The sequence below is a fragment of the Panicum virgatum genome, chromosome 7N, assembly GCF_016808335.1.
Source record: "Panicum virgatum strain AP13 chromosome 7N, P.virgatum_v5, whole genome shotgun sequence".
NCBI classification, from domain to species: Eukaryota; Viridiplantae; Streptophyta; class Magnoliopsida; order Poales; family Poaceae; genus Panicum; species Panicum virgatum.
Window position 1 is genome coordinate 37,094,007 of NC_053151.1, and position 70,953 is coordinate 37,164,959.

The window sequence follows — 70,953 nt, forward strand, 5'->3', positions numbered from 1 at the left end:
GTAGTGTCTCCGGTCTCGACTAGTAGCAGTCTAGCAGATGGAAGCTTGTACGGTACTTCACCTTGTGCAGTCGTCGCACGATGACCAGGAACCGAGCATAGCCGCAGGACGACAGATCTCTCAACTTGCCATTCAATTCACACCTCTTCCAGGGATATGCCACGCATATCACAAATTCACAAGTAGAGATGTCAACCTAACTCTCGCAGTGTGGCAAATTATCAAAGGCTAGTGAATTTAGTGGTAAAGGAAGAAAATTCGCCAGGCAGACAGACAATGGACGCCAAATACCCCCTTGATTTCCTAGTCACGCCACAAGCAAAATCCAGCCTTCAAACAATCAGAAGATTGTGGCAAAAAAAATCCATTCATCTCAATGATCCCCAACTACACTCATCAACATATATGGCATGAAGAGCCAACGGACAGAAAATGATGTTCTGAGAACTATCTAAACTGTGTGTGAAGCTTGCCCAGTTCATCTCCATAACTCTGAAGAGTTAGACTGCAGTGCCCTCCATGAGTTCATGGTTTGGCACCTTCCTCCGAAAACATCAACTCTGACGACTACTGAAACTTTGCAAAAGCAATTCGACTACCATTACCATCCAAAAACTGGTCAGTGTACCATCCTCTACTCCTAACTTCTGATACAAAAGTGGGGAAAACCCTATCCATCTTTTCATAGGCTTCGTTCAGTGCTGCGTCACGCGAACCCATGCCTGACCTCTCCATCTCCGAAGCAAATGCGGCAACCAGCCACCCCCTCAACGCATCCTCCCCGCTTGCACTTTGCTCAAGAACCATGTATGTCTTATTGCTTTTTTGGTTGAGTAAAAGCTTCTCATTTGGGAAAGTTGCTCTCAACTGTTCGACAAGCCCTGGACTCAAGACTCTGCGAAGTGGTTGTCCTATTTTCACACTTCCAGCTTCTTCTATTAGTCGGTTAGGAAATAGCAGATCTTCTCTGTATCTCAGCTCAGCTGGACTAGAAACCTTGCCACTCTGAAGTTCAGACAAGTATGTACTGTAATTGGGTTGAATAGAGGGTGGTGAGTTTACGAATTACTAACCTTGACAAAATCGGCCACAATCATTGCTGTTCTTTGTGGGTTGAGTGTGTTCACAGGAGTTGCTCTCATCTCCTGTACAACTCCGTATATATGTACGGCAGAAAGCAACGGGCCTGCAATTAACTGAAGACAATGAAAAGGCGATTAAAATCTTGAAGGAAGTTCTTAGATATAATAGAAGATTCAGATCAATATAAGGTTCTTAAACATAATAGCAGGTCCAGATGATATGCAAGAACTGAATGCAAAGTGTGAACAAGAAAATGAACATAATCTTAAAGAAATACATTCAATGTAATTCCCTCCAGCAACTTCCCAAAAAGTAAATTAGTCCACTTTAAGATTAGAAAGGAATGCATAGTCCAGTGTCGTATCTAGTCTGGCAGGGCAGGGTATTTACACTGAGTAGCACAAAAACTGTAACAAAAATATGTTCTGTAGAGTGGATGGCATATTTACAATATGCACAGGAACTAGGAGTCACTAAATGTATGTTTTCCTTGGCTGCAGAAAATCCAGCTTAAACTATATTACTGAGATCTCCATCATGACAGCTTGCATCATGCTAACAGCATGTACCTGGCCTCTATCCAACAGGACATGTTTATTGAACAAACAAATTTTTTTATATGCTTTGGGATAGTAGCAGAGCATGTAATAACATAAATGATGCACTGAAGCTATTTTTGAGGACCTAATAACTTGTTTTGGGACAGTAGAAGTGATGTAGGAAATCCCACAAGATTCAACCAGGTTACATAACTAAAGGATCGGATCTAACTCTAAGATTGCCATGCTTTGCTCATATGATTGAAATGCACAAGTCCAGGTGCACATTTTCACTTCGTATATTTGCCTGATAATAGTGTAATGGAACAGGCATAGTGATGGGATAGCGGATGAGATGTGGTAAATACATACCTTTCCTTGAGTTGTGGAACATACAGTAGATGCCAATCCAATTCCAGCTCCTATCCCCATAACATTGAAAAGTGTTGAGATGGCTTCCCCTTTAGCAAATAGATCACTAAGGTTACCTTCTTTGGCAAAAGAAGAATAAATTGGAAGCCTTGTCGCTCTTGCTGCAACAACAGCCATTCCCTGCAAGAGCAAGCAATGACTTGATTAAAATAGGAGCTCAGTTTTCAGGCAGAAAAAACTGGAACAAATACATTGCCATTTTGATTTTATTGTTCTGTATGATTATTTGAGACACTGCTAAGTTAAGCAAAACATTCCTTTTACTAGTTCACGCATCTTAAACTAAACTGTGTACCTCAAAAAATAAACTAAACTGTGCATGCAAATATCAAGTAGAAGACCATATATCAATATTCTGCTATCTACAGTGTGCAAAGCAAGTGAGAATGGGCACCTTTGCAAAATTTCCCAAGCCTGCTACTTCAAGGAAAAGTTGTGGGCACAATGGTGAAACAAATTCCAAGGCAGTACCAAGATCATAGAGAACATCAGCTGTCAAAACATAGAAATAAGCATGAATAACATAACTAGGAAAAATAGCAACAGAAAAAAAAAGAGAGTTGTGGCTACAATGGTAAAATGACTACAGCCAAGAGAGAGAAAGGGGAGAGCAATATGGCGACTGGCAATGCAAGAAATCTCAGAGAAGGGGGTCATATGATTTATATATCTGGTGCTGACCAAGTATCCTCCAACTCTTTGGTTCGGAATCCATTCTTGCCCCCATGCTACTACAAATGAGTTTCCCTGCGTGCTGCATTCCATCTTTCAGAATCTGAAATAGGCAGAGAAAATCAGCCAACATGTTCGACAGCAATACCTGCTTTTTAGCATCTCTGTCATTGTATGCTTACCCAACTTACAGCAGTTGCTTGTGCAGGGGTAGGTCGCAAACCTGCAGCAAATAACAAAGACTGAGCCACAGCCCACTTGGGCAGTCAGTTGAAGGGCACTAATTTTGTCTATGAACGAAGTGGTAGAAGTAAAAGAGTTCAAGAAGTTTAAAATTCTGTGTAAAAGACCAATTGCAACTCATTGGATTCAACAAGCACAAAATATCAACTAATGCTTATGTTGCTTGAGTTACTGACCTGTGTTGACAGCACATGCAGCATAGCACTAGAAAAATGCTGAAGTGCTCGGAATTTGGTATAAGTTAAGTAACCCTCATTCACACTGTGCGAGATTAATAGCAGAAATTTAGCATAATAGGTAGAATGTTACCCAGCAAAATTACCAAGACTAGCAACAATCCTAGGAACTTCATACCTGTATGGATAACCTGATGGAAAAAATTTGTTCAAGAAAGAATCAACAACTTTGTCATGTATAGGTCTAGAATCCTGTATAACTTTTACCTACAGGAAAATAAGGGTTATAGACAAAGGAAATTAAACTGAACTCTTCAGATAATATAAAGTATATATGGTTTTACTAATTTCGCCAGGGATTCATACTTGCACACTTAGGTTATATAACTTTCATTCATGCACGAACATTTTGATGTTGTTTTGCAGGTAATAGCTACTACTTTTATGTGGTACAGAAAGAAAAAAAACAAGGCAACGTATCTGGTGGAAACCATAACCTTCGTGAAAACCTGTGCAAACTTCGGTAAAAAAATCGTCTAAATTCACCAAACAAATCACACATGTAGATGAAATGATGATACACAACCTTGTAAAATATCTTTGTCCAAACTCGACTTCGTTTGTGAGATATAAAAATAATAAATTTCTAACAAATCATCTTGACAGCTTTTTGGTTTGAAAATTGTTATTTTTATATCTCACAAACAAAGTCGAGTTTGGACAAGATATTTTACAAGGTTGTGTATCATCATATCATCTACATGTGTGATTTTTTTGGTGAATTTAGACGATTTTTTTGCCGTGATTTGCACGGGTTTTCACGAAGATTGTGGTTTCCACCAGATACGTGCCTAAAAAACAAGGCCTGTAATATGCGTACCATCAAAATAAACAGCCTAGCAGCTCAGACGCTGAGAGTAGTATTTAGCTACCTCCATAATGTATATTGCAACTGGCACTGTTCAGATTGCAGCTGGTACTGACCATTTAGAAGTTATAGCTCTTAGAGCATCTACAACAATCTCTCATTCCCCAATAATCTTCTACTATTGAGAAAAGAATGTGCTCCAGCAGTTCCCCAATACAGCTCCCTTTCCCCAATAACTATTGGGATGTCCCAATATTTCAACCCATCTCCCAAATAAAGGGAGGAATCCTCCCGGAGGATTCATGCTCTCCCAATATATTGTTGTATTGGGATAGGAGTATTGGGAGACTGCAAAAGCAGCTCCCCCAATAATCCTAAAGTTGCTATTGGGACATCTCCCAATACCAGTTATTGGGAAATGATTATTGGGGAACTGGAGATTCTCTAAGTAAGGGGCCTATGTGTGAGGAACAGAGGATATGGGTTTACCAACAACTTAAGCCCCAGAAACATGTGCTCTGGTGCCATTTCCCCCTAATTCCATTTTTGTGGCGTGCTAATGGGGAACATCTAATCCAATGCTAACGCCTTCTGAACTACTAGTACAGTTTCAGTTACGCCATGGGCAAATTTCTGCGACCAGGATACAAGTCTGCGATACTAGACTAGAGCAATATGGGGGTTTCGTTAAATTAAGAGCTTCAAGGAAAGGAGGAGGTTTACAGAGATTCTGCCGCCGCCACTGCCGGCGGCGTCGACGCTGCAGAGCCGCGAGACGGACTCCGAAATCTCCACCCAGAACTCCGGCTGCGGCGGGGGCCGCTCCGTGGCAGCCGCCCTGTCGCCACCTCCACGTATCCTCGCCTGCCAAATATTTCGCGCGGAGAAGGGAAGAAAAAAGGCGGCATCAGCACCAGGAAAGCACCACGGCGAGCAGGGCGTTGGGGGCAATTGCTAGGGTTGAGGAGGCGCTACTGCTTACGAGTATGTTCATCTGGGAGCGGAGCGCGGCACGGGAGGCTCGGAGTCACCGCCGCTTTGAGCGTTTCCTCGATGCCTCCACTCTACGGGTGATGCCTGCTTGCTCTTCTACCTCGCCCCGGCCGGCCGGCGGCGAGGCGGTGAGACCCAGACGCCTCCGAGAGCTCGGCGGATGGGATGAGGTTGAAGAATCAGGAAGACGGCGGGGTTTCCCTTCCCCGGCAAAATTGGGCCAGAGCAGGATAGGAGAGGAGACGGTTACACAGCCCATCAGCCCAACAATAGCTCCGGTATTTTTATTTGGGTCAGTTGGATCCATGCCACTCCAACTTCTTGAAATTGGATTTCATGTTGAAATCCATGCCATTGAGTGGCATGATTTTGAACATGAAACCCAATTTCACGGAATTGTGGTGGCATGAATCGAATTTTCCCTTTTTATTTTGGAAAAAGTTTTTTTTCCCTCAATTTTGGTCCGAATCTGCTTTTCTTTCATGAACCACAAAACCGTCCGTTCAATCTCCTCAAACTCACAAAACCGTCCACACAACCTCCCTGAACGGTTTGAGGGTGAGGTGGCAGCGGTTTTTTTTTTCTTTTATTTTATTTTTGACAAAATCTTTGAAAATTTACAGTAAATCACAAAAAATCATAAAAGGGAAGATTCGATTTTGTTGAACTCCATATAAGCATATCTACGCATTTAACATATTATATGGTATAATTTAGTATAAATGTTTTGCTGTAGATTTAGATATAGATTTTTCTGTAATTAATTTATAGTTATAGTCTCCATCGTCCAATTACAGTGAATTTTTATGGTGGTCTAATCATTATATGATTAAGATGTAGTAAAAATTTTATGATTATCGGATCATGTATGACTGAGTTATGTATTTATCTAGGTTTATATATAGATTAGTATAGATTTATCTAGGTTTATATAGATACACCTATAGCTCAGTCAAACATAATTTAATAATTATAAAATTTGTACTATAGCTCAATTATATAATGATTAGCCCACCATAAAAATTTCACCATAATTCGAAAATAGAAACTGTATATATAAATTAATTACAGAAAAGCTATATATAAATTAATTACAGAAAAGCATATATCTTAAACTACAGAAAAAAAATTATACTAAAGTATATCATATAATATGTTCAATGCGTATATCTACTCACGAAGAGTTTAATAAAATTGGATTTTTTTTCTTTTATGATTTTTTTTGTGATTTACTATAATTTTTAAAGATTTAGTCAAAATAAAAAAATAAAAAAAATGAGAAAAAACCACTGTCACCTCACCCTCAAACCGCTCAAGGAGGTTATGTGAACGATTTTGTGAGTCTGAGGAGACTAGACGGATGATTTTGTTGTCCAAAGAGGAAAAACAAATTCGGCCCAAAGTTGAGGGAGATAAAATGACTTTTTCCTTTTATTTTTCTCCACGAGTTCCGCTCGCTCTTCTGTTTTTTTTCTTCTCATTTTCACGATTAGCAGCGAGTGGGCCGCGCTAATCTTGATAAAAGAAAGCTTAGGAGTCAGCTGCTCCGGCCCGGCCCATCAGAAACTCAGCACACGCTCCGCGCAGGCACTTTCCTCGTGTCTGCTCCGAAAACACGCTCGCTTTGGTGAGTTTCGTCGAGAATCCAGCCGTCCCCGCGGCCGCCCTCCTCCTCCCGTGATCCCCCCATCCCTGTCGTCTAGACGAGCGAGCCGCCCTGAGAGCTCCAAGTTGGACGAGAACCCTTTGACCGACTACTAATCTCCGCGGCGAAACGAATTCCTTCCCATTCCAATTTCCACCGCTGGAAGACCACCACCTGCGGGCGCCCCAACTCCCCACGTTCCCGAGAGGCTCCGATCCGATTCGCAGCGCCCGCCCGCCAGCCTTCTGCCGCCGCGTCCCACGTGCGCCCCACCCCGCCGCCAGCGCAGCGCTTCGCCCTCCGCCCTGTCGAGCCGCGATCCCGTCCGGTCCGGGGCGTCGGATCCGGCGGCGCCCTCGATGCGGTCGCCGGGGCTCCTGGCCGCCGCCCTCGTCGCGGCGGCGCTGCTGCTCGCGGCCGGCGCCGGGGCGGCCACGGAGGAGGCCTACGTCACGCTGCTGTACGGCGACGAGTTCGTGCTCGGCGTGCGCGTCCTGGGCAAGTCCCTCCGCGACACCGGCACGCGGCGCGACATGGTCGTGCTCGTCTCCGACGGCGTCTCCGAGTACTCGCGGAAGCTCCTCCAGGTCTGCCGATGCGCCAGCTCACTATAATTCAGGCCGGATGTTGGGACGCTTTGGTTGCTCTTTGCGGAGTGTCCGCGGTAGTGCGCGTGCGTAGTTGTGCGGGTTTGGAATTGAGGCTGTTGTTGCTCATTTTAGGGTCGTTAGCTGCAAGCTCAGCTGCCAAATTGGTTACACGATTTTAGGTAGGCTCGTACCGAATTTTGTGTTGCTGAGTGGCGTGGAGCTGGATGGGTAACCACTCTTTTCATCGTTATATGATTTCATGATTCAACCCCCGAATGTGGATGCATATTCAAAATAGTTTCAGGCTATTAGCATTCATGCTGTGGTCTGACATTTCGAGTCTTGTAGATCTTGTGTCAGTGCGATCTCATTACCGAAAGTCCGAAACTGACCTTGCATGCATTACAGGCAGATGGTTGGATTGTGAATCGAATAACATTACTGGCAAATCCTAATCAAGTGAGGCCAAAGAGGTTTTGGGGTGTCTACACCAAGCTAAAGATATTTAACATGACAAGCTACAAAAAAGGTACGTTTCAGACTTGCAATGATGTTTCTATTTCATCGGGCTATCTTCTGTATCACGGCTTTCATTTCGTTTCTATTTCTTGTTCTAATACAGTTCTGTTTCCCCAGTTGTTTACCTTGATGCAGATACTATCGTTGTGAAAAGTATCGAGGATCTTTTCAAGTGTGGGAAGTTCTGTGGAAACTTGAAGCATTCTGAAAGAATGAATTCTGGAGTAATGGTTGTTGAGCCCTCTGAAACTCTATTCAATGATATGATCGACAAAGTGGGTCGTTTGCCTTCTTACACTGGAGGTCAATGCACTTTCCCTTTTCTTTTTGTTCCTTTTTTACATAGTTCCTTTTTGAAAAGGCCATAGAATTACTTTAATCTAGCAACTGTCCTGAGAATGCAAATTGATTGGCGACAAGCAGCTTTTTAGAAGTATCCAAATATAATGCATGTGGAGAAGAGTTTTGTGTCTAATAGAGTAACATATAATCTGATATTTAGTGTCATAAGGCAAATATTTTATTTGTGCATAAAAATTCATGTGTAGCTACATGTGCTGTTTGTATGTTGCAACCTAAAGCCATGTGTTGTTTGTATGTTGCTACATATAGCCACCTCCTATCTTGATTTGTTCTCTAGCCAAATGGTGCTCTGGACCTGCTGATACCAAGTTATTCCTCTGTTCTGTTCTTCCCAATGATACCCAAATCGTAATTTCTGGGAGCCTGGAATTTCATATTTGTCAGTATCTACATGACTATGTCTTTCCTGGTATCTTGAGGAGAGAGGGTATTGGAAAACAATAGTTCACATATTCATTAGACATTTGCTTAGACAGTCATGTATTGTCTTGAGAACACTTTTATATGGTGCTTGGCTCAATAGATGGTAGACTGGCTGCATGTAGCCAGGTACCTACCGCTTATGTATGATATGATAGAGATGTAATTAATCTGTCTTCTTTTAATGTCTTTAGCATGTTGGTGATTCAATATTTTCAATCTAATAATTCTAATTTGGGATGCTGAATTAATTCTTGCAGGGGACCAAGGTTTTCTAAATTCATATTATCCTGACTTTCCCAACTCCCGTGTCTATGAGCCAGACTCACCTTTAACTCCTGAACCGGAAACACAGCGCCTTTCTACCTTGTATAATGCTGATGTGGGTCTTTATATGCTAGCCAACAAGGTAATACTCCTTATGTGTATTGATCAGGCCCAGTATCTTTAAATGCACTGAGAAAATTGCATAATTGCCACTACTTTGATCTCTGAATTGGAATTCTCCCTTACAAAAACATGAGCTGCAAAAATGCCACTGAAAGTCAACATATTCAATTCTGCTTGGTACTGGAATCAGCTGTGGTCATCTTTTGTGGTTGAAAAAAGAATAAAATAAAGTTGTAAAAAATATGAGGCACTGTAAATGAACCAATTGGTAGACGGCAAAACATATCTACATTTTATCTACAATGTCTCCAGAAAATACTACCCAATGTATGGTTACAAATGTTTCAATTGGTTTTCTTGGACGGTACTGGCTGGATTATTTTAGTATTTTGAAATTATTAAGGTCTTTAATATCAAAACCAAGCACCTGCACTTAGTTGTGTTTTCTTCATTTTACACTAGTTCATTGTTTGTCTGATTAGTGTACAAACTTCAACCTTCCGAGTACCCTTTGATTGTTTATTTAGCTAGCTTGGTGCTTGAGCTTGGTTATGCATCTGACTTTCTATTTTTTTGCCATAGTGGATGGTTGATGAAAAAGAATTAAGAGTCATTCATTACACGCTGGGTCCCCTTAAACCCTGGGACTGGTTCACAGCTTGGCTTGTAAAACCTGTTGAAACATGGCAGGTAATATTCCATTTTGGCAATCGTTTTCATCATTTTCATATGCATTTTTCCAAGTAAAAATAACGACAAGCATGTTAACAATAAAGTTATGCTCTCCATCGTTGCAGGACATTAGGCAAAAACTTGAAGAATCTCTCCCTGGAACTGGTGGGGGGAGGAACCCACATGACCAGCTGGTTGTCAAAATATTGTTCATTCTCCCATTTTGCCTGCTATTATTTGGTTATTACCAATCGTGTTTTCAGGTTATACTCTGTTCCTGATAGCTATTTTTTAATTAAACATTAATCTAGGCACATGATTTTGAAGAGTTCTTGTCTTTACATTTCATCACATCATGTTCTTGACAGACAAACAAGGAGTTGATAAGTATAAGATCTCTATGTGCATTTGCTAGAAGAGCCCGCCACAAATACAAGTCTGAGGAGCCATTACCATCTTATTCAGTGGTTGGTTCATCAGCTGCATTTGGTATTTCAAACCAAAGGGTTAGTCCTCTACTCCAGTTGCAAATCAGCATTTCAACTTGAAATTTGGATGCTGCTGGATGTTGCTTATTATATCATTATGTCACCTTTAGTAACAATTATGAAATCCAAAGACACTTTGTTTCATTATTCGAAATGCCTGCTTCAGACCTTGATCTGATATGTTGACTGTTGATTGTCCATCCTGCATATATCTTACTCTATTTGAATTTTAAAACTGGTTCTTTCACATCTTTGTATGATCTTATTACTGAAACATATTGATTACATGATGTCGGCCTGATGGTTGCTTGACACTGCTGCAGTTATCAAATGGGACACATTCGAAGCTCCCTCCTTATTTTGGGCCGATCGCAGTGCTAGTTTGCTTTATATCTGCTGGCGTCTCTTTTGCCTTTGCTTTTGCTATCATTCCACGGCAGGTTATGCCATGGACAGGTTTGCTGCTGATGTTTGAGTTGACCTTTGTGGCATTCTTCTTATTATTTGGGAGTTATCTTCACTTTGTCTATCAATGGGGAAGTATGAGTGCAAATCATGTGGGATTTAACAATTCTGATTCATCAGAGAATCATATTGGATCAGGTATGTTGAGCTGAGCAACCTCTTGCAGAGTTCCTCATCCTTTTTTGTAAACAGTTTGGTCTTTTTGCAGGCCATCAGCGCAATATGTCCGACTGTGATATGGATGCAACATTTTACTGGATAGGAATGGCGGTCATTGCTACTGTTGCTGTATTGTTACCAACTATCTTGGGTATAACTGCATTATTCACAAAGTAAGACACCTGATTGGCTTATTTCTATAGCACTATTTAATATAAAAAAAGTTGTGCGGAAATTTAGCTGTACTAATTGTCCTGAGCATATAGAGATTTATCCCATGTTCCAGTGTTATCCTGGGCTATAAGAAAATAAGGGTTTCAGAAATTGAGATTGGGGGTGCTGCATTGAGAGTGATGTGAGGGTGCTGGCATCGGGGCTGTGGTCTAGGGCTTTACCTGGAAACATAATTGATCATTTGTTCAAAAAAAAAAAGAAACATAATTGATCGTATAGTTAGTTAAGTGGGAACCTGGCAAATTGACTCGTTGATTATTAGGTCACTGTGGCTCTCCATCTGTAAAGGATGGCTTTGTTTGGTGGTGTCATTCTGTAGCTTATGATGATCATATAACTTAAGTACAATATACCATGCACGCAAATCTTTTAATTCATGTCAAAAGCGTTCCGGGTTAAATCTCGCATGGGCATCTTTGGTCTAGCCTGCAAATATGTAATGAGTTCATGAATGTTCTTTCCTTTGGCAGGCTTGGATTAATGGTTGCTGGCGGTGTTGTGCTGGCATCTTTTATGACATACGCCGCAGAGCATCTTGCTATCTCAGCCTTCAACAAGGGTCAGAAAGACAGAAATGCGAGAACTAGAAGCTTTTGTTTTTAACGACAAGTAAATTCTGTACCTACACCATTGATCCATGTTGTATTGTAGTAGGTTTGTACACACAGAAAGAATGATGGTTCCTTTTTTTTTTTTTGACACATGGCTTCCTGCCCAGACCCCCTTTTTGTAGCACGTCACGCTGTCAACTAGTGGTAAATAGGTTCCCAGATGTTGTTTATTTATGCGGCACGGTTGGCTCGCACAGTAAATCTTGTCAATAGAGCAGTCACTGCCATTTGCTTGTTAAATGTTGCTGGTTAATCCGGAGTGTCACTGTGATGGCAGTTTTCTGCTGGAACATAAATAGATGGAATCCTTAATGAATCGTTGGTTAGGATTAGGATTGTGGAACCACGGCTTGGTCATCAGGAGCCAAGTTGGACCGAGCGTGCATCCCATCGTAGATCAAAGTTCACTGAACGTTTTATACTTTTTTCAATACAAGTAGCTTTCCCATAACCCAGTGAGCCAGTAAAAAAAAAGTAGTTTTTCCCATAACGGCCTATCACCACATGACTGCAGTGATAAGATCCTTAGCAGTGACAACTGACAGCAGTGTTCACAAAATCCATGTGTATTTTAGTTTACATGCAGATAACGCGATATCATCTCGATGTCTATTTAATTTGCCAGATAAGCGACAGCACCACGTTAAATCCACTTGGGAAAATGAAAAGACAAAAGAGCCTGTTAAAAAAAAGCCCAGATTCTCTCTCTTTTTTTAAGAGATAAAAGCCCAGATTCTTGGCTGGTGCTGGATTACCAGTTGCAGTCTTGCAGAGGAGCCCTCCCCGGAGGCGGCAACGGATCCCATCCCGTGAGGCCGTGACAGGTGCGTCTGAGGCGGGGGAGCAAGACGGCTTATATAACCGGAATTCCTTATCGTGACGGACCGCGGGGCTCCCCTTATCCACCTCCGTTACGGTCACGTACGGCTGGCTGGTCGCGGCCGGGGGAGTGGGCCAGAACAGGCCCGCCGTCTGGGACGTGGTCCCGCGACTGGCCGGAGGACGCTGTAGACGTGGACGCGCCCGTACCCTTGTCCGTCCTGTGGGGGGCCCGGTGGGCCCCACTGGCGGAACGAAACGGCCTCCCAGAGGCCGTCCCGTCGCCGTGCGAGGCCGTGAGCCGTCACAGTTAGGAATCAGGAGACGCCGAGACGGACACGCATCAGCGTCACACTCGCCTTATCTACGGTCCTCGAATGCAGGAGGGCCCTCCACTGGTGCGGGACCCGCTAGGTGTCCTTCGTTTTGGCTGGGTATGTAGTGGATTGTCCCTAACGATGGATTCAGATCGGATACTCAGATCGAATACGGATGAAATCGGATTCGAATGTCACATTTTACCACATTTTAATTCGGATACGAATGCGAATGCAGATCTCATCGGATACGAATGCGAATGCGGATCTCATCGGATACGAATACAAAATGGATAGTTCGAATCCGGATACCTTCTCGATTTGAAATATAGAGCTATCACGAGTGTCAGTTTGTTGTGTCAACAATTTTTATAGTAGATCAAAATCATTATACAAGTAGGAAGTAAATGATTAGAAGATAGCTAATAAAAAAATATAATTATCTATGTATAGCTTTTATATTAAATATATAATACTAATTTTGAAGATAAAATAAATAAATATTTAGATACTTAATAATTAAGATATATAAAAAAGATTTTATCATTAAATAAATAATTAATTTGACTCTATAAAATAATTTTAATCATGAAATAAATATATTAAATAGTTAAAGTCAATTTTTATATCACTACTAATTTTAATAAATATATTATTAGTTATCTAGTTTTCTAAATAATTTAAATAGTGTACATCATTAAGTAATTATGTATAAAGATAAGTTTAAGATTGTCTCACTAGTCACTTTTTCTTTGCGGATACGGATAGATACGGATGTGATCGGATATTCCTTGAATACGGATACGGAATCGGATAGAGAAAAGTTCTCAAATTCGGATTCGGATGCATCCATATGACATCTATATTAAAATCGAATACGAATACGAATATCCATATTTACATTTTAAGCGAATATGAATACGGATGATTCGGATGTTCAGCCATCCGGATCATCTTAATTGTCCCTTGCGTTTGCCCGACTGCCGGGAATGGTCGGATGCGTCGACCGTCGAGTGCCTCGTGGTTCGGCTTCGGCTGCTCCCAAGTGCTCACGGGTCACATACCGCCGGAGACTGTCAGGTGTCAGCTTGGGTTGCGCGTTCCTAAAATTCCATACTAGCAAATCCTATAGTATCGTTTTTAATAGGGTACAGTACTAGTATACATGTAACGTGACACATGTATATTGTTGGAAAAATAGACAATTGTAAGTTTAAATTTCGAACTAAATTTATCATGACAAGAATTAAACCTAGCATGCATGGCTCTAACATACTAGACAATACGTATATCATAAACATGATCTCAGAAAATATGATTATGAAACAGATCTGATCACAAAATACGTACTGTGCGGGAGCCGCCGAGAAGATGAAAGACGCAGACGAGACGAAGACGGTCCTTCGAACGGAGCGCAGTAACCGGCGTTGCAGACGACGGTACGCCACAGCTCCTGACTTGGACGGAGGACGAGCCGTGGCGAAGAAGATGAGCAATCGCGCTTAGCGCTTCTCAAAAACCTTATTCGCCCTCTCCCGGTGTAGGATCACAAGAGCGAGCGGTTCCGGAGACCTTCTCTCCCGTTCGCCGATGCACGTCGTCGTTCGGGATGGATTAGACTATGATGGCGGCGCTGCTGCGAGAAAGAGGCAAAACTCTAGGTTTGTAACCCTAGCTCAGTTTTGTAGCTTTAGCTTGAGTTGATGTGTACTCTGATGGTAGTCTATGGGTTAGATATATAGAAGATCCATAGGACCTCCTCGACTTCCCCTAGGGATTAAAGGTTTGCACCCTAGCTCACTTCCTTCATGCACCATGGGCCTTTGAGATTTATTTGGAATTTCTGAAATTGTTCATGGGCCTAGCCCAAATTCCATCAATCCCCCACCAGATCTCAAATACCCATCAGAGATTTTGCCTGTCTCTCACTACTGTTTATATACCAGTCTTTCAGCAAGGACTGTTAAGTTGAACTCTCGCTTAGAGCTTCAAGCTACACTCATTCACAACTTGAACAATGGACTAAGCCTTGAATTGCAAGTTTTGTACGAACAAGATTCACTCAAAGCCCGAACCAGTACACGGCAGCCAGTAGCCTGCTCCGCGATTGGAGCATATACGTCGTACTTCCTGGTCTCTTCATGAGTTTACTAGAGATCACCCAAATCTCACAGACTGCGATGTTAGACAGTCAGACTCATATAGGTGTGTTCTTTCAAGAATGCTATGTAGGACAGCACCTTTGCTCATTAGAGCCAACAAAAATACATTAAGGCAAATAACCAACCTGCCTTACAGCAACTGAGAGTATTGCATCTTTTCTTAGAGAGGGTTTAACCATTACTCTCCTCAGTTCACCATAAGCTTGTTCTCCCCAAGTCCTAATTCACGGGATCTCCGATCACATAGGTTGGGTTACCACTATCTATCACATTCCGTGATAATCCTTTTGTAAAGGGACTTGTCAGGTTTTTGTCTTTTGAATATAAGCCACACTTATCACTCCGGAGTTTCTCAACTTCCTAACAGACTTCAGTCGTCTTTTAACATGTCTTGATGACTTTGCATTATCCTTAGCACTGTTCACTTTGACTATCACCGTTTGATTGTCACAGTTCATAAGGATGGCCGGCACTGGTTTCTCAACCATAGACAAGTCCATCAAGAGCTCACGCAGCCACTCTGCCTCAACAGTGGCTGTGTCCAAAGCAATAAATTCTGCTTCCATGGTTGACCGCGTCAAAATGGTCTGTTTGCAAGACCTCCATGATATCGCACCACCTCCAAAGGTAAACATATACCCACTCGTGGCATATAACTCATCAACGTCAGATATCCAGTTCGAATCACTATATTCCTCAAGCACAGCAAGGTGCCCAGAATAGTGAATCCCATAACTCATAGTACCTGCAAGATAGCGCATAACCCTTTCAAGTGCATGCCAATGATCAGTACCCGGGTTTGACATGAACCTGCTCAATTTGCTCATAGCAAAAGATATGTTGGGTCTCGTTGCGCTAGCTAAGTACATGAGTGAACCAATAATCTGCGAATATCTCAGTTGATCTTTGGCAATTTTTCTGTTCTTTCTCAACATCACACTGGGGCCATAAGGTGTTGGAGAAGGCTTGCTGTCGATATAGTCAAAACGGCTCAAAAACTTTTCCACATAATGGGATTGTGAAAGAGTAATCTAATTCTCAACCTTAATAAGCTTGGTATTAAGAATAACATCAGTTTCTTCCAGATCCTTCATATCAAAGCTCTTTGATAGAAAGGACTTGACCTCATTGATCACATCAATGTTTGTGCCAAAGATCTGTATGTCGTTCACATACAAGCATAATATTACTCCTCCACCCCCACCATAGCAATAGTACATACATCTATCAGCCTCATTAATGACAAAGCCCGCAGAAATTAAAGTTCTGTCGAACTTCTCATGCAATTGCTTAGGTGCTTGTTTCAACCCATACAAAGACTTCAAGAGCTTACACACCTTGTTTTCTTTACCTTTCACTACAAATTCATCAGACTGATCCATGTAGATCTCCTCATCTAACTCTCCATTTAGAAAAGCTATCTTAACATCCATCTGATGAATGATAAGATCATATGAGGCAGCCAAGAAAATTAATGCTCGAATAGTGGTCAATCTAGCGATAGGTGAATAAGTATCAAAGAAGTCTTTGCCTTCCTTTTGTGTGTACCCTTTTGCAACAAACCGAGTCTTGTACTTGTCAATAGTACCGTCAGGCTTAAATTTCTTCTTGAATATTCACTTACATTCTACTGGCTTGCAACCAGAGGGTCGTTCAGTGAGCTCCCATGTCCCATTAGAAAGAATTGAGTCCATCTCACTTTGGACTATTTCTTTCCAATTATCTGCATCTGAAGATGCATATGCCTCTGCAATGGACGTGGGAGTATTGTCCACAAGGTACACAGTGAAATCGTCACCACAATCCTTTGTCTCTTACTCCTTCTAGGAGTTTCACTGTCATCCTTCTCTAGGACATGCTCATGTTCATCGGATAGTTCAGAAGACTCGATAGGTGCTGCAGGTTGAGGAGTTATCTCTGTCGAAAATCTAGAATTGCTATGCATATCTTTTATAGGAAAAATATTCTCAAAAAATATTGCATCACGAGATTCCATAATAGTATCAACATGCACATCTGGTATCTCAGATTTAACCACTAAGAATCTATAAGCAATGCTCCTCTGAGCATATCCTAGAAAGACACAATCCACTGTCTTAGGTCCCAACTTGCGTTTCTTTAGAATAGGCACATTAACTTTCGCTAAGCACCCCCACGTGCACAGATAAGAAAGTGATGGTTTTCTCCCATTCTACATCTCATATAGAGTTTGATCTTGATTCTTGTTTGGAACTTTATTCAAGACATGACACGAAGTCAATATAGCCTCCCCCACCATGCCTTAGAAACACCAGCTGTGTCTAACATGGAGTTAACCAAGTCAGTCACCGTGCGGTTTTTCCTCTCGGCAATCCCGTTTGATTCGGGAGAATAGGGAGGCGTCCTCTCATGAATAATTCCATGCTCCTCACAGAATTCATCAAATATTTTGGAAAAATACTCGCCACCACGATCTGACCTTAGACGCTTGATCTCTCTCTAGTTGATTCTCAACTTCAGCTTTATAGATTTTAAAGTAGTCTAACGCTTGTCCTTAGTTCGCAACAAATAAACATAGCAAAATCTAGTCGCATCGTCAATTAACGTCATGAAATATCTTTTCCCACCTTTTGTCAACACACCATTCATCTCACATAGATCAGAATGTATGAGTTCTAGAGGTGCCAAGTGTCTCTCCTCAGCAGCCTTGTGAGGCTTCCGAGATTGCTTTGATTGCACACAACTATGGCACTTAGAACCTTTGGCAATGGAGAATTTCGGAATTAGACACATGCTGGAAAGCCGAGACATCAAACCAAAATTAATATGACACAAACGTGAATGCCAAACACTCGCATCAGCGCTAACGTTGCCACAAATATGGTTCACCGACTTATTACAAAAATCAGTAAGAGAAAAGCAAAACAAGCCTCCGCAATCATAGCCTTTACCAACGAATTGTCCATGTTTCGACACGACAAACTTATTGGATTCTAACACTACCTTAAATTCGTCCTTGCATAGGACTGACCCACTGACTAGATTCTTGTTGATAGTGGGCACATGCTGCACGTTCCTCAGCTGCACGATCTTCCCCGAAGTAAACTTTAGATCTACCGTGCCAACACCATGAACAGAAGCATGTGAGCCGTTCCCCATCAGCACAGAGAAGTCCCGGATGGTCTGTAAGAATAAAACATAGAGATGTCAGCACACACATGAACATTAGCACCCGTATCAAGCCACCAACTCGTGGATTGAAAAACTGAAAGAACTGTAGGTAAAGTACCGTACCCATCTCCAGTGTTGCTCATGGTCACCATGTTGACATTCTTGGACTCATTTGCTTTCTTGGCCCTGCGGTCTGCCCGATCTGGGCACTGCTTGGAGAAGTGTCCAAGCTTACCACATGTATAGCACTTTTCTAAAGCCTTGTTCTTCTTCTTCTTGAAGGTAGTGGTCTTGTTAGGCTTGTTGTTCCCTTTGTTCCTGCCACGTGAGAACTTCTGGACCAGGTTGGCGCTGGACTGACCTTGATCTTCTTTCTCAGGCACGTCCTTCTTCCGAGGCTTCTCCTCAACATCAAGAGTCGCTATCAGATTTTCAACTAATATCTCCTGTCTCTTGTGTTTCAGAGTTGTGGCGAAGTTCCTCCAATGGGAAGGCAACTTTGTAATAATGCATCCAGCCACAAAATTGTCGGGAATAGGACACTTTAGGAGATCAAGATCCTTGATAATGCACTGCACCTCATTCGCCTGTTCCACCACAGAATGGTTATTCACCATCCTGTAGTCATGGAAACTCTCCATGAGGTACAGTTTATTGCCCGCGTCTGTTACATCATACTTTGCAACCAGAGCATCCCACAACGTCTTCGCCTCTGTCTCATCAATGTACACACGGACTAATCCGTCTGACAGATTGCTAATGATACATCCGACAAAGAGATTATTGGCCTCATCGTACTTCTTCTGCTCTTCAGCAGTAAGTACGCCCTCAGACTTGCCAAGTCTCATGTCCTAGATGTGCATAGCAGTAAATCAGAGGCGAACCTTGGACTTCCAGATCTTAAAGTTCACGCCAGTAAAATTTTCTGGCCTCTGTGACTCAGCGAAACCAGCCATTATTAAATCAACATATTGCCTATAATAAAGTTTTTGGATTGTTGAAAAAATAGACAACTGTAAGTTTAAATTCCGAACTAGATTTATGATGACAAGAATTAAACCTAGCATGCATGACTCTAACATACTAGACAATACGTATATCATAAACATGATCTTAGAAAACATGATTATGAAACAGATTTTGTCACAAAATACGTACTGTGCGGGAGCCGCTGGGAAGATGAAAGGCGCAGACGAGACGAAGACGGTCCTTCGAACGGAGCGCAGCAACCGGCGTTGCAGACGACGGTACGCCGCAGCTCCTGACTTGGACGGAGGACGAGCCGTGGCGAAGAAGATGAGCAGTCGCGCTTAGCGCTTCTCAAAAACCTTATTCGCCCTCTCTCGGTGCAGGATCACAAGAGCGAGCGGTTCCAGAGATCTGCTCTCCTGTTCGCCGGTGCACACCGTCATTCGTGATGGATTAGATTATGATGGCAGCGCAACAGCGAGAAAGAGGCAAAACTCTAGATTTGTAACCCTAGCTCAGTTTTGTAATTTTAGCTTGAGTTGATGTGTACTCTGATGTAGCCTATGTGTTAGATATATAGGAGATCCATAGGACCTCCTCAATTTCCCCTAGCAATGTGGGATTAAAGGTTTGCACCCTAACTCACTTTCTTCATGCACCATGGGCCTTTGAGATTTATTTGGAATTTCTAAAATTGTTCATGGGACTAGCCCAAATTCCATTAGATATAATCTACACATACGGTACACGTACTTCATTCGTTCCAACAGATGGATCACTTTAGTATTTATATATTTATATTCATATTCATATTATTTACTATTTATGTAGATATAATTTATATCCAAGTGCATACTAAAATTATGATCTAAAAAATCAAAAGGATCTAAATTTTAGAACAGAGGGAGTGTATTGGCATGTTATGAATGTGCCCCTTTTCAATTGTGAATGTGTATAGAAGAAGTTTCTATTCGGTTGCTCCTAGTTTCGATGAACCGATTTTGAAGGAAACGGCTAGTGATGCTTATTGCCCGTGCATCATACTCTTTTTCGTCCTGAAATGTAAGACATTATTGAGTTCAAATTTTGTACTAAAATGTAAGGCATTTTAGGTTGAGAGTGAATGAACCATTTTAATTGTACATCGTTTTCGGGTTTTTTTTTGAAATACTGTTTTTGGGTCTTTTCCAATAGAAAAACGTGCATGTAGCCATGTATGGGGAGGTGCATATGGAGAAAGTACATAGGAAAGAGCATGGTACTTTAATAAGCATATATTTAATTACTCAAATAAAATTCTAATGCTTAATAATTAGGGGTATTAGAGTCTTTTTTCTATCTTCATAATCTGTTGGGAAAATCCTAAAATGACCTATATTTCAGGACGGAGGGAGTAAGCGTAAAAGTTTAACAGAATTTCCATCTTTGCCAAACATGTACTATTGGGAGTATTTTAATGTGCACATAAAAAACATGGTTGGACTAGTTGTAGTGCCCAAGTGGCATCCGATCCGTTTTGCACGTAGGAGTACTCTTTTTTTTTTTGAATAAACACGTACTAGTAGGAGTACTCAACTAAACACAAGCCCAGCACAGCAGAGTGGCCCGGCCCCGGACGGACAGGAGGAGCGCTGGAGCCCACGCAGTCCCCGCGAGATCCGAATATTCTGCGGCGCGCGGCGCCGTTAAATAGGCGCCTCCCCGGGCTGCCGGGATGGAACTATCCCGAAACCAACGGACCGCGACGACGAGGAAACGGATCTATGAGTGAGCAGCTGAGGCGCGAGTACGAGATCGGCGAGGAGATCGGCCGCGGCCGCTTCGGCTTGGTCCGCCGCTGCGCCTCCCGCGCCACGGGCGAGCCCTTCGCCGTCAAGTCCGTGGACCGCTCCGCGCTCGCCGACGACCTCGACCGCGCGCTGGCGGGGCTGGAGCCCAAGCTGGCGCGTCTGGCGGGCGCCGGGGGCGCCAACCCGGGCGTCGTGCAGGTGCGCGCCGTGTTCGAGGACGAGGCCTGGACGCACACCGTCATGGACCTCTGCACGGGGCCGGACCTGCTGGACTGGGTCCGCCTCCGCCGCGGCGCGCCCGTGCCGGAGCCCGCCGCGGCCCGCGTCGTGGCGCAGCTCGCCGAGGCGCTCGCGGGATGCCACCGTGCCGGGGTGGTCCACCGCGACGTCAAGCCCGACAACGTCCTCCTCGACCTGGACGATGACGACCCCGCCGGCGAGGAGGACGCGGCGCCGCGGGTGCGGCTCGCGGACTTCGGCTCCGCCTCGTGGCTCGGCGCCGGCGCCGGCGGGCGGGGCGCCGCCGAGGGGCTCGTGGGCACCCCGCACTACGTGGCGCCCGAGGTGGTGGCGGGCGGCGAATACGGCGAGAAGGTGGACGTGTGGAGCGCCGGGGTGGTGGCGTACGCGCTGCTGTCCGGCGGCGCGCTGCCGTTCGGCGGCGAGACCCCCGCGGAGGTGTTCGCGGCCGTGCTGAGGGGCGGCCTCAGGTTCCCGCCCGCGCTGTTCGCCGGGGTGTCGCCGGCGGCCAAGGACCTGATGCGGCGCATGATGTGCCGCGACGTCTCCAGAAGGCTCTCCGCCGAGCAGGTCCTCCGTAAGTCGTTCGGACGATCGCTCTCCCCCCTTCCTTATCTCGACTCTGCCCTGCATTTGGAATGCTTAGAATTGCTATTACCCATTATTAAATCGTAATCCAATCGGACACCAGCAGATCATGCGCCGCCGTATCTTATCTGCCTCCAACAACCTATCTAATCCTGGATTTTCTTTATAAAAAAACGAATATGCAGGGCACCCGTGGATCCAGAGCGGAGGGGGCGCCCAGGAGGCGGTGCAGCCGACCTGAATCCAGGCAGAAGCCGAGACCAATCGGCGAGTGTTCTCCGGAGCCCGACGAGTTTTTGTCCATATCGATCGACGTCTCTGTATATCCAGGTACGCGACCGCGGCGAGGAGCGGTGCGGAGGAGAGCGTCGCTTCGCTGCGCGCCTGCGCCTGCGCCTGCGATCCCCGCAGGGGAGGGGAGTGACAGTGGTGGCTTTCGCCTGGGCCGTGTTTTTCTCTTTTGCTTTTGGGTCTTTTTTTTCGGCCGCCCTCTTTGCTCGGCAGAGAGAGGGCACAAGCTGTTGTACTCCCTCCGTTCTAGAATATAAATATTTATTGATTTTTACTGATCACATCTGATCATTTATCTTATTTAAAAAATTTATAAAAATATAAAAATAATTATAATATACTTAAAATATATATGATGATAAAATATATCATAACAAAATAAATAATATTTTTATAAATTTTTTGAGTAAGATGAATGGTCAAATGTGAATCGCGAAAGTCGATAAATACTTATATTTTGGGACGGATGGAGTAATAATGTGTTGTGATCTGATGCGAAGATGTATGTAGTACGGATGCCTAACCGCGCATGTACAAATGAATAAAAGTGCTGTTGCTAATAGATTTGTCTATAACTTTGTCCGTTCCGGCTTTGAAATGAAAATTTTGAGGGGGGTTCGGATGATGCATCCCGTGGATATGTGTAGCCCGCCTTATTTGTAATAATTGTGGACTGATACATTTCTTTGGAGCGGTTTGAAATTGGAGGTTTTTTCATTATCTAAAAAAATAAAAAAATATGTTTTTGGTAATGACAGGTACTCCAGTAGACTACTAATTCTATTAACAATAAATTTTTTTTGGCAATCGTCAAAACACACTTCTCTTTTCTCGAATGGAGAGGGTTACTCCCTAAACCACCGTATCGTCTAAATAATCTGCTATAGCACTTACTATTAAAAATGTAAAAATTAATTGATGATGGAGAGAGAAAATATATAAGATATGAAAGATAAGCAATTTACTGGAGATGCTTTTATATCCTTTGGCAACGCTTCAGGCATCTTTTTTTTTCTCCTTCCGGTTCGTTTTCGATTGGTGATCGCATATGCATCTACCTATACGGGGAAAGAAGCATTAACCCTAGTTAATTAGGCTTGGTGCAAACCCCTCTACCGCGCACACGGGGCACATCCTGGGTTTATCCTCCCCCGCCGGACGAGCCGTACCAGCTCGTATGCCTTGCTTTGTCCTGGCCTTTCTGTGCTTGCTTGGCTTGCAAGCGATCCCAAGCGGGGAAATGGGGAATCCGCATCGCTCCTTGCAAGACCGACCCAGGCAGCTGGGGTCGTTGTGGCACACCACACCTCGGGTGTGCCGAGTGCCGACTGCGTGGTGAGCTTAGTAGTTGGGCGGACAAGCGGAGTAGATACGATACGTACCTGCCCCTTATTGCTTGCCCTCTCCTTTTCACTTTTCAGCCCAGCATCGTGCACGCCCGGAATATGAGCAGCTACGGCTCCGATCGATCCGATTTAGGGTGTTTGGCCGGGCTTCGCCGGCTCCGGCTTCACTGGCTCCTCCACTTCTGCAGTTGACTGTAGTATGAAGCAGATTATTTCAACTCCGCGCTACAGTGCAGTACAGTGCCGGTTACTGCAGTGCGGAGTCGGAGCAGCGACGGACAGAGCCGTCCCAAACAGGCCTTACACTACTTAACTGCCCCGACCATGCACACTATGTACGTGCTCGCAGAGTATGTAATAAGCGCCTTGATGAAGATCTTGACGACGTTCACTGCACAGCGTCTTCTTTTGATTCCGATATGACGCAACGCAACGCGTGGGGAAGCAAGAAAGTGGTTATGCCCTTATCACCTTGCTTCGCGTGATTATTCGTTCCTCTCGTCCCGCTACTTCTTCCTAATTTACTACTAGTAGCTAGACGATATGATATGCTTAGACGAATAATCCTATCCTTTGGCGCGCACGGCATATGCTGGGTTTATCCTCTCCTCTCCTCTCCTCAGCGGTGCTGCTTCTTTTCTCAAAGACTGATACGTTCCTGCTCGTATTGGTTGGCCTCCCTCTGCTTTTCATCCCGCCAATACGATGCTGCCGTAAGATGCAGGCCGTGGACATGGACATCCGGCACGCTTCCCTGTCCCTGCTAATGCTGCTGCTGCTTTGTTTCCCCGTTCTGAACGAGAAGATGACCCATTGTTGCTCTGCCAACAGAGTTTCAGGCCCCCCTGTAACGCTAGCGATCGATGATTCACCGAGAATCTGACCGATCACAGTCCCGCAGGTGTAAGCAATACGGCCTCATTAGACAATTATTTATAATTTTGATGATTGAGTGACAGCATAATTAATGCGACTAATAAAATTTGTGAGATCATATTTATAAGATTTTTAAGTTCTATGAATATATTACAACATATCAAATTCACTGTCGAAACGCCATGTCCAATCTATCGTCGAGACGCAAAGACCAATCTACCGTCAAGATGTCAAGTCCAATCCGGCGTAGAAGTGCTAAAGCACAGTAAAAATCCAATCCGCCACGATGAATTGGACAAAAAAATGCAGAGTCAGCTGCACCGGTTAAACCGATGTTGTACACATAGTCACAAAGTTCCTGGGTCGACCGGGTCAAGGAACGGGGTCGAGGGTCGAGGGTCGTCACTTTATAAAATTGTGGTACGAAGGGGGTATACCTCTATGGAACGATAAATTATTATGTGGAACGCGACCCTGATTCATCCGGGTCGATATCTTCGGGTTGATGCGTCTTTAAAAGGACAAAAAGTCAAAAACTATATATATGTGCGCTAATGAAGAAACTAATCTGCACAAGCATATAAGAAATGTATAAAAATAGTACATTTAGACCATAGTACACGTACTCGGCTCATTATCTAACAAAAACCACACCAATCCACTGTTCTTAACCTTCTTATCCCAATTAAATCTGCTAAATGGGGTTGTGACCCCTCTCAAACCGGAACGCGATCCAACCTTGAATGGGACACTGACCCTCTTCGACCTCGACCCTCGAATCGGAACGGCGTTCCCGGGTTGTGGGACGAGGCATCCACCCCGAATCCTGTGACTATGGTTGTACCATCGGTTTATGCCGGATACAACGACGCCTCCGCATCGGTGTAAGTTTTGGTGCCTGATGGGATCAAGTCAGAAATGTTCTGAGGCACCGGTTTAACCGACGGATCACTTGAAAGTATCGGTGCATTCAGTGTACGATTACTCAGAGACGATGTCAAGCCCACCGGAGCAAGTATCGGTGCAATAACGTCAGCAGAAAGGAATCAAGAGCAACGGATATGTAAAGATCAAGTATCACCGGTTTAACCGACGCCCAAATATCGGTTTAACCGATGATCACAAGTGGTGTTGCAGCTGTGTCAGAGAAACTAACGGCTACTAGTCGGTCCAGAGTGATCGGTTTAACCGATGCCATACCATCGGTTCAACCGATGCCTTCGCAGAAAAAGGCCAACGGCTACTCTGAGTTAGAGGGCTATATATATGGGCACCTCCGGCCATTTTAAGCTTGCTGGAATTCCTAGAAGCCTTATACACATCCAAGAACACCTCCAAGCCATCCAAGTGCAAATAGATCAAATGCTTAGTCATAGCACAAGCTTTGTGACTGTTAGTGCTAGGATTAGCTCCTAAAAGAGTGTGAGAGCAAAGTGTTGCACCTTGTGGCTGGTTCTAGAGTGAACCAAAGCTTGTATCCTGGTGCGCCGGCCATTCTTGGAGTCTTGGTGGCTCGCCGGCATGTCTTCAACCCTCCGGCTTGGTGTGGAGTGGCGTCGACGATCTTGTGCGGTGGACGTGGAGACCCCACCCTTTGTGAAGAATCTCCTTAATGAAAAGCGGGATCAAGGTGACCGTGATTGTGTTCACGGAAGAGACTTGATTACCGAGAAGCAATACTCTTCGTGAGTACTTCAACAATATGGATGTAGGGGCGTCTTTGTGGCAATCCGAACTACGGGATAAATCCTCGTGTCGAGAGTTTGCTTCCTCTCATCCCTCTTATTTAAGCTTTCATATTTCTTTATTGCAACTTGTGTGACTTTACTTTCTTAGTGTAGTATCTTGTCAAAATTGGACGGTAACTTCCTTCATGGACGGCCTGTTGCTGCCACACATGTCCAGGCATTGTTTTGCTAGTTCTGCAAGCCCTCTGACCAATTCAGCGCTCTCCTGCCCCTTTATGTGGTTCGGCAACACCGCGCCAAGATTGTTCTCCTTCATGGAGAACAAGAAATTTGATGCTAGGCTTCTTTGCGTCTCAGGTCCATCCAACTTCAGAGGTTCCTGACCGGTGAGGACCTCCAGAAGGACAACGCCGAAGCTGTACACATCGCTTTTCTCTGTCAGTTGGCATGTCTGCATGTATTCGGGGTCAAGGTAGCCACAAGTGCCTTGAACCATAGTAACATACTGCTCTTTGTCGGAAGGAGCTAGTATGGAGGCTCCAAAATCTGACACTTTTGCCATGTAATTACCGTCAAGAAGGATGTTGGCGCTCTTCACGTCGCCATGAATGATTGGAGGAGATGCGTATGAATGTAGGAAATTGAGTCCCTCGGCTGCTTCATGAGCAATCCTCAAAAGGGGGCTGAAAGAAATTTGTAATGCTTGGTTCTTGCCATGGATAAGTTCAAACAGTGTGCCATTTGGGATGAACTCGTAGACCAAAATTGGAACCTCCAGCTCAAGGCAACAGCCCACGAGTTTGACAATGTTCTTGTGATTGATCTGAGATAGTCTAAGTAGTTCTTGACCAAACTCATTCTTTTGCCTTTCGTCGATAAGTGCACACCTCTTAATTGCAATAGGCATGTTGTCTTTAACTATCCCTTTGTAGACCATCCCGTGCCCCCCTTTTCCAATGACTCTGCTCTTATCGTAGTTGTTTGTGGCATGTATAAGTTCACCTTCTGTAAATACCGTGAAAGCAAGACCCTTTTCTAACTTCATCCTCTCGAATAAAAGCATGCCGCCATGCTGCCGAAAATGTTCTTGCTTAACTTTTTTCAGTTTTCTTCTTTGGAGGATCATGTGGCCAGAGAAGGAGGAAATCATGAGAACGAGAAAGCCAACTGTAACTCCTGCATGACAACATCAAATGAGAGCGTTATTGTTTGAACACTTCCATTTGATCTTATTTGTTTGTTGAGGTTATAAACCATTTATCTATGATTCTCCACACATTGTAAGAAATTAGAAACCATGTTAATTAGAGCATTGTTGGCAGCTGATATTTCATATATGAGATGAGAAATTAGCTGTATAGCTAACGGATGGTCTTACCTATTATTAGGCCCGTATCAGGGTCACATGTTCTGTTTCTACCAGAAAACTTCCTTCCTGCTCGACATGAACACCGGTATCCTCCTTCCGTGTTATGGCAGATGCCACCCGAAGGGCATGATGAGCTGTCTTTACATTCATCGTAATCTGCAGTAAGGTGAGAAGAACTAAGTTCAGTAAATGGACAGTTTAAACCACTGGAGGAGAGACGGAAGACATTGTAATTTGAACATGTATGCATAAACAATATGTGATGAGAACAAAGTCGAATCGGTACCTTGGCATCCACCTGGAAGATAAGGGTTGCCTGAGTACCCTTTGGAGCAGCTGCACACGTACCCTGGCCCGTTGGATGAATCTGCACACTCGCTGTTAGTGCTGAGGCATGCGTAAGTGCCTGTCTTGTTCCGCCTGGCCACCTCACACGAACTCTCATTTCTTATCGCCCAGTCCAGAACCATGGGTACCTGCCCAGCATTCGTGTCGTTGAACGTGTTGATGTGAGTGGTGCTGAAGTTGAACGCGGCAGCCTCCATCAGCACAGCGTAGTTGCACTTCCACATCCGGCTTGTGTTGGCACCGATCTGGAAACCGACCCGGTAGGTGCTCATCCCCCTTGGTATCGCTGTTTGGCAGCAGCCTGCGCCTGAGCAGGAGCCGTTCGTCAGCTCAGACACCTTGCTGCACGTCGACATGCAGTCGCTCAGGTAGCTCCGGTTCCTGCTGTCGTCGCTGTCAGAGATGAACCCAATTGTGTTGCACCCGATGACGATGAACTTGTTAAGGGTGTCGGAGAAGCGGTAGGGCGTAGGGCCTGCGTTGAACCCCCAGAAACGGCCCTCCATGAGCCCGGAGGCATTGTAGCAGTATGTCGCGATGTTGTTGAGTACTTGAGCACCCGGATCGTGCTTCGGGTCAGTGAAGTATCGAGCAGCTCCAGATGATCACGGATGAACGGCTTGGAGATGCCGTCTTCTTGTACCTCGCAGCTGACGTTGAAGTATGGTGCCAGCGAGCACTCCAAGCCGATGCCGAACGGGTACTGTACCTCAACGTTGCTACACTTCTTTTGGCATTGAGGACTAGGAAGCGCAGTGGTAGGGGCAGGCTGTGCCGCTGGCAGAAGTAGAAGACCAGCACCAAGCTGCAGAAAGCGCACTTCCATCCTCCTCTGTATATTCTCACACTTGAGTTGAGCTTTGCGGAGTTCTACCCTTCAGAAACTCTGAATAAATTCAGATACATGTGGATTATATTAAGATATGAGTTCCTCCTTGTTGACACCCAAAATTGGCACGACTAAGGTTTTCTGGGCAATCTGGACAGACCGGTCAGACCTCTCATATGAACCAGTCAGACCAGTCTAGGCAAGTTTGTCAAATTGCAAATTGAACTGCACCATTGTGTAGATCTCCTCGATACGATCGAAATGCATATATAGAACGTCCAATTCAGAGTCCGGATGAGGGAGTTATGTCTCCCGGAAAACCTGCACCCCGGTCTGACCGCTCAGACCGGTCCAGGGCGGTCAGACCGGTCCAGAGACCGGTCAGACCAGTCCGAAACGCCCAGTCCGAGTTAGGAGTTGTATTTTGACACGGGATTTGATAGGGTTCCGACTCCTAACGGGTACAGACCTCCCCACCCTATATATATGAAGGGTCACTGCCGATTGAGGGTAATCCCAATCGATTCACACATTTATCCTTTATTTTTTACCTACAAACCCTAACTTTTCCAACCCCATTTGCTGTTCTTCGCTCGTCCCTATGGCGTTCGAGGATGTTCTGAGTAGCCTGCTGATCTCAGAGCAACCCTAGATCCACGAGCTCCGACGGGGTCCCTCCCGACCTCGAGGTTTTAGGTCTTCGCGGCGTTCTCTGTAGAACCGGTCTGACCGGTCGCCATAACCGGTCTGACTGGTCTGTGAGCAGGGAGCACGTTGGTGAAGATCGTGTCGACGATCAATGCGCGTTCTAGCGCATTCGAGTGTGTTGGCGCAAATTAGTGTCAACACACTTTTTGGCGACTCCGCTGGGGACAGATTAATCTGGTTTTTAAACCGATCTAATCTAGTTCTCAAAGAAGATGGGCGTCATCACCGACCTCGACGAAGGCAACATCTCCACATCTATCGAGGAACTCAGCGAGGAGGAGCACCAAGAGTACTTGGTGGTCAGGGAGCACTTCAAAGCACAATTCTTGAAGGGATTCAAGAAAAATCAGCAAGGCCAGGTCACAAGGGTTCAAGACTTCGTGATGCCCTCCTTCACTCTCAAGAATAAGCAAGTCGAGGTAACAAGCAATGTAAACACTTCATATTCCGACTTGTTTAGCCAATTATCATCTATTATGGATAAGAAAACTGCTGATATATATAAGCCCATGAATGATTTAAAAGATCAAATAGATATCATGAAAAAAGGCAAATTCGTAGATGATAATTGTGCTTTCCAAACTGCTAATTCATCGGCTACGCCAGCATCTGTTCAAGAACCACTATATGGCATGCCGACGAACTATTTTGCAGGGCAAACATCACCATTGCAGCTGGTACAGCCGAATGCGGCTGGACCGGTCAGACCGGTCCAACAGACCGGTCAAACCGGTGCGATGGTGGTCAGCCCAGTAACATCTACACCGAACATGTCTACTCTTTGCTCGGCAATCCTTAGCCTAACCAATGAGATGACAAATTATGAGCAGCCTTCTCCTTCACAAGAATCTGGTTCTCCACAAGAACCAATTTTTGTTAATGTACATGAAAATTCTGTGGGGCATGCACCGATAAGTTCGGTTCAGACGATGGTATAGGATAATCTTATAGAACATCGTCTTACTTCAGTAGCACAAGCATCCACGAGTGGTAGATGCAAAGCCGATCCCACTAGGTTAAAAGAGGATCCGGCTAGTGCGATAAAAACTAAATTTGGTGTGGATATAGGTAATTCTATATTATACCAAAAGCCATATCCTACTGAATTTGATTTAGTTTTTTTCCTGCTGGTTGGTGTGTTCTTGATTTTGTAAAATTTAGTGGTGATGATAATAAAGCACCTTGGGAGCACATTGACCAATATATCTTACAACTGGGAAAAGCTGGTTTTCATGAGGCTTTGCGCATTGACTTATTTTCATTATCTTTGACTGGAACCACTTTTTCTTGGTTTTCTTCATTGGCCCCGAATTCTATTCAATCTTGGAATCAGTTGGAACGTATGTTTCATGATCATTTTTATAATGGGCACAATGAAGCTAAACTGTCGGATTTGTCATCAGTTAGGCAAGGCCAAGATGAGCCTGCTTCGGATTACTTCCGAAGGTTTAAAGATATCAAAAACCGATGTTTAAATTTAACAGTTTCTGAAAAGGAATTGGCTGATTTGACTTTTGATGGTTTGCGTTCTTATTTGAAAAAAAAACTCGAAGGCTTTGAGTACTACACTATTAATTATTTGCACATGAAAGTCTTGGGTTTAGAATTTAGACTCCAGAACGCAAAAGATGCCCATAATACTCATCGGTCCATACATGTTGATTGTAAATCTAATTCGGATGATGAGAAAAAGGAATTTGCTAAATTCATATGGCCATCAGAAGCTAAGCCATGTTCTTGTTCATCGCTTAAACCGATTCCGAAGAATCGGCAAGAACAAGTTCATTTCACATTTGATGTTTCTAAGTGTGATCGCATATTTGATGAATTGCTTAGAAGAGGAAACATCAAGTTGTCACATGTCATACCGCCACTTGAGGAGCTAAAGCAGCATGCATATTGCAAGTGGCATAATACTTTTTCTCATGCAACTAATGATTGCAATATCTTTCGTCGAAAAATCCAATCGGCCATTAATGAAGGACGATTGGCAATGCATGAGGTAAAAGATGACAAGGCGTCATTCCATGTCCATACGATTGATTTGGATAAAGCCAAGGTACTCATTTGGCCGGAACAAGCCGAAGGAGCAAAAGGAAAAAATGTTATCATTGGTGAGCCAAGGTCGATAAATGTCAATGACAAGGTTCGGGTTAGGGAAGTAACGATGGAGAAGACTCCTGATGGAGAGGAGTCACTAAAGATCATTGTCAAAGCTTTAAGGCCCGGAGGGCAAGAGAGTTCCTCACAAGACACGAATCGGCCTGCTGCCCAGGCACGACCGGTCAGACCGGTCGCCTCGACCGGTTAGACTGGTCAGGCAAAAAGCCGACCCAGAACTTTCAAGTCTAAGCACCCGGAAGAAGGTACTAGAAAGGTTAATGAGTCAAAGGTGCATGAGAGTTTTACAAAGCAGAAGCTCACCTTTGCTCAGCTACTGAACAAGTACACAAAGACCGTTCCAAAAGATCGGCCACTAGAAAAACAACCAAGTTCACCTCCGCGTCAAGGCAAGCATTCTTCTCCTAGGGGAGAATCCAGCAAGCGTAGGGGTGATAGCACTACAGTGTTGCCTCCTCAGAAAGTGTATGCTGCTACGTCATGGGCGTCACCGGCATCGAGTTTTTCTTGTCCTACATGGGGGCATGAAGGAATTTGGATGTATTGCTATCCGATGCTATACCCACCATCTCACCACAGGGAGGAGGATCATAGAAGGCTTGTGTTTAGCAAGGTTTCATGACCAGTGCACGACTGATTGGGACCCCACCAATCAGGTCAGAGGCGGCAGCCTGCACCGGTCAGACCGGTCGCCACTGACCGGTCAGACCGGTCGCCACTGACCGGTCAGACCGGTCTCATCAGAGACCGAACAAAACACATTCTCCAAGACAGGTTTACCGTGTCAAGGAGAAGAAAGAAGAGGTACAACCCACTATTGATCCAGAGAAAGCTAAAACCGATGATGTTGTGCAAATCGGCAATATCAAAGTGGTTGTCAATGATGCGGGTACAAGATCGATGGTTTTTGGTAATCGGTCAATCCTTCTATCCAAAGGCCGATCATGGCTAATGATCATGAGGCTTGCAGCAGTAACTCGACATCAAAGTACTTTCAACCAAGATGGTGTCCTTCAGGGTTGACTCGTACTCAAAGAAGGAAGCTGCAGCGTATACGTGCTCAAGAGAAGAAGAAAAAAGAGTTCAAGAGGCTAAGAGACAAACAATCCAACCACTACAGACCAATGGTCCCTCAAGGCAAGATATGGAGGGTCAAAGCAGTTGACCAGCCAGTGCGACCGGTCGAACCGCCTCAGGAGACCGGTCTGGCCGGTACAAGCAACCGGTCTGACCGGTACAAGCAACCGGTCTGACCGCCCAGAGCAACCGGTCAGACCGGTTGTGGTTGCAGCAGAACAGAAAGCCGAATCGGCAATGCCTATTTCGGTTCCTTGCGATGGAGAAACACCGCTAATATTCTCGGTACAAGGCAATGAGGAGCTAGTGGATCATGAGGCTACACCAAAAGAGCAGCAATATGGAGCTCGACGACATTTAAGTGCTTGGGGGGCAAAATATTAGCAAATGATAATTTACCTCATGAAGTTTCTATACAACAGATCAGTTTGCAAGGGGCTCTCAAGACTTTGATCATGTATTTGAGGTCTTGAGCTGGTTGAAAATTGCAACATCAGCGGATAAAAGCCGAATTAGAAGTTTTTCAATTCGAGCTAGAAAATTGGCAAACTATTTGTAATAAGGCATATTGATGCTCTTACTTCTATTCTTCGGTTAGAGAATGAAACCGAATTTACTTGGGGGGCAGAATAGCAAGAAGTCTTTGAAAAGATCAAGGTTTATTTGTCTTCACCACCTGTGCTCAAGGCGCCTAGGAGAGGAGTTCCTTTCAGGCTTTATGTGGCTGCTGAAGACAAGATCATTGTGGCTGTTTTGACTCAAGAAACCGAAGACAAGGAGTATGTCATCGCTTATATAAGCCGACGACTTATTGATGCGGAGACAAGGTATACTCTTACTAAGAAGTTATGTTTGTCTCTCTATTATGCTTGTACCAAATTGAAGCATTATCTACTATCTAGTACTTGCATAGTAGTATGTCAAACCGATGTGCTCAAGCGCATGTTACAAAAGCCGATTTTAAATGATAGAATCGGTGAGTGGGCTTATGCTTTAGTTGAATATGATTTGGCTTGTGAATCCTTGGAATCTATGAGAGGCCAAATCATAGCGGATTTCATTGTTGAGCATCGGATTAATGATAAGCATGCTTTGAGAATCAGCTATGTTACTTGCACACCACGGAATTATATTTCGATAGATCGGTTTGTGATGATGGTAAAAGAATTGGTGCTGTCTTGATTTCTCCAAGTGGTGGTATTCTGAGTTCTCAAACCGATCAAAGGAGGATTGCATAAATAATCAAGTTGAGTATGAAGCCCTCTTATTTGGCTTAGAATTTTTGCAATCTACGGGCGTGAAACGTGTTGAAGCCTTTGGTGATTCACTTCTGATGGTGCAGCAAGTATTCGAGGTATGCTAATGATAGAATGAATATTTAAATGCATATCTTGACAAGTGTCTCAATGTTATTTCTTCCTTTGATGAATTTGTTATAAGATATATACCAAGGGAAGATAATGGACAGGCCATTGCTCTGGCTAAGCAAGCATCTAGCTAATCAATTATGAAGAAATATTTTCATATTTGAAAGCCGATGCAAGCAAAGGCCAAGTTGCAGGTTCTGGACGAACCGGTCCAACAGGTCGATGCAACCGGTCTGACCGGTCATGAGACCGGTCTGACCGCCCAGATTACTGGAAATACCAATTCGGCTATGAAAGGTGATTCATCACTAAAGCCGAAGATCAGGACTAGAGGGTTCATATGATCTCCTATCTAAAGATCCTGGTCGTGATGCAAAAAGGGATATTCGGCGGATGACACTAAAAAACATTTTAGTCAATGATAAGCTCTATCGTTGAATAGTCAAAGATTTATTTCTTAAATGTTTGAGCTCGGATCAGGTCAGAGTTGCCATGAAGAAAGTTCATGAAGACGTTTGTGGTACACATCAATCGGCTCCCGGAATGAAGTGGTTGTTTGATAGAGCCGGTTTGTATTAGTATACCATGAACTTTGATTGTTTCAAGAAGTATAAAAGAGTGCGAAGAGTATCAGCGGTTTGGTGATTTATTATTAGTGCCCGCTGTGATGATACATCGTATTATCAAATCATGGTCATTCCGAGGTTGAGGATTGGATTTCATTGTTCAAATTAATCCTCCATCTTCGAAGAGGCATTGCTTCGTGTTAATTGCTACAAATTATTTTACTAAATGGACCGAAGCAGTTCCTTTGAAGGACATAATTCACAGCCAAGGTTGTATATATTCAGGCTTGTCTCACTTATACAAGATGACATGGCCGATATATGATATCGTCCTTCAAAGCACGACATGATTGGTGCGTAGGTGCTTCTCGTTGTTCAAGTGCATTTTTGGGCTTGGAGATATATTTCTTAGTACGCAAGCTTTAATAAGAAACAGGGGGGCATATGTTGACACCCAAAATTGGCACAACTAAGGTTTTCTGTGCAATCTGGACAGACCGGTCAGACCTCTCATATGAACCGGTCAGACCGGTCTAGACAAGTTTGTCAAATTGCAAATTGTACTATACCATTGCGTAGATCTCGTCGAGATGATCGAAATGCATATATATAACATCCAATTCGGAGTCCGGATGAGGGAGTTATGCCTCCCGGAAGACCTACACCCTGGTCTGACCGGTCAGACCGGTCCAGGGCAGTCAGACCGGTCCGAAACGCCCAGTCCGAGTTAGGAGTTGTATTTTGACCCAGGATTTGATAGGGTTCCGACTCCTAACAGGTACAAACCTCCCCACCCTATATATATATGAAGGGCCACGGCCGATTGAGGGTAATCTCAATCGATTCACACATTTATTCTTTACTTTTTTCCTCCAAACCCTAACTTTTCCAACCCCATCTGCTGTTCTTCGCTCGTCTCTACGGCGTTCGAGGATGTTCTGAGTAGCCTGCTGGTCTCGGAGCAACCCTAGATCTACGAGCTCTGACGGGGTCCCTCCCGAGCTCGAGGTTTTAGGTCTTCGCGGCGTTCTCTGTAGAACCAGTCTGACCGATCGCCATAACCGGTCTGACCGGTCTGTGCGCAGGGAGCCCGTTGGTGAAGATCGTGTCGACAATCAACGCGCGTTCTAGCGCAGTGTGTTGGCGCAAATTAGTGTCAACACTCCTGATCCAAGGAAAAGGTTAAGTAAGCAAAAGACAGTTATATCAAAGCCATTACTGGTATACTTTGATTCTTCCCTTGAAAGTCATAAAATATTCAGTGCATATGCTAGCCGGCAACATTTACTCATGGTGCATTAGGGGCTTGATCAAACGAATGCCCAGAAAAGCCTGTTTTTGTAAGACGACCCTGATTTAAAGCTGGGTTGGCACACAATGGCTATCACAAAGGTAGGCAAATGGTCCTAGATGATTGAGTTAAAATGGAAAAGGGAATTCAGTTCTCTTCTAATAGAATATATTTGCACCTTAGGAGGACTTAAGGAAACAGACGATAAACTAAACTGTATGGAGGATAAATTCAGTAAATTGGCCTGAAGTAGCAAGGGAATTCAGTTTTCGTTGAATAGAGTATGTACCTTATGAGGATTTAGTTCTGCCGAGAGGGGGTTTATCCTCCCCAAGACGCCGAGAGCTGAACCTTTATTTGTTTGGAGTAGCTCAAGCAACTCATTCTAACAAAAGCAAAGCACCGCGTCATATGTTTGTTGGGAGATATAACATCACAGCACAGAGACTGAGTCTTGCCGCCAGAAAGTCAATAGAAACTTCGTTGTCTGCGAAACAGTGTAAGGCCTGCTATTGAATATTCCCACAAGTACTTATTAGCAGAAACTAATCAAGGGATAACAACATGCTGGCTTTGGAATTAATCTTCTGGGACTAAAAAAGATTGGCCTGGATAGCGTCCCTTTTGTGACCAGCTCAACACAGTTTTCCTTTAAAAAAAATCAGGTATTGGAGAACAACTCAACGCATGTATTCTTTCAAACTGCCTTTCAGATGTACCGCCTGTAGTGTTTTTTTTTAAAAAAAAAATCAAAACCACCTGCAGGTATTGACGAACAAGTTTCTCGTCGCCTTAAAAGTTAAAATTACCACCTAATTAACTACTTGAGTAATCCACTTTGCTGTGGAAAATTATGAGAATTGGTGTTTTAACAAGTCACCTGAAAGCTGCGAGTTTGAATGCTCTACCTCTTTTTGCCTATAAGCTGGAAAGCGGAAGCACCGAAGCAGTCGCCACTAATCAAATGCATGCGATTGTGTTCTGATGCTGTTCGCCTTCGTGGGAGATCAACGAAACTTCGCTAGCTTCCACGTGGAAGAAACTCCCATGAGGCCACGATCTGAAATCCGGCTGCGAAACACTAACTGCTTTACATGAGCAAACAAAACACCTGAGTTGGCGCATTTTTCACACTGTCGCATTGCAGGCGAGGCGATTCTCTGTAGCATGGCCGTAGCCGGCAGCCAAACAGCAGCGAGGTCATGCCTTGCGTGCGCCTGCGCCGCGCGCTGCAGTGATCTTTCGGCATACTCTAATGGAGAGGAAGGTTTGGGAGCGCTCGGTGTGTCTCCACGCAACACGTGTCCCCACAGAAAAGGGTAGCTTCCAATCAGCCCCACGCGAGCTGCGCGCGTCGCCACACCGTCTCGCTGGGCACCGCCTCCCACCCCAGCCCTTCTTCGGATAGGGTCGGTCTCCTTCTCCTTTCCCTTTCTCTCCGTGGAGGCGGCAGAGGGGGAAAGTGGGCTTCGGTGCTTAGCTGCGGCCTGCAGAGTCCGGACTCCATGCAGCAGGGATCGGTGGTCTATTTTTTGTTTAGCCCTGCTAATGGGTTGAAACCCGCACTGTATCCAATTCCATCCAAAAGTAATATATTGATGTACCCAATCCAACCCAACCAAATATATTAATTTTTCAACTCTAACCAACCCGCCCCATTATAAGCGGGTAACCTATAAAAACCCATAGGTTCTACTATATATAGAAATTTAATGGCTCTGCTCTTGATGTGGGACCCACATATATGTCTAGCCACACTGCTTTGCATAGAGCAGGTGTCACTCATGCTGAGTCATTTCCAACAAATTTCAGTCAATTTGGATAAAAATTTATAATGTGAACACGAGATTTTATTTTCAGGGTCTGGCTCTTTATGTGGGGCCCACATGTAGTTCTAGTCACCCAGCTTTGCACAGAGTAGTCGTTAGTTATACTGACTCATCTCCAACAAATTTCAATCACTTACGATAAAATTTTATAGTGTGACCACGAGATTTTATTTCCAGGATCCGACTCTTGACATAGGGCTCACATGTAGTTCTAGCCACCCAGCTTTGCACAGAGTAGCTGCTAGTCATACTAAGTCATTTCCAACAAATTTTAGTCAATTTGGATAAAATTTTATAGTGTGAACGCGAGATTTTATTTCCAGAGTTCGGCTCTTGACGTGGGGCCCACATGTAGTTATAGCCACCTAGTTTTGCACAGAGTAGCTGCAAGTCATACTGAGTTATTTCCAACAAATTTTAATTAATTTTGATAAAATTTTACAATATGAACGCGAGGTTTTAATTTTGGGTCCGACTCTTGACATGAGCTGTAGTTCTAACCACACTGCTTTACACAGAGTAACTGCCAGTCATACTAAGTCATCTCCAATAAATTTCAGTCAATTTCGATAAAATTTTATGGCGTAAATGTGTTGTTTTTAATTTCAGTGTCCAACTCTCATTGTGGGACTCACATTTATGTACAATTATACTGCTTTGCATAGAGTATTCGTTTCAACCCACCCCAACCCTCACCAATCTGCATTTATATAGAACCCACCCCACCCCGCCCCGCCCCGCCCCATTAACTAATATAACCCATCTTAACTCATCCAAACACACCCCACATCAAAATCCACCCCATAAAATCTATTTCAACTTAACCCGTTAGCAGGGCTATTTTTGGTGGAATCGGTGGACTGAGCATAATCGAAGAACTTTTCTACGCGTGGCCAAACATCAATCTCGTAGCCACCACGATGATGTAGTTCTGCAAACAACGTCTGGCGACATGGACACAGGAGTCCGAATCAGCATCAGTGCCTACTATTCTTTGTAATTTTTTTCTGTGGATGATTCAGTTCAGTAACGTTTAATCAGTTTGATCAGTAATTTAAGTGCAGGGTATAGAATAACCACTATGCCTAGGGTGTAAAATAACATTATCACAATTACTCCCCTGTTCCAAATTATAGGTTGTTTGACTTTTTTTATTCCAAATTTGATAACTCGTCTTATTTAAAATTTGTGCTTTTATTGTAGTTTGCTTTATGAATACAAGTTTTTCAAAAATAACTTAGATATTAAAAAAGTCAATGACTTATAATTTGGAACGGAGGAAGTATATTATAACAATTCCTTTTAGTCAACTACGGTAATATTATTTTGCATTGTCAATTTACACCCTTCTTTTTGCTACTAAGACAAACTAAAAGATATTTATATCTGTGAATGGAGAGAGGAGGCAGCTGTGCCGAGCGCACTCGTGAAACATCTGTAACGAATGGCCGTGTCACCTTGTCCTGATCCCGCCACACGAGCAAGAACATGCTAAGCGTCTCCCCGGTATGTACATATACAACAGAGTATATATACCGTGTGCATTAGTACTGTTTTATAATAGAATTTCCGAGTCTACAGTTTAGCGTACACAGCATTCAATTGTTACATTTTCAACTTCAATCGCTAGAATCAAAAAGTAAAATTAAGCATGACAAAATCTATTATTATGCTTTCATTCATGGCTCCTAACTAATTCTAAGGCTACCATCTTCAAAGAAGTACCGGCCTTCACTAACAGATCTTTTGTCCTCTCCTCATACTGCAATATTGATTAAAATCGAAGCCAGTATATCCCAAAAAAATAGCCTGCATAAAAAATAAATATTTAATATTAGCAAGATAATATTATTTCGACAATTTTATATTACCCAATACAGAGCCGCTGAAACAGACATTGTCATTCTCACTACGTACCGCGTGTGGCATCACGACGTGCACACCCACAGCCCACCCATCAAACTGGGGAACTAGCTAGCTATTTTGCGGTGCGGTGCCTACCTGAAGCGGCCTGGGCTTGCATTGGATGCAACGCAAATGTACGGCGGGTCCGAATCGCTAGCTTAACTGGGCCTACATGCATCGAGCTAGCCCGCCTAACGAAGAGCCATGAGGCCCGTGACCGAAGGGATCCCGAAATTTCGAAGAAAGAATTGCAGGCGGCCGGAGAGCTTTTGCTTGGCGCATGTGCTGCCAGTCTAAATGGTTGTAGCAAAGGACGTAGTAGACAACGTATTATGTGCAAATCAATATTTTCGTGTAACCATACAAACTTCTAATTTGAGCTACAGAATCAACATCCAAGAGTCATGGGACCAGAGAATTGGGAATAGAGGTGACATCATCTCACGTCCCTAGAGATAACATCAATCGTCATTGGTGAGTACGGCATATGCTCCTCTTTATTATTTATTTTTGAATATTTCGCAGGACCACTGCACTGTCATTTATAGATTAGGAGATAAGAAGTTCAACAGCTCCCTCCATTGTCTTTTGATTTTCCAAAACTATTTTTTTCTTTTTTATAATCCTATTTGAGTTGCCGTTTCGAAAATAACCTAGGCGACGATTTTAGTTCTCTCGAGCAGAGTAACTCCTCTAGGAAATATATCTGTCCATGTTATAATGGCGTCGATACTGAGGAATCCTCGTGGAAAATCATTTCTACTAAAGAGAAATAAAATTAATGGATGATAAGAAGGGTCCTCTTTTGGTCATTGTACCAAGATGAAATAAATCTATTAAAAAGAATGGAGGGAGAATGACATAAAAGATTAGGAACGCTGGATTCAATCACTCAAATAAGATTAAGTTCCTCCTTATTATATTTGCAGTATACAAAAGAATAAGAAATCAGAATACATAAAACATCCATTTGTAATGCCGGCACAATCTACCGCGGCACGCGCGAGGACAGCACAAACTCCTGCTCTAGGCTGTACTGGCGCGAGCCGTGAAGACTAGCAGTAGCAGCAGCAGCCACCGAAATGGCACCATTGATCATTTTGGCTCTCACTGCTTCACAACGACGGGTCGCTTCGTTGTCCCTCTTCTTCCTCGGAGCAACGCCTTGACGGGCCCTTAGCATCTGCAGCCTCATCTCCACGTCCTTCATGGTAGGCCTCTCTTCTCGTGTCAGGCTGAGGCACTCCTCAGCCAGCCGAGCCATACTCATAATCGCTTCCTCGCTTGTTTCCTCCAAAATCTCCCTGTCAACTACCTCATCGAGTGGCCTCTTCCCCATCTCCTCGAAGGAAAAACTCGACAAGTTTTGCCTCTCACAGCTCCCATTCTCAACTATTGCTTTCTTCCTTGTCAATAGCTCGAGAAGTATGACACCAAAACTGTAAACATCGCTCTTCTCGTTGAGCTGGCCGGTGTGGTAGTATTCTGGGTCCAAGTATCCAAACGTGCCCTGCACGGCGGTGACCAAATGTGTCTGATCAATTGGGATTGACTTTGACGCACCAAAGTCTGAAACCTTTGCTGTGTAGCTGTCGTTCAGAAGTATGTTCATGCACTTGATATCTCTATGCAGAATGGCCATCGAAGCCGCTGAATGTAGGTACGCCAGCGCGCCGGCGACCTCGACGGCAATCCTTAGGCGCTCCTCCCAAGATAACTGCAGCAAGATGTCATTTTGCTCACGGTGCAGGAGGTCATACAAGGTGCCGTTGGAGATGAACTCGTAGACCAGTAGAGGCACCTCAGTCTCGAGGCAGCATCCATGGAGCTTCACCACGTTCCGGTGGTTGATCTGGGAGAGTATAGCCACCTCGTTGATGAACTGCTCGATCTCGACGCTTTCCTTAACTTTTGATCTCTTGATAGCCACCACGCGCTGGTCACTCAGGATGCCCTTGTAGACCGTGCCGTGGCCGCCGCGGCCGACTACACGTGTGTGATCAAAGTTGTTGGTTGCCTTCTCTAGCTCGTTAAGAGAGAATATCTTGGTGCCATCACTGGCAGTATTGTCCGAAGATATTAGCTGTTCTAGGAGAATTCCTTTGTTCTTCCGGAAATATACCTTTCTAAGCCGTTTCTGAACAATTCTCTGCCACCTCCGAGTAAGAACAGCAACAAGTGCAGCGAGAAACAGAATGCCACCAGCACTGCCTAGTGTAACACCTGCATTAGGTAAACAACTCATTTAATTCCTGAGTCACGGATGCAATAACCACCTGTCTAGCTTGGTGAGGATGTTACCAATTATTAGGCTGGTATCAAGGTCACAACTATTGTTTTGCGCCGAAAACTTAAGTCCTACTCGGCACGAACATCGGTATCCTCCTATTGTGTTGTGGCAAGCACCTCCTGAAGGGCATGGGCTGTTCTTGCACTCGTCAACATCTGCAGAAAGATGAGGAAAACAAATAACGATAAATACAATGCTGAGATATTGAAATTTTACAAAAAATATTGAATCTTTAGCACATTTGTTATTCGTTACCATGACATCCGTCTGGAAGATACGGGTTGCCTTTGTAACCTTCCACGCAATTGCACAGGTACCCTGGTCCATTTCTGGAGTCCACACACATGCTGTTGCTGCTGAGGCATGCGTAGGTGCCCGTCTTGTTCAGCTTGGCTTCTTCACACGCCAACGACATCGTCCCATTTCTTATCGCCCAGTCCATCACCAGGGGTACTCGCCCGGTGTTTGTGTCGTTAAACCTTGTCGTGCTGATGTACGTGCTGCTGAAATTGAACGACTCCGCCTCCATCAGCACGGCGTAGCTGCAATGGCTGAAACCCCAAATTTGGCTTGTGTTGAAACCACTGCTGAAGGCGACTTCGTAGTAGTCCATCCCCTTGGGTATCGCTGTCTGGCAGCAGCCCATGCCAGAGCAGGACCCGTTTGTTACGTCTGTCAGATTCTGGCACGTTGAGACGCACCCACTCTGGTAGGCCGTATCGTTCCTGTCTTCGATGTAAGTGAGGGTGTTGCACCCTATGACCGTGAACTTGTTGTGTGGACATCTGAGAACCGATACGGGGAAAGGCTTGCATCGTGCGGCCAAATTTCGGGCTTCATGAGACGCGAGGACGGGTTGTAGCAGTACGTAGAGATGTTGTTCAGCTCCCGGATCGTGCCATTAACCAAGGAAATGTTGAGTAGCTCATATTTACCAAGGAATGGCTTGTAGACACCATGTTGGACCTCCTTGCAGCTGGTGTTAAAGCCTGCCGACAGCGAGCAGTTGTCGCCGATGCCGAACGGGTACGGGATGTCAACCTCGCCACACTTCGTTTGGCATTCAGGGCCAGGAATGGCAACAACGGGGGCGTGCTGTGCCACCAAAAGAAGCAGAAGTCCCGCACCAATATGTAGAAAGCACGCTAATTCCATACTCGCGGATTGGATAACTAGAAGTAGAAACCATGATACTGCAGTGGTCATCTAAATTAGTGAACTCCATATAATACACCTAAGTTCTTCTTTGCGTACATCTACACTAAATTAAAGTCCCAACATGAATGCTTAAAAAAATTATGCAGAAAAATGTTCACTCATGCTCGAACAAACGGAGGATGGCCTAATTTTTCTAATTTAAAATGAATTAGTTTTGATTTTCTAGATCTAATTAGATTTTTTTTGAATTTTTAAAAAATACAAAACCATCTTGAAAACCACTCTAAGGGCCAAATTTGTCTAGTTTCGGCAGTTGGATAACCTATGTTATCTGGTTTTGTAGTTGAATGTTGAAAATCGGACTTGTGCGATAGTATGAGTGTGTAATTCAGACTTTTTCCTTGAAAAAAAGGTATGCCTCAGTTATGGATGTCCCTTAATAGTATCTTCAAGCCCGACACTAGGAATGTTAGGTAAGTACATGACAATTCCGTCAAATTGGTGGTATAGTTTGATTTCTCCGTAAATATTTCGTGCACAGAGTATATTAGCATATATAACGAATTCCTTGTTGAATTTTATTAGTTACTTGCTCAAGGAAATGCCTACAGAAAGCTTGGTTTTGCAAAACAATCATAATCCTGCTTTAAAACCGGGTTGTGACTTGGGAAATAAGGGTAGTGTTCATCTAATTTGTTTGGCATCTGAAAAATCTAACATCAACCTTCACGTGCACATAAACGAAGTAATGAACTAAAGGGGCTGATAAACTAAACTAAACAAACCTAGTAGAAGCGGTATGCACTAGCAAGGGAGATCAGCTTTCATGGAAAAGTATATTATGTACCTTAGCTTTGCGGAGAGGTTACGGGTCTTATCTTCCTCAGAACGCCGATGTGTGTTGTTTAGTTCCCACCCCATAAACCCCGTAAATGTAAAAAAATCGTCACATCGAATGTTTCGACACATGCATGAAGTACTAAATGAAATTTATTTATAAAACTTTTTGCATAGATGGGTTGTAAATCACGAGACGAATCTAATGAGCCTACTTAATCTATGTTTTGCAACAGTGGTGCTCCAGTAACCATCTGCTAATTATTAATTAATCATGGATTAGTTAGCATCATTAGATTCGTCTCGCGATTTACAACTCATCTGTGCAAAAAGTTTTGTAAATAGATTTCATTTAGTACTTTAAATTAGCAAGATTCCAACACAATTTTTTTTTGCGTTTCATCTAAACAGACCCTTATTAGAAATGTTCAAAAGATAACATGTGTATCCCGTCCCCACGGTAAGCGCCGGTGACAGGTGACTAGACTTGCAACCCCTCACTAGATTGCCAGTCGACGACGGAGTTTCCAACTAGTCTGGCAGGACGGATTCACATTGGCCGGGCTGCAACTACTCCCTCTCTGTTACTCGCTTCAACGTAGAAAGAAACAATTATAGTTTTCTACCAAGTGAATCCATCTCAACTTTGATCAAATATATATATGAAATAAATTAAAGTTAATGTGATGCCAAATAATTATAGTTGTTAGACTCACCATGAAATATATTTTCATAGTACACATGTTTGAAATCATAAACGTTAATAATAATTTATATAAACTGAGTCAAACCAATCCAAATTTAGAATTATATTTATTTTTACAGAGTTATAATATCAAGTCCGACGGGCCAAACTGGGGGCCCATTGGCCATGAATGCCCATGGTGCACTGTGAAAAACTTGGGCAGGCAACCACGCCGCAGCTGTAGCTATATTCTCAAACAGTACAAGGCCTGCTATTAAATATTTCCTACAGTGTGAGTGAATTTTTTAGGATTCAACAGCCTATAGTCTAGTGGTTACAAAAGACTCGGTAGCACGTCAAGTTTTGGGTTCAACTCTCCATAGAAACAAATTTTCTATGATTTAACGCATTTAACGGCGTTATCTTTTTAGTGATAGGCGATGTTCCCATCAACAAGCGAGGCGTCCGGCGTGGTGACTTTGTCAATTTCAAGAATTTGCCGGCTCAGTCTTTGTAAATGCTCGTAGAGATAGAGTTAGCGTACGTACTAAAAAAATATGCTTGCTTTGAAATTAATCTTATGGGATTAGAGAAGATTGTCCTGGATAGCCTCCTTTTGTGACTTCAACCCAATAAATTACCCTTTCGCGACCTGGATATTCCACTAGAAACAGGCTTTTCAGATGTACCACCCACAGTTTTTTTTAAGAAAAATAGAAAAACACATGCAGTTATTGACGAACAAGTCAAGGCATGTATTCTTTCAAGGGTTAGTTGGATCCATGCCACTACAATTTCTTGAAATTGGATTTCATGTTGAAATCCATGCCATTGAGTGGCATGATTTTGAACATGAAACCCAATTTCACGGAGTTGTGGTGGCATGAATCGAATTTTCCCTTCTTTTCAAACTCAGAATTCCACGGAATATTTCTTCTCGAGCTTGAATCCTTTTTATGACTTCCGCTGGATTTTTGGTACATCCTCTTTCATGTCTTATTTGGTTTGAGAAACTACATACTCTAAAATAGAACGGTCAGTTGTGGGGTTAGAAATTCTAGTGGAATTAAGTGATCTCTGTTATTAAGGTTTCTTTTTTGAGATTACATAGTACAACTCTGACACTTATAGCACACGCACACTCACACCTATAAATGCACGCATACAAACTCTATCTCTATGAGTATTTTTGAAGACTAAGCCACCAAATCCTCGAGATTCACGAAGTCACTACATCCGCCTCGTTAATGATGGGAACGTCGCCTATCACTGAAAGCATACCACCGCTTAATCCTAAAATATTCGCTTCTACGGGGAGTACTCGAACCCTGAGGACCTAACGTGCTACCGAGGCTCTTGTAATCACTAGGCTACAACCCTTTCGCGATCCCTATTATTAAGTTAACCATGTGTTTAGAGGGGAAAGGTAGTAACTGATGATAAACCTATTTCATTCCCCGAAAAATCAAACAAAAATACGAGTGAGTACATGTGTTTAGAGGCTGGAGCTGGAGCTAATGGCTGGAGTGGTGTGAGAGAAAAATACTATTGGCTGGCTGGTGGCTGAAAGCTGGTGCTGGAGCGATGTGAGAGAAAAACAATGTTGGGCTAGAGGCTGCTGGAGGCTGCCGAACAGAGTGAATGAGTCACTGTATATTTCTCAAAAGTCAAAAGCTCAACCCACCAAACATAAACATATAGTTCTCCCGCACCAAACCTGTAGAAACGTGGAATTCAAACTCTCGTCTCCTTAATTAGAAGTACTTAACTACTTGAGTAATCCACTTTGTTGTAGAAAGTTATGAGAATTGTTTTTTCAACTAGTCACCTGAAAGCTGCAGAGTTTGAATGCTCTACCTAGTCTTCCTAAAAGCTGAAAGTTGGAAGTACCGAAAAGCAGTCGCCACTGATCAAATGCGAGTTTGGCCGTGTTTAGTTCGGTGCCTTGTAAACGCAAAAAAAAATTCGACGAAATCTTGCTAATTTGAAGTACTAAATGAAGTCTATTAAGTAGGCTCATTAGATTTGTCTCGCGATTTACAGCCTATCCATGCAAAAAGTTTTGTAAATAGACTTCATTTAGTACTTCAAATTAGTAAGATTTTTTCGTAAAATTTTGTGTTTTTGCGTTTTTGCGTTTACGGGGTGGAAACTAAACATGACCTTTGTGTTCTGATGCTGTTCTCCTTCGTCTTCGTGGGACATCAGCGAAACTTTGCTTCCACGTGGAAGAAACTCCCATGAGGGAGGGCACGTTCTGAAATCCGACTGCGACACCAACCGCTTCCCATGCATGACGAAACAAAACACTTGAGGGGGACACATTTTCACACTGTTACATTGCAGACGAGGCGTCTCTCTCTAGCGTGGCCGTCGCCGGCATCCTGCGGGCATCCAAAGTCCAAACACGCCGGTCGCCGTCCGTATATGCGGCAGTGAGGTGAGTCGTCTTGGCTGTCTCTGTAGCGAAACGGCCAGGTCAGTCAACTAGATGCGGCAGCGGACCCGGGGCGATGGCATGCACTTCGATCACCATCCCGGTCATGCCTGCCCGTGCGCCTGCGCCGCGCGCTACAGTAATAATGGGATGGCTAACAGCAACTTCAGCGTGTGTTCTAAATTTGGGTGAGTAAATATCCATTTAGAAATTTATTTCTAAATTTTACTTATTCAAATATGGACTTCCACTTCAGCGAATAAATGGCCTTTCTATTTTTTCAACTGACACCTGATGCCACCTGTCATTCTCCGCTTCCCGTCACACTCGTCCGCGCGTCGCGTGTACCAGCCCCGCGCCGCCCGCGCCCGGCCTGGAGGACGACCTGCCCAAGCCGCCGGCGAAGCGGCTCAAGACGTCGCGGAGCTGCAGCGTCGGCCTCGAGGACGCGCACCGCGGCCGCCTCCCCGCGCGGCTGCATCGATCCCCTTCCGGTCGCCGGCGGCTGCAGGAGTCGCGCAGGCCGAGAGCCTGAGACTTCCGGTGCCATTGCTCCGGATGGAGAACCATCTTCCTTGGAGGAGGAGGCGGCGCGCTACCTCCGCCGCTGACTGGGCCTCTCGGGCTTGCCGCAGACCTCGGCGGGTGGATGCTGGGAGCAGCCGCTCGCAGTCACTGCGACAGAAGACTCCGGCGACGATCTGTACGGTCAGCTCCGCCCCCATCCCCCTTCCATCACCAATTTCTCCTCCCCCTTTCGAGAAATCACCCGCGGCAAGCGTGCGCATCTTGCATGCTCGAGCGAATTCATTGCTGCTGCTAGCCGCGACATGACAGCGCGATTGCAAGTTAGATCATTCAGGAGCTGCGGAATTTCAGAAACAAGTAGATGATGGAGGATGCTTCGCTGCGAGCGAGCACCAAGTGCAGGGCGCAGCAACTGGGACACGGAAATGAAAAAAAAAATCGATGGGCCCACAGTCGGCAGCCCACATAGAGAGTCACCAAATTGGGGATGGAGGAAGAAATTTGGAAGGCCTACCAAAATGGAAGGCAATTTGCTCCTCTGCTGGAGATCTAATTTTGATGTCCCCCGACTAAATTTTCATATAGAAATCCATTTAGTCACTCCACTAGAGTTGCTCTAAGGCAACAGTTTCACCGGTATTACGCGCTTTGCTGCGGCTTGGGGACTCCATATATGAATATATACGGTGAGGATCGAGGAGATTTCTGATGAGAAAATTTCTTATTTGATACCGAGAAAATGAGTTGTTCCTTTTTTCACAATGAAAAAAATTTCGTTTCCTATTTGACACCAAGTTCAACGTTCGTTCATTTTGTGAAAAGACAGTTTCACCCTTGTGGGACGACATGCTTGAGCGCGTCCTCGCGTGCCTCCCGCCGGTGAGCCGCCTCTGCGCGGTTTGCCACCGGTGGCGTGCAGCCGGATCATCCCCGATGTTCCTCGACGCATGTCCCCGTGTGCCTAGGGGTAGTAATGAGGCATGATCTTAGTGGCCTCTTTCACTGTTTAATATAGTCTTTAAAATTTTTAGCTCAAAATTATATAAAATTAAATTTTTAGCTCAAAATTATATAAAATTAAAACCCGATTCGTAGATTTTTTAGGTCAAAATCGAGGCGCTTTACCACCCCTACGCGTGCCAGGGCACATGGTTCCTCGTGCTCTCATAGTCCAACTCCGAGCCCGGCGGGCCTCGCCACCCAGCTGTCGCCTTCGACGCCGCCGGGCGCGGCTGGACCGCTGGAACCACTGCTGCGACGCACCGGGGTCCATGCCCGTGGCCGCGTCAGGCGACCTCGTCCTCTACCGCGTGCCGGCCACGGGCGCGCTCACCATCTGTCATAGGCTTTTGGGGTACCCACAGCCAGGTGGCAGAACGCACCCGTCTATTCCCCGAGGGGAAGTACTCGGGGAAGTGACAAGCGATTAGGCCGTTCTAGCTTGGGGGCAAGAACACACGGATTTAAAGTGGTTCGGGCCGCCGGAGTGTAATACCCTACATCCACTGTGTGGTGTATTGCACTTAGTATGAATGAGTCTATCCTCTGCCTAGCCGGGCTTCTTTTGGACCTGAGCCTTTCTCTAACGGGCGTCTCCCTTTTATAGAGCAAGGAGGACGCATACACAGGCGGTGAACCCCGACAGGTGGGCCCAACAATAATGTATATTATACTAGATAGATACTAATGGTGGTACAGTGATGGAGAATCTCTTGCCGGATACGCTTCATCGTCTTGTAGACTCTCTGACCGAGGGAGTCTTCTCCTGCCCCATCGGCGAGGCGCCCGTTGAGGTAGTGTAGCTTGCGGCGTAGTCTGTCGAGGCTACCGTGCAGGCGTCATAATAGGCGAAACCGAGCCGTCGTGTCCAACTGGCATTGTAGACTGACATACGCGGCGTGGGCGGCGCCAACGACTGCACTGTGCGCCTTGGTAACACGGGATCAATAGTGCAACCGAGTAAAAACTGCCTCGGGCTCTGCTCCGCCTACTGTATTGAATGCGGCTGGTAGGCGAGTCTTCCAGGGGAAGCCACGCTGTCCCGCGCGCGTGGCCGCACCCACTGACACATGGCGGCTCCGGACCCGCCCCAGGCGGGGTGTCGGCTCCTCACTGCTGAGGGGTCCGGATAGTATATGGGATCCAGGACCCGGCGGGGGTCCGGAACTCCCTGGGAGGTCCGGGGCCCATCTGTTTTGGCTGAGGGCTACCTCCTCCGGGACATGTGGCGTCACCGAACCCTCCTCATGCGGGGAGCGGGTTCGGGACCGTTTGCCGGGAGAACAGGGCTCCGGACCATAGGGATTCGGCTGCTAAGCCGTCAAGACATAGGCCGTGTTCAGTTACAAAATTCCAAATTTCAAAATTTTTTTCCGGCACTTGTATGGAGACTTAAATCTAGACGAAATAAAAAACACATTGTGACTGCTGTCTGTAAATGGCGAGACGAATATAATGAACCTAATTAGACTGTAATTAGATGCTAAATTGCTACAGTAATGCTACAGTAAATAACCTCTAATGATGGATTAATTAGACTCATTAGATTCGTATCGCGATTTACAGACGAGTTCTGTAATTATTTTTATAATTAGTCTATGTTTAGTACTTCAAATATTAAAAGATGCATTTTCAAAAAAATTACGGGCTGCAACCAAACACGGCCATAGTTAAAAATAATTACGAGACTCTTGTTCAGACACAGTGGGTAACTGGGTACCCCAGTCCCGGGTACCGACACCATCGCCAACCCGCTCACAGGCGCGTCGCGCACGCTCCTGTGGCCCCTGCTGCTACGGCAGGCCGCCGCCGCCGCTAGCTCCGCGGGCCACCGCCGCTACAGGCCGCAAGCCGCCACAGCAGGCCGCTCCTGCAGAGCATGGCGATGCGCAGCACGAGCAGCATCTCTTCTCGGACATGCACGCAGCGGCCACCGACGTGCGCTTCCAGGTACTCCTCCCTCCACCGTGTTGCTCCGGATCTTGTCCGTCCAAGAATTCATTCCTCAAGACGATTATTGTCCAATTAATAAATAAAAAAAGAATTGAAGAGCCTCTCGAATGCGGCGACGACGGCGACCATCCCCACGAGCCACCCCCATCGAGATGCGCTTGAGCTGCGCGCTGCTGCTGGGGCACACCGCCAGGCCCGTGTCGCGACTCCCGTAGCACAGCGGGAGCATGCCACCGCACAGCCCGGCGTTGCTGGCAAGCACGCCACCGCAGGCCGCCGCCGGCGGCGGCTCTCCTGCAGGCCGACGCCACCGCCGCTCCCGCACGACGACGAGGAAGGGGACGGGGGGAGGCGGCGTGCCTACAGGTTGGCCTGCCGCCGGGATGCTCCAGATTGGGATGGAAATCAATTGGAAGAAGAAACATGACATGCGGGACCCACATGGAAGTGAGGTGAGAGTTGGCTAGGCCGACTTGGGCCTAGTTGGGCTGGTCGGATATCTGCTGGGCTAGCAGACGGAAGGAGTTGGGCTGATTTTTAAGTTATGGAGTAGAGCCACTGAATATCCAAACAAAATAGATACTAGTGTTGGAGTGGAGTTGGTAAATTAGAATTGGTGGAGTGGAGTGGTTGTTTTGGGAGGGGAGTGTTTCCAAACAACTGTAAGAGCCGCTCGCCCCTTGCACCGTGATGGCTCAGCCTGCCTGTCGAGCCGGGCCGCCGGCCCCTCCTACTTCTGGGCTAGCTTCGCAAATGGGCCGCGCGTACCTGCGCTGGGCCGTCCGCCCTGCACGTGCCGGCCCACCTGCTTGGTGCTGCGCTCGCGTGGCTGCCGACGGCGTTCGGTCGCCGCTGGCTGATGACGCTGCTGTGTTCGGCCGTCGCCGCCGCCCACCGCTCCCCGCACAGCCTGCGCTCCACACGCGCTTCGCACTGCGCTGCCCTCCGTTCCGCAGATACTAGAAGTCGCTCGGGCGACTGGCACCATCACACAAAAAGTCCAATAACTATTTTTTAAAATAATTTATTTTTTCAAACAATTTTTTTAATTACTGGAACAATTATAAAATTATTTTGGAACAGAAAAATTTTGTTCTGAAACAAATTTAATTGGATTACAAAGATGGATCTATTTGTTGGGTCGATTTAGGCCCAAAACAAAGAATCTGGAGTGGGAGGGAGCTTGTGCGACGTGACTGCCCCCAGTCAGACGGTGGGTGAGTACCGCTAGTAGGAATTCGAGAGGATCTCTGTTTAAAGATTCAACTAGGGGATGAACATACTGTAAACTCCTGCAATAGTTTGAGAGAGAATAAAAAACACGGATAACAGCCCTATATTCTGCTTGCTTGTGTACTTTTACTGTAGATGAAAGAGTACATTAGGTCGTGTTTTGGTTACTGTAGATGAAAAGAGATTTTTGTATGCATGGGTTCGTACTATTATATAGAAATAAATGGTTATCATGCACAAAAAAATATGCATCATATAGTTGGATTAACTACTGCTTCAACCATATTTGCACATATTTCAAACATGATTGGGCACTAATAAGCACAGTGACAGCTGAATACACTGGCCAAGCGACACACGGACACCAGTAGAATCCTCACTTCGTGCGCTACTCCATTCCACCCTGACTTCGTGCCCGTTTGGAATCCAAAGATTTTACCAAAGATTCAAGAAGCCAGATTTTCATATTCCTAAAAATCCTAGAAGCTGGATTGCAAAATTACAACGATATACCACTCCCCACTTCCCCAGGATCGTCATCCTCATCCTACCACCGCTCATCTCTCTCCCAGTCTCCTGCAAGGCCCGCCCGCTGCTTAGGAGGCCAGGAGACTGGCAAGACACCGACGTCCCCGCCCAGATGTTCGACAGGGAGGCTTGGCCGGCGCCACTGCTCCCAGCCGCGGCCGGTCCTGCGCCGCCGCTCCCCTCCGCGGCCGGCCGGACGCGCGGCCCCGCCATGGTCAGCATCTGCACGTGTGCGTGCAGAGGGAGCGGGCGCTCGGACGGCTCGACGGCGGCCTACATCCGCCAAGTTCAGCGAGGATCCTGGGCCTCTTGGACGGAGACGGAGAGGTGTAGATGGAAGCCAACGACGCCCTACTGACGCTGCGCCCTTGCATCCCACATGGCTGCTGCCATCTCCACCGTGTTCCCTTCCCTTCAAACTCAAGACAGCACGGATTTCTGAGTATTGTTCAAATGGACGATGCATTCTATGTTGCACGGATACGTGTATCCGTATCGGAAGTATACGGATACGCAGATACGGCAATTTCCTATACAATCCGATACGCGGATACGTTTACTATTTAAAAAATAAAATAATAATAATAATGCTGGTCTGACTACCATTGTCTTAGGAAAGCCCACGGCCCATCTAAGCACCATATGTGTACCAGTGCTCTGCCCAATCGACTGACAGCCCATCCGTGTCCAGTTCAGCTCTTGCGCAGGCGCACAGCTGCTTCCGCTCCCCGCAACCCATCCCCATCTGCTCCACCGCCCGCATCCCCATCCGCTCTCTGATCCATGGCACACCACCTCCGTTCGCAGCGTCGGAGCGTCGATTCGGTAGCCGCGGAGCTCGAATCGACGGCAGCAGAGGTCGATCCGGAGGTTGCGGACATCAAATCGGCGACGGCGGAGGTCGAATCCCGCGGTGGCGGAGCTCCAATCAGCGAAGGCGGAGGTCCGCGGTGCTTCAATCGGCGGCAATGGAGCCTAAATCGACGGCGGTTCGGCGGCGGACGCGAGCAACCTTGCCCGCACAGGACTCTCCTTCTGCTCCCCTTCGTGTTGCACGTCCTCCACTCTGTTCGTGGCTGGGCGTATCCGCAGCCCAGGTTGGACGTTTGCTGGATTGGATATGTATTTTCCACGTATCGGAATTTTGTTTTATTTATTTTTTTGCCGATACTCTATGGATACGTGTCCACCGCGTATCCGATGCGTATCCATATCCGATACGGGATACGCCCCTCCCTGGCGTATCGGGGTAACGTAGGATGCATTATCATCGGACCTAGATCACAGTACAAAATCCGCTCTTACCCCATCCATTCTTGCGTATGCACCTTCGCTTCTCATTCCAGCCGCAGCTCAACAACTCCGGCCATGGCGAAACCACAACTCGCGAGCGCGAAATCACCCGTACGCACCTCCCGCAGAGGCACATCACATCCGTCCAGATGCTCGGGCTTCCTCTTGCTCCTGGACCACGGATCTATCTCATGGCATATTTTGGATCAGAAGAGAGGAGGAGGAGCAGCAACAGCAAGAGGAGGTAGGTAGCCAGGTAGGAGAAGCTGGACGGCTAGGTACTAGTTTAATCCTTTTTTTTAGCAAGGTAGTTTAATTCTGGACTGCGAAATGTACTGTTACAAATATCCGTCTCCGGGTGCTCCACTTGCATGCTGCCAGACCACGTGTCCTCTGTCCAACTCGGTTCAGATGCTCTAAAAAATTATCTCACCCGTTAAATGCGAACAGAACTGTTTAAAAATACACCTCGACTACGCGACCTGTACCCGCCCATCACCAATCTTAGCGCCATCTGCGTCGTCCAGATACCCGGCGTAACGGCGCCGGGCAGGCATAAATCCGCTCTCCCCCATATGCGCCTCCTTTCTCGACAGTCTTTGGGGAGATTTAATGCATAGGGTGCATGCATCTGGGCCCGTTTGGATGCGCTCTAGAATCTTAGCGCTAGAAGAGAATATTTTCCACATGAAGGACTGAATCAAGTCTATTTGCAAAAAATTTTTAGGGATGAGTGTAATTTTTCGCGACGAATCTAATGACGGTAATTAATTGATGATTTACTACAGTGATACTACAGTAATCATCCTCTAATGTGTGGTTAACGGCCTTATTAGATTCTTCAGGGTCACTAGCGCGAGGTTTCTGGAGTTGGTTTTGTAATCTGACTTTGTTTGACACCATAATAAACAGTTAAAATGTCACTATTTACTAGCGCGCTACAAAACCAAACGGAACCTTATAGCCATGCCTTTGTCTGTCCTGTTCTGCACACACCGCCTAGCACTTGCATGCTGCAGGCATGTGGCATGAGCCTGTGCTTCTTTGGGTCCTGTGTCCAAGTAGAGAGAGAGGGGGAGCCTGCCGCATGTGGCAAGGAGTTACACTGGTTATAAGATTTTTTTTTAATTTCTGTCACATAAAAAAATCTTATTATTTTATAGTATCAAATAAAATCTATTTATAAATATTTTTTTGACAGCTGAGTGCTAATTCGCGAGACGAATCTAATAAACCTAATTAATTCATAATTTGCTACAGTGATGCTACATTAACTATTCGTTAATCATGGATTAATATATCTCATTAGATTTGTCTCGTAGTTTCGCCCCAGGGTTCTGTAGTTAGTTTTATAATTAAATTTTATTTAATACTTCTAAATATTAAAATTCTCTTTGATGTGATACGAACTTAAAAAAATCTCTGAAACCAAACAACCCCTTACTAATCGTCGCTGTCGCCCTTCCTTCGATGTCACATCAAATTTCCACAAAAAGACGAATGTCTGTATGAAGTACTAAATAAAATCTATTTGTAAAATTTTTTTAGGGATGGATGTAACTTTTCGAGACGAATCTAATGACGGTAACTAAATATTGATTTACTACAGTAATGCTACAGTGCCCATCCTCTAATTATGCGATCAAATGTCTCATTAGATTCGTTTCATGATTTACACAAAGGGTTGTGAAGGTAGTTTTATAATTAGATTTTATTTAATTCTTCTAAGTAGTGGTTTAAAAGGCAAAAAGTTTTTATAAAAATTTTTCCACCTCAAACCAAACACAGCCTTGGCTGTGTTCCGATGTCCTCCATGCCGCCATTCCGGGATGGTGGGTAGCATCCCGAGACCCTCCGAGGCCCTGTTTGGTAATTTCCGAATAAAGAATCTCACGCATGGAGTACTAAACGAAATTTATTTGTAAAACTTTTTCACGGATGATGTAATTTTTCACGACAAATCTAATGACAGTAATCAATCGATGATTAGCTACAGTGATGCTACAGTAACCATCCCCAAACGCGCGGTCAAAGACTTTGTTAGGTTCGTCTCGCGAAGTAGCACAGAATTATGGAGTTAGTTTTTTAAATTGTCTTTATTTATTACCTCTAATTATTAGTCAAAATTTTTATACTACTCCAAACCAAACGGGCCTCGGAATGGTGATTGGTGAGTACCACCCTCGAGCTGCACCCCGAGACATCTGCTAGTGTTGCATGTGTAGCAAGAATGGGCACTGATGACCCTACTAACATCTACTTGCATGTGCATGTGTGTGGCGCATGCATGTGGCAGGGATGAGTATTTGTGACCCCTACTAGCTAACACCAGCATGCATGCAGCATGCATGTAGTCAAGCAGTAGAGGTGTCTTGTCTTGTCGAGCCAGTGGCTCTTTAATGTATCAGTCAGAACGCTTCCTTCGTAGCGAAGACAGTTCATCCGCTGCCCCAGGGTTCTCCCCCGGTGCCATCCCAGGGTGCTAGGCCGCTCCCCGAGTTCTTCCAACAGGGCCGATCCGGGGTGCCCCGAGCTCCCGAGACTCGTGAGTTAGGCGGCCCCACTCAAGGGCCTCCCCCTTCGAGTGTCATGACAGTTGAGGCTCTCCATAATCGTCTGGTAAGGGCACCTCGTTTCTTATACGTTGATATACGCGCTGCCTCGAGTAGCCCCCCTCCGTTCCCCTCAACCGAGAGTTCCTGGTGCAAAAGAATAAAGAAAAAAATTGAGAGTTTCTTGGATGTTTATCCGATTGTTAAATTAAAATTTTTATAGTTTATATCAAGAGGTTGATTTGCACCTAATATATTCTCAAACAGAAAAGGAGAAAATAAAAGAACTCCAAAACTTTAGACCCAAATTATTCACTCAATTCTCAATGAATCGGAACAAAACTCGAGCCATAGATGCACGACATAGAGTACTAACAGATTCAAAAAAAATTTTGAGAAAAAATGGAGTAAAACTCACGAATCGAAAATTGCACTGAAAATACCCGGAAAATACCATAAAAACGCTTGGGAGCACAAGATTGAACACGAATTTGACCTTTTGATTACTCCACGAGGTCCGACTACAAGCCACTCTTTATCACATACAAAGTCAAGGTGACAAAAAGATCAAATCAAAAATCAACTCCCTCTAACCCTAACTCTCTCTTACTGACCAATTGAGAGGACCTTTAAATGATAGATTGCAAAAGAGATAAGTTGCCTACACAGCCCCTGGACATATATATAGGCACTTGGCAAATGACCAAAATACTCTTACAATAAGCACACACCCCAAATACCCTCTAGGGGTAAAATTGTCCAGCTTTTTATCGGACCTCCAGACGGACATGCCGTCTTCACGACTCTGCTTCGCCTCGACCCAAGCTTCGCGATTACGCCACTTGCCCTCCGCAACCGCCATCCGGCCGTACCGTACGCGCTCCCAGTTTTGAGGCCCAAATCGGCAAACACCTGACTCCGTCCGGTTTTGTGGCCCAAACCGGTAAACTTGCCGCCTCCAATATGGACGCGTGTCCGACCTCCCGCCAAGTGCCACAACACCTTTAAGAACTTTCGCGCTCTCGCAGCACGGGCAGCCTACTCGAACTTGCCATCGCCTTTCTCCCTAACTTGGCCGACGCGTCTTCATCACCTCAATGTACTATTGCTCTTTCGTGCACCACATGGGCCGCCCATGACTCCGGTCGGACTCCTCGGGTCTCTCAGTCCAAGCCTACTCTCGTTCACCCTTCACTGACCTTAATCCATCGGCATGAAGCTTTCGCTTGACTTTCATCACATGTCGTCGACGGTCGCATTCTACGCCTGCACATCACGAGCCAAGAGATACTTTTAATCCACTCAACGTTGTCAATCACTCATCATCCAAGGCTGACCACCATTGGTCCTCATACGGTCTCGGGTATAGTGGTCTGACTAATAATATATATATATAACTATATTTTTAATAGGAATAATTATATATCTGTATGCTATTCTACATTAGGTGTAATTACACTTAACTAATTACCGAATAAATTTTCAATAATAGCAACCGCACAAGTACTGAAACTCTTTTACTAAACATGGCTTAGTAATACGGTAATTTAGTTCAGTAATTTGAGTGCAGGGTGTAAAATAAGTGAATAACCACTACTCCTAAGGTGTTAAATCGTATTTCCAGAATTATATATTACGATATTTTGTTTTACATAAAATACAATAATATTATTTTACGTCATCAATTTATATGTATCTATTTGATAATAGCTATTTTCCTAGCTAAATTTGGAGTTTTACCAATCCTCTAAAAAAGCTTCCAAATGCTAGGGAAACCAACAGGGCAAATCTTGGGTATATACATATTTCAAATGAGATCCACATGTACCCGGCCCACTCTTTTCCGTGTAGCGGTGGCTCTGTACAGGGGCGCCACGGCGGCGCTTGACTGGAGGTCTCACCAGAGCTGTCGCCGGCGAGCAGCGGAGCACGGGCAGCAAGGGGCGGCAAATCTCATCGGTGGTGACGCAGACCATGTGGGCGATGCACTGCAGGGCGTAGCTGACGACCCAGGCGTGCAGAGCAGCATGGGCGAGTCCTCGTCACGCGGCTGAACATGAGGACGGCCGCGGCGACTGTGATGAAGGTGGGATTCTAGAGCAGGTCGAGCACCATGACGGGGCGGGAGGGTACGGCGCGGCGGAGGGGCCGGTAGAGCCGTAGAGGGGAGGCGCTCGGCACTCGGAGCTCTCTCCAATGGTGACGCGGCAGAGGGGGTGGAAGGGGCGGGGCAGCGGAGCGGGCGGCGTGGCAGAGGAATGGGGCGGCATGGCGGAGGGGCCGACGGTGCGGGCGCGGAGGCGATGGAGGGCACACCAAAGGGATGGAGGGCGCGCGGGAGGAGACCAATATCGAGCCGAGTGCCTCGTCAAAGAAACCTAGGCCTTGATCGCGATAGAATTGTAGCGCGTTAGGAATAGTAACAATTACAATTTTGACTGTTAATTACGGTGTCAAATAAAATCAGTTTATAAAACCATCTTCAGAACCCTTGCGCTAGTGACTATAAAGAATCTAGCGAGGCATTTAACCGCGCGATTAGAGGACGGTACTGTAGCATCACTGTAGCAAAATCATCGATTAATTACCGTCATTAGATTCGTCACAAAAAGTTACATCTATCCCAAAATTATTTTTACAAATAGACTTCATTAAGTGCTTCATGCCGATTCTTTTTCCGGGAAGCGTGCGCTAGAATTCTAGCGCAACCAAACAAGGCCAGTGGAGGGGCTGAATTGCTAGACAGATACCGAGCCGAGGAGTGGGCTATTGGATCTGGATTTGATCCAATTTTTCTATTTTCTACTGAATCAACTTTATTTACATAGCCTGTTGGAGATGTTCAAGGCAACTGAAGATATTTATATTTGTGAGCAGAGAGAAAGGAGGCAGCAGTGTCGGGCGCACTCGTGAAACAACGTCTGAACGACTGAATCGAATGGCCATGTCACAGCCTGTCCTGCTACCGCAACGCAAGCAAGCAAGCAAGCAGGTGCGGAGCGTCTCACGGGTCACGGGCCCCTCCCTGGTCTATACAGACTACAGAATACATCTATATCGTGGGCATTAGTACTGTGAATCAAACAGATCAGTACCATCCCTCAAACGAGCCTGTCTGAGCTTTGGATCCTACATGGGCCATGGTTATCAGTTATCATCACTCCATGCTTCCAGTACGTTATTGCAGCAAGGGCAGCATCACCCCATATGTTTTTCATTAATAGTCAAAACAAGTTCAGAATGCCTAGAAATATGTATTGCAAAAGGCATACATGCTGCTTTGAAACAGAGTACATATACTGACAAATAGAGTTTAAAATTGTGTGTCCCAATGCTTTATTATAGACAGTAGATTGGAGACCAACTACTAGCTCCCGAATGCCCCATCATGTGGATGTTTCGATGGATACAAAGTTCGCTAGGACATATGCTTTCATCACCTCGCATAGTATGAACTTCTTGGGTTGATGGGCAGGTTCTCGCCTTCTTGTGTAGGATACCTAGAAGTAGCACCTTCTATTTCAAAGCTAGCAGTCGATGGTCCACTGAGAAGGCTTTGAGTCTCCATCTCAGCATCTATTTGTACCCAAGGATGCAGCGAAAGCTTCCTCAACCGGCCGAGCTCATCGGCGATTTCCTTCATCGACGGTCTGTTGCTGCCGCACATGTCCAGGCACTGCTTGGCTAGCTCCGCGAGGCCTCTGATCAATTCGCTGCTCTCTTGCCCCTTTACATGGCTCGGCAAGACCGCATCAAGATTGTTCTCCTTCATAGCGGACAGGAAATTTGACGACAGGCTTCTTTCCGTCTCAGGCCCGTCCAATTTCAGAGGCTCTTGGTCTGTGAGGACCTCTAGAAGGATAACACCAAAGCTAAATACATCGCTTTTCTCTGTCAATTGGCATGTCAGCATGTATTCAGGGTCTAGGTAGCCCCAGGTACCTTGAACCATTGTGACGTATTGCTCTTTGTCGGATGGGGCTAGTATGGAGGCTCCAAAATCTGACACTTTGGCCATGTAGTTTTCATCTAAAAGAATATTGGCAGTCTTCACATCACCATGGATGATTGGAGGAGATGCGTACGAGTGTAGGAAATTGAGACCTTCAGCTGCTTCATGAGCAATCCTTAATAAGGTGCTGAAAGATATCTGTAATGCATGGTTCTTGCCATGGATAAGTTCAAACAGTGTGCCATTTGGGATGAACTCATAGACTAACATTGGAACTTCCACCTCAAGGCAACAACCCACAAGTTTGACAATGTTCTTGTGGTTGATCTGGGAAAGTATTAGCATTTCTTGTCCAAATTCCTTCTTTTGCCTCTCGTCGATAAGTGCACACCGCTTAATCGCAACCGGCATGCTGCCCTTAACTATCCCTTTGTAGACTGTTCCATGGCCACCCTTTCCAATTATTCTGCTCTTATCGTAGTTGTTTGTGGATTGTACAATTTCAGCTTCGCTAAACACCGTGAAAGCAAGACCTTTTTCTGATCTCATCCTCTCAAACAGAATCATGCCTCCATGTTGGCTAAAATACTCATGCTTAACTTTGGTCAGTTTCCTCTTTTGAAGGATCATATGTCCCGAGAAGGAGAAAATCACGAGAACAAGAAAGCCGGCTGTAACCCCTGCATAACAACGTCAGATAAGAGCATTGTTAGAAACCATTCCCCCCTTTCCTATGGAGTCTACAAACCAGCGTCAACTGTCAAGAACTTTGGTTCGTTTGCTTTTTCTGAATTACATTTTTTCAATATGGTTCAGCTAGTCGAGCTCAGCTTGTTACCTATTATTAATCCGATATCAGGGCTGCATGTATTGCTTTGTTTGGAAAATTTTCTTCCCGCTCGACAAGAACACCAGTACCCTCCTTCTGTGTTGTGGCAAACACCTCCTGAAGGGCATGGGCTGTTCTTGCACTCATCAGCATCTGCAGAAAGATGAGCAAAACAGATAATAATAAATACAATGTTCAGATATTGAAATTGTACAGTGATATTGCACTTTTAGCACATTTGTTAGTTTGTTACCATGACATCCATCTGGAAGATAGGGGTTGCCTTCATAACCTTTTGAGCAATTGCATAGGTAGCCTGGCCCATTTCTGGAGTCGACACACCCGCTGTTGCTGCTGAGGCATGCATAGGTGCCCGTCTTATTCAGTTTGGCTTCTTCGCACCCCAAAGACATCGTCCCATTTCTTATCGCCCAGTCCATCACCACAGGTGCTCGCCCGGCATTTGTGTCGTTGAACTTGGTCGTGCTGATGTACGTGGTGCTAAAGTTGAACGATTCCACCTCCATCAGCACGGCGTAGCTGCAGCGGCTGAAATTCCTAATTTGGCTTGTGTTGAAACCACTATCGAAGCCGACTTCGTAGTAGCCCATTCCCTTGGGTATAGCTGTCTGGCAGCAGCCTATGCCGGAGCAGGATCCGTTTGGTAAGTCTGTCTGATTCTGGCATGTTGAGACGCACCCACTCTGGTAGCCCGTACCGGTGCTGTCATAGATGTAGGCGAGGGTATTGCACCCTATGATGGTGAACTTGTTGTGGACATCTGAGAACCGGTACGGGGTAAGGCTTGCATCGTAATACCAAGTATCAGGGTCCATCATACCAGAGGAGTTGTAGCAGTACGTAGAGATGTGGTTCAACTCCCGGATCGTGCCATTAATCAAGGAAATGTTGAGCAGCTCCACATTACCGATGAATGGCTTGTAGACACCACGTTGGACCTCCTGGCAACTGGCATTAAAGCCTTCTGACAGCGAGCAGTTGTCGCCGATGCCGAACGGGTACTGAATGTCAACTTCGCCACATTTTGTTTGGCATTCTGGGCCAGGAATCGCAACAGCAGGGGCGTGCTGTGCCGCCAGAAGAAGCACAAGGCCAAGGCCGATCTGTAGGAAGCGCGCTCCCATACGTACTCCTGGACTGGGTATCTAGAAAGTAGAAACCATGATACTGCAACGATCAGCTAATTCAGAGGATTCCATATAATACACCTATGCTATGCTTTGTGTATACATCTATATATACACTAAATTGAAGTCCCGACATCAACGCTTAAAAAAATTATGCAGAAAAATGTTCACACATGCTCCGAAGCAAAAGATAGCTGAGAAAAGGCACTGCCGGAGTGCTGGGTTATGGATGTCCCTCAATAGTATCTTCGATCAAGTCAAAAAATTTAGTTCCCCTGATCCTAGTCCTAGGAATGTTAGGCAAGCACAAGACAATTGCCATCACATTGGAGGTATAGTTTGATCTTATTAAAAGAACTGTAAAACATTTCGTTCATATATATATCTCAGCATGTAACGAATCCCTTGTTGAATTAGTTACTTGCTCAAGGAAATTAAATGCCTACAAAAAAAGCTTGGCTTTTGGAAACAATCATGGTTTAAAGCTGGGTTAGTACCTGGGGAAGATACGAGTGTTCAAATAATTTGTTTGGCATCTGAAAAAATCTAACATCAACCCTCATGTGCAGATAAATGAAGTAATGAACTAAAGGGAAGAGCAGTGATAAACTAAACAAACTTAGTAGAAGCGGCATGAAATAGCAAGGGAGTTCGTTCAGCTTTCATCGAATAGTATACGTACCTTAGCTTTGCGGAGAGGTTATGAGTGCGTCTTATCTTCCCCGGAACGCCGAGCCACCGAGAGAACTGATCAACTGAACCTCTGGAGATTGCTTCAGTTTTTTGTTGTAACAAAAGCAGACACGCCTATGCATGTGTGCATTGGAGTAGTATATAGGAAGAGTGGAAGACCACATCCGCGTTACTGTACGGGTCGTCGGGAGCGAGTCAAGCAAGACACGGCAGCGGAGACGGAGTCTTGCCAATAATTTTTTAGACTTAGGCCCCGTTTAGTTGTAAAAATCAAAATTCCAAAAAAAAATTCCGGCACCTGTATGGAGGCTTAAATTTATACGAAATAAAAAACGCATTGCGACTGCTGACTGTAAATCGCGAGACGAATCTAATGAACCTAATTAGGCCGTAATCAGACGCTAAATTGCTACATTAATGCTACAGTGTTGGATTGACGCTGTCAGGGATGTAGGCGCACGTGTAGCCGTGCGGAATCTCCTTGGGTGGGTCGGTGAGGAATTGGCCTTCTCCAGGATCGCCGCCGATCTTGTGGACGACGTAGATAGACGAATTTTGTGGTTTTGGAGCCGCAAATGAAAACGGCAATACTGGTCTAGAATGCAGTGCAGCTTCCTCTGTGTGACTCCCCAGGGTTGGCCCCGATGGAGAGTACTGGTTCTTGATTATCTCCTGGATGACGCGATGCGTCACGCGCTCGAGTTCGTTCATCAGGCTTTGAGAGTGCCGATGAAGCGCATGTGCCACCATGTAGTTCATCTCCTGACGCAGGGCTCTGGTGCGCTCTTCTGATGGCACAGACAGATCTACATTGTCGAGAGTGCCTTCTGGTGAGAACCCCTTCCACCTGATGCCATGGTTGCGGGTCCTCTCAAAAGAGCCGATGAGATCGGCTTCCAGCAGAGCTTTGATCTCATCATACTTCTTCTTGTGTTCAGGAGAGAGCTCTTCATACGTGACGGGCTTGGGAGCGGGTTCTTGATCTTGAGCTCCAGTCATTGTTGCAGTGGACGTTGTTGCCGAGAAGTGTCCCACCGAGCGTGCCAGAATGTGTTGTCGGTCGAAACCCACCGGCGAGCAGCGACAGGCAACACGAAGAGCCGGGAGGTCACCGGGGCGCTGGCAGGCACTGCTCCCTCGTCGACGGCCCGCAATTCCAGCAACGCGCCGCGGCTTGTGAAGACGCAGGGCGTGCCACCTGACCTATACCCGATCAGGAAGGTGCAGACGTGCTTGCAATGATTTGCCTGCATACACAAACACGTGGAAATATAAGTCCGAGCCGTGGTCGGCTCCCGGGACGACTCTTGCATCGGCTTTAAAGAGCCGATCGAGTCCCGGTGTCAGATGGGATCTGTTTGCATCCGAATATTGATGATTAAAGCGAATAACTGTAAAGGTGCTTCAATTAAATCTAATTGATCTAATCCACAATGGTAAAGGCTTCACTACTAGATCGGAACATCCTACACGTGACTGGGCCTAATAAACGTAACAGATAACTAAACCATAACCAAAACAGAGGCCTAAGAACTAGCAAAAGCCGATTCCCGGATCAATTCCCTGTTAAGACTAAAGCAAAGCATCTAACACGCCACCGGATCGTCCAACCCGTTTGCAAGGCCTAACCTAGCAGATATTACGCCAACTCTTAAGAACAAGAGCAAACCGTAACAGATCAGATCTACTAAACATGAAAGAAGCAGGGTGTCGTCTCTGTGCAACTAATCCTATATGACAAGAACTAGCATAAGATTGAAACGTGACTGCACAGAGACAACATGATATTCGTAGATGATAAACAACAAGGCACGATAGATTTACTAAAAGTCATGCTACGAACATCAAGATAACTAGCATTACTCACCATCAAAAATGCTTCAGTACGAGTAATGCCAAGGTAAAAATAAGAACAACGTTGCCCTGATCGCGAGAAGCGATCAGGGCAGCATGGCGCTTACTTGGATGAAACCCTAGGTTTAGGGGTGGCGATGCGCCGAGATTGTTGTTTGCGAGACGTGATGATGCTCTCTTTTACGAATAACAAAGGGTACATATTTATAGTCCGGAGACTTGGGAAACAATCTAAGCTAATCTTGTCCCGATCGGACTCTATCTCTAATCTTGAACTAAATCTAAGGATACATGGCCCATGTGGCCCAGATGCTCACGCAGGAGCCGATTTACAAGTCTTCTTAATCTTCTGCTTCAAGCCCATCTTGCTTTCAGCCCATAAATTAATCCTGTTAATTTGTGGCGATAACACATGCCCCCTGGTTTTGGCAATGATAGTTCCAAAACCAATCTGTCGCTTCATCTTCCCGTTAATGCTCATTAAACACACTGCAACCACCAAGGAAGACGCAACGTCTCTGCAACTGGCTTCTCGTAGAACGTGAAAACTGCCGATCCATCTTCCATCTTTTACTATTTAATCTCACCCGAATCGGCTCTTCTCCACAGCAAACTCCTTCTTCCTCCCAGAGCCAGTAGCGCAGAAAAAACCCCAATCCTTCACCAGCCATGGCCATCTCTTCTTCCTCCGACTCCAACTCCTTCGGAGACTCTCCCTCCTCCTCTTCTCCTTCTTCCATCGACTCCATTCCGGAGAGTCGGGAGCCGACGCCGGAGTGGGACCCAACTGCAGCACATGAAGCGCTGGCTCCTCTGCACTGGGATGCAGAGGAGTTCGACTTCGGGGTCGTCTCCGAGGAGGACGAGCCCATGACTGAAGGAGAAGACCTCCGACTCCTGTTCCAGGAGGAGTCGGAGAACAGCGAAGAGGAAGACCCTTCTTCGGACGGAGTCGATTCCTCCTCGGAAGAGGAGATCGACTTCCCATCTGACGACGACGAGCCGATGGGCGGAAAGCCCTTTCGGTTCCTCGGGTCCTCCGAAGAGGACAACGAGGAGGAGAAGAGCGGCGGCGGCGACGGCTGGAGCGACTTCGGGTCCAAAGGTGGCAGCAGCGCCTTCAGCAGCGATGACGATGACGACGACAGCGACGACGACGGCAGTGGGGATGCGCCAGCCCGAAGCCCCAAGCGCCGTAGGTACTAGGTACCTACGAACAGTAGTAGTAGCATCGTAGGGGTAGAATCACAAAGCCGAAGGATTATTTCCTTTGTAAAATCGGCTTTCCTTGTAATGAACTTTCCTTTAATGAAATCAAATTCCGTTTAATTTTGTGTGTTCGATTACCTTCCAAAAAGCCGATGGCAACGCATCAGGCTTCCATAAATATCCAAGAGCCGACGAAATTCAAACTAGAAGCAACCCGCACAAGAGTAGAACATCACTTCCAGCTTGAACCGAACTCTTGAATCCGAGCATAATTCGAAAACCAAGCTTTACAAATCCGAGCAAGAACTCTCCAAGCAGCCGGAATTCGAATCAGAGCCTACAACAATCAAACCCTAAGTCGACAGATCTAAACCATGGCAGATTCTGCTGCTCAGACGACATGCTCAGCAACCGACGATGCGGCAATCTGCGGGCTGAAGGTAATATTCGGCCTAATCTTTTAGTTTTCTTCAGCTTACCAAGCCTCTGAAACTAAAACTTTGAAACTTGACACCATACGCATACTTCTGAATTTCTGAACTTCAGGTGTCAGACATCCTTCTGCCGCATCCCTCCAATCCAAAATCTTTCTGTCTTGGCCCACAAACCCATGAAAATCCCATAGATTTGATCTCTTGTGAAGCAAATAGGATTCCTTTTGTGAGTCAAAACATCGATTTGAACCTCTAGGCCGACTGCTTAAGAGCCTGGCCTAACCCCCCTGAGAGTTGGATTACATGGTACAACAGAGTAGCAAAAGCTCATATGCCTTTGTGGCAGGATTTGAACATAGCCGATGCACTTAGCTTATCACTGTCACCCCTTGACAAAGATGAAAATCTTCTGAAAACCATCGGCTATTTCTGGTCTGATGCTCTGAATTGTTTCCTCTTTGGTCATGGACCCATGACCATTACTCTGCTAGATGTTACCATGATCACTGGCCTAGACATAGGATCTCATAATCCTGTTGCCCACAAAATGGCAGAAGTCCCCTTCAAACTTTCTTCCAAAGTTAACTGCACAAACTAGGGCACTTACATGAATCAGCATATGAAAACAAAAGGTCCAGTGACTGAGAAGGAACACACATCCTTATTAAATCTTTGGCTAGAACACTTCATCTTCTGTGGTCCCTCTTTAGCTCCAACTAAGAATTATCTTCCCTTGGCCTATCACCTGGCCCATGGCAATCACACCGGCCTAGGCAAACTCTTCCTTGGAGAAATTTACAGATATCTCCATTTGATGACTTTTAACCTTCTTAACCACAAGAAACTGAGAACTGGAGGCCCTTGGTGGTTTATTCAATTGTGGGCACAACTGTACTTCCAGCGTCATATTCCCAATTTCCAAGGCCTGACCAAGAACTCTTTCCCTGATGAGAGTGGCAAACCAATTAGATGTACTAGTTACGGCCAAGCTTTATTTAGCCTCCTTGGCAGTAAGCTGAATTCATCAGATGCAGCAAACTGGTTCAGAGTCTTCTACAAAGGACTAGATAATCCTCTCTACTTCCCATTTACTGAATCTGAATCCTTTGAGAACCCAACTGCCTTCAGATTAGACAACTTCGCTGATGATGACAGCACTCGGCATCTGTATTCTTTGATGATTCGACCTGGCTTCCTCCCCGTTGGCATCAGCACCTCTAATAGAATTATCAAGCCAGGTTATGAATCTTACCAACCAGTCATAGCAGCTCGGCAATTTGGCCTAGGACAGGTCCCTCCCCACTTTCATATTCACCACTTGGTGGAGAGCAGAGCCGATCTGCCTGATGGTCTCACCAGCTCAAGATGTTACAGCATGTTCGATGACCTCCACATTCCAATACCAGCCGATCTACCCTTCATCTCCTCATCAATCGGCTTCAGCACATGGTGGGGAATGTGGAAAACACATGTATTCAGGAAAGCTCTAGGTCCTCGATTGCAGCAAATTGATCCTGAATATGTAATCCCCGAGGAAGAGGTACTGAATTTATGCTTTTTGCTCTTTCCAGATCATCCATCCTTCCATTTGTCTAATTCTAACTCACCCTGTTTGCAACAACAAGATGGTCCAGAACCTATGACCAGCAACGGGGAACCATTCCACTTTCTTCCAACTGCCCCTGATGTACTCTTCTGCAAGGGATCACCAACAATGAAGAAAGTGATAATGACTGTTCAGCCAGACTTACTTCAGTCGGCTTCCAAACGAAGACAAACTCCTACAAGCGTTGCCCCCCGAGTCTTGACCAAGAAAAGGAAGATGATCACGAGGCGAGTGACCAAAAAACCAGCACCAGCTTCTCCGAGTCCATCAGAGTCCAACACCAACCAGGTTACTCATTTTTCTGAAACTTCTTCTTTATCTCATACATGTGTACTCTGGTTGACTGTAATTCTATTTTCAGGACGCAGCTGAAGAAATCCCCAATGCAGAAAGCCTGGATCAACATGAGATGGCTGCAACTCCTGATGCACTGATGGATGCAAACGAGAAACAAGCCGATACAGCCAATGTTCTTGATGTCAACACAAGCTCTAACAGGACGATTGCTCCTGAACCGCCCAACGCTTCTTCTTCAGAACATGTAACATTCCAAAACCAATTCTGAACCAGCCGATAGCTCCATAAATGCATCTTGCTCTAACTCCAGATATGTCCATAGAGCTTTGATATTTCAGGTTTGCTTTCCTTTGACCCTGCATCAATGGGTCTGACTGTCCCTGGAGCAGAAACACCATCTTCGCAGCAATCGGCTAGCTTGGCACATCAGCTTCAACTCATCAAAGACCTACTATCTGCTCCGATCACTGCTCTAGTTGGCGATTCCAGTGAAATAAAGAATATCTTCGAACAAATAGAATCCTAACTCTCAGAGCCACTGCAAATCAAGCTTTGGCCAGCTAGCAATCTTCCATTCTTTCGGGTAGAAGTGAACAAAGCACAACAAAGAATAGAAGCACGCCGCTCTCAAGCTTCTCTGAAAGCTGACATTGCTCAAAAGTGCAAGGCCCTCAACCAGAAGAAGGCAACTCTAGATATCAAAGCTGACGTGTGTGCCAACATGAACCGACTCGACCTCCTGAAGAAAGAACTGGCGGAACTCGAAGAAAGAGTCTGCACCACCAAGGAACTCATCCAGGCCGAAGAAGCTTCCATTGCAAACTCCAAACAAGAAACCTAGGAAATAGCCGAGCAGATACAAGTAGAGTTCGCAGAGATAAGCACCTTGAGCCGGCAGATAGTTACAGGCGATGACAAGGATGACGAAGCAATCATAGCACGAGCGGACACCGTCCGCACAGAAGCCATCCACGCCATAGAGGAATTTCTGAACCAGTAGATAGGCTCAAGAGACAATTAGTACTGCCTGTTAACCTGAAACTTGTAACTGTTTTTAAAACGTCTTAAGTCGATGGTTAGACATCGGTTGTCTTGCTTTTCATATATATTTTACTAGCCAACTCAACGTGTTGGATCCTTCTCTTTTTTTTACTGGCCAACTCAATGTGTTGGCCTGTCATCATTTTTTTTACTGGCCAACTCAACGTGTTGGCCTGTTATCATTTTTTTTACTGGCCAACTCAACATGTTGGCTTGTCATCATTTTTTTTACCGGCCAACTCAACGTGTTGGCCTGTCATGATTACAGCCAGATGGATCTCATCGGCTCTTGTTACTCGCTTTCCCACATGATCAGGAAATACCTCTTGAGGTGTTGACCATTGACAGCGACAGGAAACTTGACACCGTCCAATTCCTCGAGCATGTATGCATTCCCAGGCAAAACCTGATCAACCTTGTACGGCCCGTGCCAAGTTGGAGACCATTTACCAAACTTTTTATCTTTAGTTCCCAATGGCAATACTGCCTCCCAAACCAAGTCTCCCACCTGGAAATTCTTAGGCTTGACCCTCTTGTTGTATGCACGAGCAACTTTAGCCTTATTTTCTTTGATCTTCTCCAGCGACCAAAGCCTTAGCTCTGTCAGGTCCTCCACGTTGTCATTCATCAAGGCTGCATACTGTTCAGTTGTCAGATCATTCTGGAACTCGACACGCCTTGATCCGGCCATGATCTCCCATGGTAACACAGCGTCTTGGCCGTAGACTAGATGGTACGACGACGTCTTGGTGGACCCATGACATGAAATACGATATGCCCACAAAGTTTCTGATAACACCTCATGCCAGCACCTAGGATATTCATCGATCTTTCTCTTTATGAGCTTGATGAGGCTCTGGTTGGATGCTTCAGCCTGTCCATTAGCTTGGGCATAATATGGAGATGATCTGATCAGCTTAATTCCCATGTCATCGGCAAACTTTCTGAATTCCTCTGATATAAAGACCGATTCTCCATCGGTCGTAATGGTCTGAGGAATTCCAAATCTGTGGATGATGTGCTCTTTGACAAAGATGATCACATCTCTTGACGCTACTGACCTCACGGGTACCACCTCCACCCACTTTGTGAAATGATCTGTGGCAGCTAAGACCCATTGGTGACCCTTGCTAGACGACGGGTTGATCTGACCACGGCTTGATGATAGGATTCATTACTGATGCTGGCACTATCTGAATTTTGCCAAACCTCTGACATGCCTGACACCCTTTGTAATATTTGAAACAATCTTCAAGCATAGTGGGCCAGTAATAACCCGATCGCCTAATCAGCCACTTCATCTTATGAGCCGATTGGTGAGTACCGCAGGCTCCTTCATGAACCTCATGCAAGAGCCGATTTGACTCTGAAGGTCCCAGACATTTAAGTAGTAGTCCTTCCAAGGTCCTGTAGAACATGTCATCCCCTATCAGAACATACATCATGGCCTTGAGTCTTATCCTTCTGGGTGCCCCCCGAGCCGAATCCTTCAAGTAATTGAAGATATCGGCTCTCCAGTCTCTGGGTTCTAGAAACTGAACCTCCACGTCAACTCCATCGGCTGTTTCCCTGTACCCGGAAGCCATCTGTGCCAAATCATTGGCTTCGTTGTTCAGAGTTCTGCGTATCCAGTGGAAATTGATGTACCTAAATTGTGACATCAACTCACAGCACTGCATCCATATCGGAAATAGAGCCTCGCTCTCACATCTATATTCTTTCGTGAGCTGAGAAATCACCAGCTTTGAATCTCCAAAAATTTCCACTATTTCTGCACCAGCTTCAAGGAGCAGTTCCATCCCTTTGTGAACGGCTTCATATTCCACCAAATTATTGGTGCATGGGGCAGTCATCCTGATGGAAAAAGAGTAAGTCGCCCCTTGAGGCGACACCAACAGAATTCCCACACCGCATCCATCATCACAAGCCGATCCGTCGAAAAACATAGCCCAAGCACGAATAAATAGTGTAGCAATATCCGTGCTGATCCTGTCTGCAACAAGATCCGCTAGTCCCTGTCCTTTAACTGCTTTTGCAGGCTGATACCGAATATCGAACTCTGACAACGCAAACATCCATTTCCCAAGCCGGCCTTTCAGGACAGGAGCCGATAGCATATGCTTTATGACATCCGATTTGCATATGACAATTGTTTCCGCCGAGAGCAAAATATGATGAAGCTTTGTACA

General features: G+C 45.4%; 4 protein-coding genes, 1 long non-coding RNA gene and 1 pseudogene across 9 annotated transcripts; 2 read left to right on the forward strand and 4 right to left on the reverse strand.

Annotated features, from left to right (window-relative positions):
• Positions 1–277: 277 nt before the first annotated feature.
• Positions 278–5,218, reverse strand: LOC120682531 (protein root UVB sensitive 2, chloroplastic-like). The gene is made up of 10 exons (XM_039964486.1): positions 4,996–5,218; positions 4,737–4,877; positions 3,324–3,412; positions 3,146–3,230; positions 2,909–2,968; positions 2,736–2,829; positions 2,449–2,546; positions 1,995–2,174; positions 1,074–1,196; positions 278–1,005 (listed from the first exon to the last, which is right to left on the reverse strand). Exons 1-10 carry the CDS (start codon positions 5,005–5,007, stop codon positions 568–570), a joined length of 1,320 nt encoding a protein of 439 aa, XP_039820420.1. The 5' UTR covers positions 5,008–5,218; the 3' UTR covers positions 278–567.
• A 1,414-nt stretch (positions 5,219–6,632) lies between these two features.
• LOC120682410 (inositol phosphorylceramide glucuronosyltransferase 1-like) lies at positions 6,633–11,838 on the forward strand. Of its 2 annotated transcripts, XM_039964313.1 has the most exons (10): positions 6,633–7,238; positions 7,650–7,770; positions 7,878–8,063; positions 8,804–8,952; positions 9,516–9,623; positions 9,731–9,868; positions 9,974–10,111; positions 10,417–10,696; positions 10,767–10,890; positions 11,422–11,838. In XM_039964313.1, exons 1-10 carry the CDS (start codon positions 7,011–7,013, stop codon positions 11,552–11,554), a joined length of 1,605 nt encoding a protein of 534 aa, XP_039820247.1. In that variant the 5' UTR covers positions 6,633–7,010; the 3' UTR covers positions 11,555–11,838. The 2 variants fall into 2 exon arrangements, with proteins under 2 accessions (XP_039820247.1, XP_039820248.1); XM_039964314.1 differs by lacking the exon at positions 10,767–10,890 and having other exon boundaries at positions 6,686–7,238; positions 11,422–11,542.
• Positions 11,839–20,684: 8,846 nt separating this feature from the next.
• On the forward strand, positions 20,685–22,029 carry LOC120683757 (phosphoenolpyruvate carboxylase kinase 1-like). Its single transcript, XM_039965834.1, has 2 exons — positions 20,685–21,586; positions 21,783–22,029. The coding sequence occupies exons 1-2, from the start codon at positions 20,743–20,745 to the stop codon at positions 21,836–21,838; spliced, it is 900 nt and encodes a 299-aa protein (XP_039821768.1). The 5' UTR covers positions 20,685–20,742; the 3' UTR covers positions 21,839–22,029.
• A 3,929-nt stretch (positions 22,030–25,958) lies between these two features.
• LOC120681213 lies at positions 25,959–28,341 on the reverse strand (annotated as a pseudogene).
• An 11,724-nt stretch (positions 28,342–40,065) lies between these two features.
• LOC120682289 (wall-associated receptor kinase 1-like) lies at positions 40,066–62,507 on the reverse strand. 4 transcript variants are annotated; one of them, XM_039964113.1, is made up of 4 exons: positions 62,313–62,502; positions 60,736–61,648; positions 41,510–41,653; positions 40,066–41,431 (listed from the first exon to the last, which is right to left on the reverse strand). In XM_039964113.1, the coding sequence occupies exons 2-4, from the start codon at positions 61,625–61,627 to the stop codon at positions 40,197–40,199; spliced, it is 2,271 nt and encodes a 756-aa protein (XP_039820047.1). In that variant the 5' UTR covers positions 61,628–61,648; positions 62,313–62,502; the 3' UTR covers positions 40,066–40,196. The 4 variants fall into 4 exon arrangements, with proteins under 4 accessions (XP_039820047.1, XP_039820046.1, XP_039820045.1 ...); XM_039964112.1 differs by having other exon boundaries at positions 60,736–62,166; XM_039964114.1 differs by lacking the exons at positions 40,066–41,431; positions 41,510–41,653 and adding exons at positions 58,936–60,333; positions 60,492–60,635 and having other exon boundaries at positions 62,313–62,507.
• Positions 51,562–53,526, reverse strand: LOC120682290. Its single transcript, XR_005678342.1, has 2 exons — positions 53,162–53,526; positions 51,562–52,268 (listed from the first exon to the last, which is right to left on the reverse strand). It is a non-coding gene; the product is annotated as an uncharacterized LOC120682290 (long non-coding RNA).
• Positions 62,508–70,953: the final 8,446 nt, after the last annotated feature.

Coding starts and splice junctions, on each gene's coding strand:
- LOC120682531 (XM_039964486.1), bottom strand. Junction 2,830..2,908: donor AAGCAACTGCTGTAAGTTGG/GTAAGCATACAA, acceptor TGCCTATTTCAG/ATTCTGAAAGATGGAATGCA. Junction 1,006..1,073: donor TTGTGGCCGATTTTGTCAAG/GTTAGTAATTCG, acceptor TCTGAACTTCAG/AGTGGCAAGGTTTCTAGTCC.
- LOC120682410 (XM_039964313.1), top strand. CDS start 7,011: ATGCGGTCGCCGGGGCTCCTGGCCGCCGCCCTCGTCGCGGCGGCGCTG. Junction 9,624..9,730: donor AACCTGTTGAAACATGGCAG/GTAATATTCCAT, acceptor CCATCGTTGCAG/GACATTAGGCAAAAACTTGA. Junction 10,891..11,421: donor ATAACTGCATTATTCACAAA/GTAAGACACCTG, acceptor TTCCTTTGGCAG/GCTTGGATTAATGGTTGCTG.
- LOC120683757 (XM_039965834.1), top strand. CDS start 20,743: ATGAGTGAGCAGCTGAGGCGCGAGTACGAGATCGGCGAGGAGATCGGC. Junction 21,587..21,782: donor CTCCGCCGAGCAGGTCCTCC/GTAAGTCGTTCG, acceptor ACGAATATGCAG/GGCACCCGTGGATCCAGAGC.
- LOC120682289 (XM_039964113.1), bottom strand. CDS start 61,627: ATGGGAGCGCGCTTCCTACAGATCGGCCTTGGCCTTGTGCTTCTTCTG. Junction 41,654..60,735: donor TCTTCCAGATGGATGTCATG/GTAACAAACTAA, acceptor ATCTTTCTGCAG/ATGTTGACGAGTGCAAGAAC. Junction 41,432..41,509: donor TGATACCAGCCTAATAATTG/GTAACATCCTCA, acceptor TACCTAATGCAG/GTGTTACACTAGGCAGTGCT.